This window comes from Nicotiana tomentosiformis, chromosome 4, assembly GCF_000390325.3.
Source record: "Nicotiana tomentosiformis chromosome 4, ASM39032v3, whole genome shotgun sequence".
Classification (NCBI taxonomy): domain Eukaryota; kingdom Viridiplantae; phylum Streptophyta; class Magnoliopsida; order Solanales; family Solanaceae; genus Nicotiana; species Nicotiana tomentosiformis.
The window spans coordinates 41,165,475-41,237,563 of record NC_090815.1 but is presented as its reverse complement, the minus strand read 5'-3'; the positions used below and the strand labels follow the sequence as shown (position 1 = coordinate 41,237,563).

The following is a 72,089-nucleotide window of genomic DNA, read 5'->3' as shown; positions in this document are numbered from 1 at the left end:
AGTAATTGCTTATGTTTAAAGGCAACTGAGAAGGCACGAAAGGAAATGTATGGTGCTAGAAAATTAAAGGAAGGTTGTGAGTAGTATGAATAGATATGTGTAGGTCGCAAGCTAAAGTATTGTAGAGTGACAAAGGATTAGGTAGATAGGAGTAAGGATAAGTAAAGATGAGTGAGAAGGTGACAAGAATAGGTAAGGCCTCGGGATTAAGCCCATCAAAATAAGAGAGCTGATGGTTTTCGTAAGTTATAAAAATCTCAGTATAGCTTGAATTGACTCGAGGGAGTCTAAGACTAGGAGCAATTAGAAGAGATGAAATGCTGCCTTGGTAGTAGAATAAGGGTGTATTTGTGATAGATAAGAGGATGATGTTTAGGCCTTTGATTGAGTAATGATTTTGAGAAAAAAAAAGGATTTCATGAATTGCACTGGATTAGAACCCATATGATGAATCACGTTGTGATGCTATGAAATATGGTTATTGAAGTATAGTATCATCCCTAGGTGGATCGGGCAATCACTTCAGATGTTCCCCGATGAGACGTGAGCCCTAGTGACAATGTATTACGTAAGAGGTCTCAAGTTGTCAGTGATAGATATAGATCGACATTAAGGTGAATCAACAATAGATGGATAAAAATTCCAAAGTATAAGAGGAGGTTATGATGCCATTCTTTAGATGAACAGTAATAAGGAAGCATTAAAGAACTTAGATTTATACATATGGGATAAGCAGTGAGAGAGTAATCTAGAGTTGGGTAGCATACCCCGGTAATAATAAACTGAAGAAAGTGTTATAGTACGGTATGACCTACCTAGATACACTAATGCCATAAGGACAAATAACCAAGGCTAGGAAACAAAATATAGCAATAGTGGTACATTCAACAAAGTACCAAGCAAAGAACTTTAGTATACCTATAGATTCCCAGAGGGACAACTTGTCCTAATCCAGTATATGTTCACAAAGTAAGGCCAAGAGATTGGCAAAAAGCTGGAGGAAAAAGGAGAGAAGATCCACGCATAAAAGGGCAGAGTCATACAGGCTGCATCACAGAAGGTAGTCAAAGTTACGAGATTGGAGGAATTCCAACCACAAGTCGTGGCGTGAGAAAGAGTCCTAAATGGGGGAATGCCCTAACCCTCGGATTTATACATAGAACAATTGCCTAGATGGCAAAGGACAATATTAAAGTATTTATAAGAGCCATAGGTTATGAGAATGATAAGCGCATCAGTCAACATTCGAGGATGAATCTTCCAAAGGGGAGAATGATGCTACACCCCATGTTTTTGTACGTTAAAGTACGTCGTAAGTGAATTGATATAAGCTTGAAAATGAGATCCTCTTTGAAAGTATATAAAGTGATTTAATGATGTTACGTCCCATTTTCGTAAGCCTTTAAGAGCTATCATTTGGTAACAAATGTTTCTAAGGGGACATGTTGTTACATCTCGTACTTCAGACGTCACTGTCATTATAGGATTATCTAATGTAAGCTCAAAAAGGACAAAATCCTGCTACAAGGATAAGAAAGGTTTACCAAAGTCTTAAGTAAGTTAAGATGAATATGAGACTTGTTACCCATGATTTAAATGCGTTTAAAGTCATGATATGACTATATATGATGTTTGGATATGATATATAAAGTTTGGGAAAAGTTGGATTTAAGTTGCGGAAAAATCGAGCTAAGATTTTCCTTGTAACGAGTCGTTTTGAGAAATTAATTCGTAAGCTTTATGGTATTATTTTGGGACATATATCATATAACAATGAAGGTATTTGAACCTAGTTTCCAATGGTCCAAACCATTTATTCATACGATATCGTGGTAGAGAAATATAGATTTTTAAAGTATGGTCGCCAAGTCACGTCGCCGCACTTCGGAGAAACTGGCAGGTTTATAGGCAAGGTTGCGAGACCGTTTTCTCCCAATATATTAAGAGTTACAGGGATATCTTTATATTGAATTAAATCCCCATGTATCTAGTTTCTAATTCTGCAAACCGTTCGTCGATATGACATCAGAGTAGAGAGATATCCGCATTTTTGCGAGACTCCGCAAGCAGCTCGATTGGGACCCACATGAGACGTCCAACCTTACATTTTTTTAAAGGTGTTTCAGAGTCATTTAGGGTCATTTCTCACCCATATTTTATCTAACAGCTCTCCAAAACCCTCCCCAACATATCCCAAGATCCCAAGAACCAAACTCAAGGGAAATCAACTCAAATCATCATCAAAGGTTAGCCTAAGTGAAGAAGAGAGTCTCTATGGTGTCGTGATGTGATTACGGGTGGTTGTAAGACAAGGGAAGCTTTGGTTCGAGTTTTTCCAGATTATTTAAGATATGTATAACACCCTATGTCTTGGGATTAATATTATCTATATGTTGGTTAAGTTATTGGATTAAGATTATAAGATAACACTTGAAAGGGGAAGAGTTGTTGTTATCTTTTGTTGGGTTTTTTTAAGGCTATATATATGTTATTATGGCTGAAATTTCAAGTTGTATCTACTTCCTAAGGTATGTAAATCATATTCTTGGTTGTGCTTAAGGTTAATCATGTGTTATTTGAGTTGTTTGAGTTAAAATCTTCAAGATAGTAATTGACATGGCATAATGAATCGTTATCTTTTTTTTGTGTGGGCTGTATTGAGGCTATATATATGGCTGGCTGTGTCTGGAAATTATTATAAATAGTTTGATTATGTTATGGCTGCTGTTGTTAAGCTTATCTATGTGCTAATTCAGTGGACTGAAGAAGTCAACATGAAAAATAAGAGGTTGACGATAAAGGTTAAGGTGCTAGGCGTGTGGACTATTTTTGAAGATTATTCTTATGATGTTTTGGGATGAAAATAATATGGTAAATATAAGTATGATGTTATTTAAGTTGTAGGCGGATTCATGGAAAAGAAATTGGATTAAATTATTTTTTGTTAATTGTAAATCGAGCTTGCCACTCAAATGGTTGTTGAAGTAATCAGAGAGCTTATTGTGAATTATATTGTTGTTGTTTGGGCTGTTTGGTGACTTTTAGTAACTTATGGGATGTAGTAAAAATAGGGGAGGTGTTGTTCGTTTTCTTGTAGAATATTGGTTTTGAAATATGAGAGTTATAATGCTTATATGATGACGACGAAGTCGGGTTACTCATTGTAGACGTAAGAAGATCATATTGAGCTTGGTTGACGATTAGAGAGAAGATTGCAAAGGTATGTTAAGGCTATCCATTCTTTCTTTTTTTGAATGATCCATATGATACAAACAAAATGAGCAAGCGTACAATTTTCATAAATGACTCTATTCATAGAAATACTAGGGGTGCCTATGTTCTTGATTCTCCATGTGTCCTATTATTATATCTTCTATTCATGGGTCTCAGAAAAATACGTAAGTTGCTAAAGTTTATCCGAAGGCATATTGATTTTATAACATTCCAAAAGATCTTGTTGACTTACTTCCGTATGCATTGCATTCATTTATACATGTACATTTACCCATGATGAGATGGCATTATATACGCATATATTTTATATATATATATATATATATATATATGGGGGATATGGGGAAAGGTTATGGCGTTATATACGCACCACCACCACCACCTGATCAGCTGGTATACGTTGATGATTTCGCCCATAGTGGCTGAGATGATATGATGGGATGCCCTCAGAGGCTTGATGATATTATGTACGCATATACCTATGCATGGTATGGTATTTATACGCACATACATGACATTAAAAAAAATTCATGATTCACAGAGCTATTCAGAATTACAGGTTGAGTTATTTACTCCATATTTCTTTCATGTCTTTTATATACTACTGTCATGCCTTACATACTCAGTACTTTATTTGTATTGGCGTCCCTTTTTTCTGGGGACATTGCGTTTCATGCCCGCAGGTCCCGATAGACAGGTTGAGAGTCCTCCTAGTAGGCTATCAGCTCAGCGGAAGGTGTTGGTGCACTCCAATTGCTCCGGAGTTACCTATTTGGTTAGTATGATTTGGACATGTATTAATTGGTATGGTGGGACCCTGTCCCAACTTTTATGATGTTTATGTACTCTTAGAGACTTGTAGACAGATGTCATATATATGGATACTTGTATGGCCTTGTCGGCCTATGTTTTGAGTATACAAATGATCATGTCGGCCTTATAGGTCCGTATGTCGCATGCATAAGCTCCTATATCATGTTGGGTCATCCCATATAGAGTAACGGCCTTTCCGGTTCATTTACCCATGATAGTATGATAAGAATGATACGTTACATTGGTACTCGGTTGAATTAGGCATCGGGTGCCCGTCGCGGCCCTACGGTTTGGGTCGTGACAGTTATACCTGGAGCAAGCATCGAGGAAACTCATTAACTCGTGCCCTGCCATTGCATCAATTATTTGATCGATGTTTGGCAATGGGAACGAGTCTTTTGGGCACACCTTATTCAAGTCCTTGTATTCTACGCACATGCGAAATTTATTATTCTTCTTAGGAACTACTACTACATTGGATAGCTAATCCGGATACCTTACCTCTTGGATTGAACCGATATCAAGTAGGCGAGTTACCTCTTCTTTGACGAATTTATTTATGGCCTCGGCAGTAGGACGTTTTTTCTGTCTTACTGGGGAATGTTATGATCCAGGCTTAGCTTGTGTACGGCCACTTCCGTTGCGATACCTGTCATATCCGCATGCGACTATGAAAAATAATCGACGTTAAATTTAAGAAATTCAATAAACTCATACGTGAGCTCAGGGTGCAGTCCTGTCCCCAAGTGGAATTTCCTCTCCAAGAACTTTTCGAACAATGTGACTTGCTCAAGCAGACTTTGTTGCATCCGTCTCTTCTGATATCTAGAAATTTCTTGGCACCTGATAAGATTCTGACGCCTCATCCTTCTGGTTGACTTCGCTTCACTCGGGAGCAGGCGCTGGTTCCTGTAATTGCTATGCTGCATGCTCCTTCCCTATGCTACTGGAGACCAAAATCGAATTCATCTCCCTTGCTGCTGGTTGATCGCCTTTTATCTGTTTAATTCCCTCGGAAGTTGAGAATTTTAGAAACTGGTGATACGTCGATGGTACAACCTTCATCTCGTGCAACCATGGTCTTCCCAGGATAATGTTGTAGCCCATATCACCATCCATCACCTCTAAAAGGGTCATCTTCATCACCCCCGACCCTCGGCGTTCGTTGGCAGCAGGATCTCTTCTTGAGTTGTCACACTTACTAGGTTGAACCCGGCGAGGAGTTTTGTCGATAGAATGATGCTTTCGGTAAGTTTGGCTTGTTCCAATACCCTCTATTGTATAATATTGGCCAAACTCCCTGGATTCACCAGAACACGTTTGATTATACAATCTAATATATTTAAAGAAATTACCAATGTGTCGTTGTGCGGTAGCAATAATCCATCAACGTCTTCCTCTGTGAAAGTGATGTCGTCTTCGGAGACTTCTCGGAGTCTCTTGCTGTGGGTTATTGATACCTTCGTTTTTTTATTGCCGAGAAGGTAACCTCGTTAATCTCGTTCCCCCCGAAAATCATGTTGATCGTCAGGCGCGGGAGATCTTCTCCTGCTTTTGAGGGCTCCGTGTTGTCACGATTGCGACCGTAATTGTTTTTGTCCCGATCATTTAAGAATTCCCTGAGATGGCCATTTTTCAGCAGTGTTGCCACCTCTTCGTGCAGATGTCGGCAGTCCCCAGTCCAGTGACCGTTCATCCCATGTATTCGCACCACAAATTAGGATTCCTATGACTGGATCAGATCTTATCAGCTTCGGGAACCGTGCTTCTTTTATGTTCCACATAGCCGATACCAATTCTACTATACTGACGTTGAAGTTGTATTCTGAAAGTCTGGGGTAGGAAGGATCTCAAGAACCTGACGTTTCCTTGTCCTGTAATGACCTGTTGTTCCGGCCGTGATCAGTTCTTCTATCGGCAACGAACCTGTCTACCGACCGGAAGCCACTGCCGCGTCCTTTGGCCCGTTCATAGGGCAAAAACCGGCTCCTAGAAGACTGTCTATCTATGTCGAAATCATCTTTTGATTTCTCTTTATTCTTCTCCCGGCCTCTAACCGACGCCGGGAAGCCGAGCTAATCATCCTCAATCTTTATCTTTGACTCGTACCAGTTGTGGACATCCACTTAAGTCGTCGCTTGGAACTCGAGCAAACATTCCTTTAACATCCGGAAAGCATTAGAACTTCTCGGATTCAAACCCTTGATGAATGCTTCAGCCGCTCATTCATCCAGAACGGCCTAGAGCAGCATCCTTTCCTTCTGGAACCGGGTTACAAATTTCCGCAGCAACTCGGACTCTCCTTGTGCAATCCTGAATATATCAGCCTTCTGGGCCTGCACCTTTATGGCCCCGGCATGGGCCTTAATGAAAGAATCTACGAGAATCTCGAAGGAGTCTATGGAATGCTCGAGAAATAGCGAATACCACGTCAAGGCTCCCCTCGTGAGAGTCTCTCCGAATGTTGTCAACAAAATTGATTCAATCTCGTAGAGAGCTAAATCGTTCCCTTTCACCGTCGTTGTATAGGTGGTGATATGCTCCTGAGGCTCTGAAGTCCTATCATATTTCGGCACGTCAGGGCATTTTAAACCGCTTCGGGATTAATTCTGGTGTCGTGATTGGTTTGTACGACAATTGAGTGTACTTCTTTGAGTCCTGTCTTTTCAGCACCGGTGGTGCACCCGGGATTTATTCCATGCGGGCATTCACTTCCCTCATAAACCGTATGACTTCGTTTTTGAAGGGATCACTCTCGTTGTTGTGACCGGATCCGCTCCCACCGGCCCCATAGAAGCCGACCTCGCCTCGCGGAGTGTTTTTGTCGACCCTCTGCGTTGTTTGATTTGCGAGAGCACCGGGAGGAACTGGACCTCGTCCATTCACGTTATTGGAAGCACCCGATAATGCCTGTTTTAGCTCTGTCATAACCTTATCATGCCGTGTGAGAAGGCCTAGAATGGCCTCTTGTTGCTCCTGCAAGACCCTTACCGCTTCAACGACGTGCCCCTCTTCAGCATCATCAGGGGTCACTTCCCGAACATGTCGCGGGTACTGCCTGCCGTGGATCGGTGTGGCCTCGTTCCCCTCACTGCGGGTATCACTGATTGAATCCTCGTGCTGAGGCTGATTTCCTTGTGCCTCAAGGTTGTGTGTGTTGTTAACACCATTATCTGCCATTTTCTATGAATTTTTGCTAAGAACAAATAATCGAACGCATTAGTAAAAGAGGTAAGGACCAACTTAATTACACACCTGTCTAGGCCCCACGGTGGGCGCCAAACTGTTTGCCTGTAAAACGGTACAGTTGAATCTATACGTGGTTTCTAAACAAGTGAATTAATTTGATCGTGAAATAATATATGAATTAGATAAAACTATAATACTTAGCCTTGAGATGGAGACGAAATAACAGAAATAGTTATTCCGGGAGCAGGGCTTTCGGGCACAACAACAGTGATATAAAAAAAATAAGAAGATAAAATTATATTAAGCTTTGAATAGAGTGTAGCGTATGTTTGCCAGTAAATTTCTGTCCTTTACAATGATAATATAGATCACTATTTATAGCTGCACCTAGGGAACAAGTTCCTAGGATCAATCCCCTCTTTAATGTTAATTATGAGGGTCATTGAATAATGTGTAACGTCGGGCAGTGAATGTCATATTTCTTCTAACGGGAAGTATATTTAATGCTGTAGAATATTCTTCATTAAATGCTACCAGGTGGCAGGCATTTATTTTATCTTTATGAGTGTCATTCTCTCCAGTAACAGACGGGGTCGTTGCCTTCGGTTTCAGTTATCTTCTGTCTTCGGCTCCACCTGTCACTTCCTCATGCAATCATTTAATATAACATATTTTACCTTATACAAGTTTATCAGGTACTTGACATTATATGTGAGCTTAATACTCCATCTGTCTCAAATTATCTGCCGTATTTCTCTTTTACACACTCCTTAAAAAAAATATTATTTTGAAGGAGTTTTGGACTATTTTACCCTTATTTATATCTTAAATTATAATCCATCTTCATTGAATATTTACTCTATTTATGTGCTATCTTCATCTTCAAGAATAATTACTTTTAAGGGTAAATGGAAAAGAAAAATTGTCTTAATCTTCTAAAATGACAAATAATATGAGATAACTATTTTTAGAAAGCACGACAAATAATTTGAGACGGATGGAGTAATTTGTTTAATAATTAATTCTAAAAGGAAGATTTGTTTGATTATGTGCCTTTAGAAATCTTTTGGCATCGGAGGCGAAAAATGAGAGAAGTTACAGATCAAGGAAGATATTGTTTCTCCATATTCAGTTAAAGAAATTAGATAAGAATTTTTCAGGTAAAAGAAAAGAATATTATTTGCTTATTTCTGAATAATAGTTTAATCAAAAGGAAATTTCATTGGTTTTTAACTCAATATATAAGTAAAAAGGCACTACAGTTATTCATTGCATTGATATATGATAATCTATTTTAGTCCTAAGGTTGAATAAGATGAGAATTACAGATGGAGCTTTTGATGGATTATTTTCCAATTTTAGCTAGAGGAAAACTTTTTCTAGATATTAATTTCTATTTGTCCAAAGGAACACACTATATAGTAGGCAGCGGCCAAATGATCTTAGTTCCTGCTGCAATATTTTTTTATAACCGTGGTGCGCGGAACAATTTGTGTGCACGCCCGTTTTTTTCCTTGTTAAATATGTTTCCCCCATTTCCCCCCCTATCTTTTAGTCCTTCATTATTTTTCCTCGTATAGTTAATGTAGAATAGGTAGGGCTTAATGAACCGGCCTAACTATAAGACTATTCGAATTTAAAATTTAAAATTTGGAAAAATGATATTGTATAGCTGCTCTTAAAATAATAGCTGAAAATATATATTTTTGTATATATATATATATATATATATATGTTATATACAAAAATTATATAAATTTTATACACTTTTTCAGCTATCGAATGTAAATAGTTTTTGGCGCGGGCTAAAAGTAAAAAAAAAACTCTTTAAATTTTTGATTTAAACTGTAACCTCTTAATTATTATTTGTTTCATTGATGACTTGATTGGTATTTGGGAGATTATACTAAATCATACAATTTAACTACTAATTAAAAATTAAAGTAAGAATATGTATTACTCAATCATGATCAAGTGATAAATATGTGCATCAAAGATATATATTTTGTATTTATTAATTTGGTCTAAATCCGAGTGAGGGCAAATTTTTATGAGTGGTTATAGGAACAAATAGAATAAACTCCTGAAAAAAAACTTACCACCACCTGCTGTTTTATCAAATCATATCAACTTATCATAGTTAAGTAATTTAACGAGGTAAAATAACAACTAATCATAGTAAAGTAATAGAAGTCCATCACATAATATAAATATATTTATTAATTTGGTATAAATAATATTACCATTAATTTGTTGTAAATAATGTTACCAACCCCTGTGCTACACAACGAAATGCCAATAAACACCAAAGGCAAAAATGCAAAATCTAAAAAAGTTTATAGTCAGCCAAAAATATTTACAGCACTAGTTAATATACATATATTATGCATTAATTATATATTATATATTCATCTGTAGATTAATTTTTAGGCAGACGATTATTTAAGTTTAAAAAAAATTAGAAGAAATCCAAAAGAATTAATTTAAAGCTAGAGGGACAAGATGATTTGGAGAGCCAGAAAGGGGCCCTTAACTTCAAGTTAAGCAAAATCTTGGGGTGGGTGGTATAGTGTCACACATTTCCTATGAAAGTGACCATGGCATGTCCTGTGGGGACTACTTTATTGGTCTAAGATCCTTACTATATTACAATTATTAGGTATTAGTACTATTTTCGACATACGTAATATAGAATAATTAAAGAGCAAAACATAAGAATGATTAGCTCTCACAGGAGTTGTGGTAGTGGTAACTGGTAAGTACTTTTTCATCCTTAATTAGAGGTTTCGATTTTGAATTCCTGAGTATGGAGTCACCTTTATTAGGGAGCGCTTTACCCTCAATGTGAGACTTTCCGGCGCGAATCCAAATTTAGATGTGAGATTTTCCGGCGCGAATCCAAATTTAGTCGGGCCTCAATTTGGGTACTGAACACGAGGTGGGAAACCAAAAAAAATAAAAAAAACTTAATTGACTCACAAACCCATCTTATTTTCTGAAATTTTAAAAGATTTTCAGAATTAATAAGAAAATAATAATAATAATAATAATAATAATAATAATAATAATAATAATAATAATAATAATATGCACTTAATATTTGCACTAAACTAATACACAATATTTTTATGCATAAATTTCTATGATTGCACCATAATTATTTTGATGTACACTTTTAACTTATTTAATTACTTAACCATAATAAGTTAATTAAATTTTGTATTTACACTCGATACATATTGATAGTTTTCCTTATCGAGCATCATCATCAATAACAAGAAGCCACCATATCATATGGATCAAATTTTTGTACTTACAAATATTCTGTTACAAATAAAATTTCGAAAAAATAAATTTAATTTGATTTCAGAAATCATAACAGACTTAATCTCATTTTCTAAAATCAGATTATCTTAGCTTCTGGAAATTAATTTAACCTAACTATTTATTTTTGAAAAGTAACTTAATTAAATACACAATCTAAACCAAATTTGCACACATAATTATTTATTTTAAAAGTTCTCTAGTCATATATTTTTTTTTAATCCCAACACCCCCCCCCCCCCCCCCCTCTTCATAGTCGAAATTCAAATGTTCAAAAATTATCCAATTAAGTCCTATTTGGCGTATTTTTCACATGAGTTAGAATGAATAAAATGAAGGGTGTGCTGTGCATAACAATTATTTCCTGCATTTATACGAAGGATAAATAGAAACTATGTAGGAGAGATATTTTATTACTCCATTAGGAATTTAGGAAAGCATTTTCTTGAATTGAGTGACAAAGGGAAAGTGCATGTGCAACTTGTTGATTATCCAAAACTTCAAGGGCCACTAAACAGTGAGCTGGAACCTATTTCATAATGTTTGTTTGGACGCTAATATATGAAAAATTTTGGTTAAAAGTTTCCAAAATAAGTGCAAAATTTTTCAAAAAAACGTTTCCCAAACGTCTACAATTTTTTTTTTTTTTTTTTTTTTAATTTTCCTATACCAAGTGTGTATTCGACAGGATAATATTTCAATGTCAAAGAGTTAAGAAATCACCAGATGAAGAAGCTTAGATCTTGTTGTTAATTAAGTGAAATATAGTACCAATAGATAATATTTCAATTTTAGTCCTACAGAGCTACTTCCAACCTACACCTTCTCAATGGAAAATTTAAGTGTTAATATATGAAATTACAACAACAACAACAACAACAACAGATCAATGAAGTCTCATAAATAGAGTTTGGGGAGGATAATGTGTACGTATACTTTACTCCTACCCTAAAAAGATAAAAACAATTATTTTCGGCAGAACATTAGCTCAAGATATTAATATATGAAGTTAAGATGTGGAATTGCAGTGTTTCTCCAAATTTAAACTGGAAAAAGACAAAATGACCCAAAACCCAGCGGCCAGCAGTGGTGATAGCAATTCCAAATTGGTTTAACTACTAACTCTAAATGTTGTATATATGTGATTATGAAGTTGATTTGTTAACTTTATAACCTCTAAGATAGTTCACATTAATTTTAAAGATGTTAATTAGTTCACGGTTGGAGTGGATGATGGGGATGAGGGTGAAGTCAGAGGCGGAGCTAGAGTATTAGGTACAAGTGCAGATGAATCCAATAGTTTTTACTTAGAACTTGTACTTATATTAGTAAATTTATTAAATATACATAAATATTTAATTGCAAGCTCACGGTAGGCTAGAATCACGTGTTTTAGTCCTAGTTTGCACTCTAATTACTTTATTTTACTTGTGTTTGAGCGTAAATATTAGTGTATTGCACTTATTATGTGTTTTATTGCTTGGAGGAAGTATTTCGAGTTCAAAAGATATTCGGGAGCTAAACTGAACAAGTTAGAGCTTAGAAGTCTGAGTAAAAGCCCAATAGATTAAACAGGGATCGCGTTCGGTGGTCGAGAACCAAGTCTGGATATAAAAAATCAACAAAACAAAATACTATGTAAACAATGCACTACCGCGCCGCATGGGGCGGCGCGACAGTAGAAATTTCTGCTATCCGTTGGAACGTGCTCTCTAAACTTCCCCACTAACGCCCCGTATGGGGCGGCGCGAGGCGCGCCTGTGTAATTTTCTTAGAGTACTTTTCCGTTTCGACTTGGAAAAGGTAATTTCGCCTTGGCCCACTCCTATAGGGTATAAATACACCAAAAAGATATTTTTGAAGGGACTTTTGACCTTGGAAGCTTTGGGAGAGCATTGAAGGCTACAAGATACGGGATTCCATCATCTTTCCATCAATTCAGTACGAGAGATTGGAGTGTAAAGTTAGATTGATGCTTTCTTATTATTCAATTATAATAATGACTTCCTCCATGATTATGGAGTAGTTTACCTTAGGGTTTGACGGATATGATGTGTTGATAAATATTTGTGGATTTTAACTCTAGTTCGTGCTTGAATTCTCTTATGGAGTTTTGAATTGTTGCAACTTTATTCATCAATTTATTTTATCGAAAGAGGAATATCTTGGTGATTATCTTTGTATTATTTTGTTTGATTTAATTCATTGATTCTCTTAGGTAATCGAAAGAGCTTGTTGAATTGTTGATTAAATTAAGTTAGGAGAATATTCGAGAGACGTTTTCCTAAGGATCAATCCATTAACGCATGCTTGCATACTAAACAGTGCGTATATTAGTTCACCTCGTAGAGTTAAGATTTAATCGAGAGAGGTGTCTTGACTACACTTTTGAACTAATCATCGAGTGAATTCGTGAGAATCATTAGAACGTTAGAGTGAATTAAACTAGAGTTAAATCCCAAATAGCTATCTTGCACCTATCCTGTCAAATCCTTATTCCTCACATTGATAAGAAACCAATTTTTCGAATCTCTAATTCCTTGCTATCAGTTGTCAATTGCGTTATTTTAGTAGTTAAACTTATATCATAATCATTTAACTCAAGTGTTGATCCTCCTGAATAGCGATTAAACCAGAAATTACTTGAATATTGTTTAAATCCAATCCCTGTAGAGACAATATTATACTATACTATCTTTGATTAACGAGCATCAATTTCGTGTTGTGTTTTGCACTCGTCAAATTTTGGTGAAGTTGGCGGGGATTGGCAATCAATAGTATTCAAATTAATTTTTGGTGTTAATTTAGGGATTTATTTTATTTTTATTTAAGTTTTTTTTATTTGGGTTTCCTCTTTCGTGTGCAGGCAACAGATTGACGTCTCTGGTGTATGACTCGATCTTCTTCAAAGGAATTTATTCCATACAATCCTGAGGTAGAAAAGAATCTGCGACAGTTGAAAAAAGAGAAAGAACTCACTTAAAAGTTCTTGGGCAACCTTCAACCTAAGAAAACATGGCTAATAAGGTGAAGATGAGGTAAATTTAGCTGCAAGAGAAGCAGCACAACACAAAGAAGAAGCTGCAAGGATAGCGGCTGAGGCAGCCCGTAGATCTGCTGATGAGACCGTCAACGATGATGGGGGTTGAAGATTCAATCTGAATCGACCCTTGATTGAAGATCAGTTCAAGAATGCGGTACCCAGGCCTGGTAGAGCATTGGGTGATTATGCCAGACCAGTCTACAATCAGGGACTGTCCAGTATCAGACCTCCACCAGTAGTAGCGAACAATTTCGAGTTGAAGCAAGGCTTGCTTCAAACTATCCAGAACAACTGTGTCTCTAGAGGGAAGGTGAATGAAGATTCTAAGACTCATTTGAGGATTTTGAGGAAATCATGAACACCTTCCAGTACAACGGAGTGTAGAACGATGCAGTCTACTTAAGGGCTAACGTCATTCCTCTTTTCACTGAAAAATGATGCGAATCACTGGCTTTGTAGCTTACCAACGGGTTTGATTAGGACATGGGATGATATGACTAGAAAGTTTCTTGATAAATACTTTTCAGCTGCAAAAACAGTAAAGTTTAGAAGGGAGATTCACAACTTCTGCCAGACGGACACCGAAATAATTTTTCGAGGCTTGGGAAAGATTCAAGGAGATAGTGAGGAAGTGTCAGTATAATGGGATTGAATTATGGATGAAACTCCAAGACTTTTGAGATGGACTGACACATCCCACGCGACGAACTCTGAACATTGCAGTCGGAGGTCCTTTAATGAAGAAGTCTCATGATGAGATTGTGACAATTCTTGATGAGCTATCGGAAGATGTTAACCAGTGGCATGCCGAGAGTAATGATAGAAGAAGATTAGTTGGGGTTCATCAAGTAGATTCTAACACCACAGTGCAATCCCAACTAGACGCCATGGCCAATGAGATAAAAAAGTTGACCTTAGCCAAGGTCCAAAGCCAACCATCACTAGTTTGTTATTTCTGTGGAATGGTGCATCCAACGCATGAGTATCAGGCCGTAGCTGCAGATGAAGTGGTAAATGATGTGGGAAGCTTTGATAGCGGAAACTACCCGAGCGGTAATAATTTCAATTCTATGGAATAGAGGCACCCAGGCTTTTCTTGGAATTCACCAAGTGGTAGCCTAAACTCATGACAGCAAAATAACTCTAGACCCCAGGGATAAGGAGCTCTAGGCTTTCAAAATCAGTAGAGGCAGCAATATCAGCCTGCACAGTCTAATCAGTCTAGCATGAAAGATCTAATGAAGGCTTTTATTATCAAGATAGATGAGAGGCTTGAAACTCATAGCTCAGCTATAGGGGAACATGGTGCAACTATCAAAGAACTGGGGACGACTTTCCGAAACCTGGAAATACAGGTTGGGTAACTGGCTACTCTATTATCTGAGAGGGTCCCAAGAACGCTCCCTGCTGATACTGAAAGAAATCCAAAAAAGATAATAAATGCAGTATCTTTGAGGAGTGGGCACGTATTGGACGATCCCAGGGCAAAACAAAAGAATGGGTTAAATGAAGGACAGGTAGAGATTGTGGAGGAGCGAAAAATAGCAATATTCAAGAAGGCGAAGTGATGGTAGATGAAGGTTTGAAGAAGAAGGGGAAGATTAGAGCTCAGAAAAAGAAGAGAGATGATAATGCAACAAATAATGAGACTGAAGAGAGCAAATACATGCCTGCTCTACCTTCCCCCATAAGCAAAGAAGAGAGAAGTTGGACAAATAATTCGAGCACTTTCTAGAAGTGTTCAAGCAGGTGCATGTGAATATACCTTTCACATAGATGCATTCACAGATGCCAGCTTATGCTAAATTCATGAAGGAGATATTGTCCAAGAAGCGAAAAGTGGAAGAGGCACCAATGGTTAAGCTGACAAAGCATTGTAGTGCCATCTTGCAAAATAAGCTCCCTAAAAATGTGGAGATCTAGGGAGTTTTACTATACCTTGCTCTTTATGAAGTACTAAATTTCAAAAATCTTTGTGTGATTAAGGTGTTTCTATTAATCTTATGTCGTTGTCTATTTTCAGTAGATTAGAGGGAGAGATTGGAGAGATCAGGTCGATACCTGTATCCTTGCAGCTGGCGGATCAGACCATAACCATACCTGAAGGAATAATGGAAGATGTGCTGGTTTGGATAGGTAAATTTGTGTTTTCTGGGGACTTCATTATAGTGAACATGGAGAAAAATAGGTAGGTCCCTCTGATTTTAGGAAGACTATTCTTGGCTACGGGCAGAGCAATTCTAGATATCCAGAAAAGGCAGCTCATGCTCAAAGTGGGGGTTGAAAAGCTGATTTTCAAAATGGAAGGAGAAATGGGGGCCCTGAAGGAGAAACTTGGAGAGTGTCAAGTGGATAAGTGTGGGTTGTACCCAAAGAAGGCGTAAAGAAGCTCTTTGTATGGATATGTGCACTGGGTCGGGTGTGCAAAGGAGGTCCCGACTTTGATTCAGATCCCGTCTAGATGAATCAGGGAAGCTTCGTTTATCTCTTGCTTTTTATTTGTGTGTCATGGGGACATGCCAAAATTTAAAGTGTGGGTTGGGGAATGTATATGTGTTTGTAGTCATTTCTTTTGATAAAAATATTTTTTTGACTTTTCTCGACGGTGGATTTCCTCGATTGTCTTCTTGAGGGATCAAAGTCAAAGAAAAAATATTTTATTTTTTTAGGTAGTGTAACAATCCCTCCTTGGTTTTCCTTTGTGCCGCGGTTCTTTTCCAAGAGTTTTTGTTGAACCGGGTGTAGTTAGTTTTTTTTTCTTTTAGTAGGAGTAGTGAACTCTTGTGCTATGTATTAAAAGGGAGATGACTTTTCTTGACTTTGTTGTGCCTTGAGAGCAGTGAGTGCCTTAGTGTGATGCCTAGGCTCATTTCTTGACTCTTAAATAAGTGCCTTAATTTGTGTGATTGTAACTTTGCTTAACTACTTTGACTAGAGAATCGGGATACATCCGATCCTAAGTGAGTTATGTGCCAATATGTGTGTGAGGTTTTGTGATATTCTGTACATGTCGGTTGATGTCTAGAACTTGCCCTGTGTGTTTACAAAGCGAAATAGTAGTCTTGTTCAGTCTAGGATGTGATAGTGGCATTTCTTTGTTGAGCCACATATATGTTTTTACCCACCTAATGAACGTGTATCTTAGTTAGCCCCGTTGAGACTGTAATCCTATTTCTTTGGCAACCACACTACAAGCTTGATCCCTTTGTTTGAATTGTCTATCTATTTGAACCTTTTACCTCTCGTGAGCACTTGATGTTGTTATGAGCTTATAAAATCTAAGTGAGGTATGGTCGGGTTTTGACTGGAACTATAGAAAAAGGAGAAAGGTGCACTGTTTGAAAAATTATGAGAGCCACTTGTAGAGAATTGGAAAAAAAAAAGTTTGATTGAGAAAAAAAAGAGAAAAAAAATCAGAACTTAGAAAAGAAAAAAATGGATTCCATGCTAGTGGTAGTTCTCATCTTGTTTGTGCTTAAAGATATTGGGAGCTTGATGCTATTATGAATGAAGGTAGGGGTTTGGTTCAACATAAGTATGGGGTTTGAATTATTAATGTATATGTATTAAAGTGCTTATAGAGGTGTAGTCACTATATCCAAATGTATCCTACCCGTCCCGCAGCCTACATTACAACCAAAATAAAGTCCTACTTAATCTTTGACTGAATGAGCTTAATTAGTAGAGTATTACACTACGGGCAAGCCTATGGTACGTCTTTTGTGGCACATGAATTATATATCTAAGAGTGATTTAATTTTTTCTATCTTGAGTTCCTATTTGCTCTTGAATTTATCGTGTGGGGAACTACCCTCTATTGTTTGTGTGAGGGCACATGATTTGCGAAGGTAAGGTGAATTCTTTGACCTCTGTGTTAGAGTAAGTGAGCATGTTGTGAAAAATGTTTGGTGATTTTGAGTCGAGTCTTGAGGTGAGGATGTTATGATTGGGTGCTTAGTCTGCTTTAAATTTTCTTAGCATGATGTGTTAGGGAAGTTGTCTGATAAGAAGGCCGTCTCTATGTGAAGTGCAGTTTTATTGCTCGAGGACGAGCAATGGTCTAAGTGTGGGGTGTTGATGGAAGGCTAGAATCACGTGTTTTAGTCATATTTTGCACTCTAATTACTGCATTTTACTTGTGTTTGAGCATAAATGTTAGTGTATTACACTTATTTTGTATTTTATGCCTTGCATGAAGTGATTTCGAGTTAAAACGATATTCGAGAGCTAAATTGAACAAGTTAGAGCTTTGAAGTCTGAGTAAAAGCCCAAGAGATTAAACTGGGATCGCGTTCGGGGGTCGGAAACCAAGTCTGGATATAAAAAATCGACAAAACAAAAATACTCTGTAAACAATGCACTACCGCGCCGCATGGGGCAGCGCGGCAGTAGAAATTTCTGCTGTCCGTCAGAACGTGCTCTCTTAACTTCCTCACTAACGCCTCGCGTGGGGCGGCGCGGCGCGCCTGTATAATGTTTTTAGAGTACTTTCCTATTTCGGCTTGGAAAAGGTAATTTCGCCTGAGCCCACTTCTACAGGGTATAATACACCAAAAAGACATTTTTGAAGGGACTTTTGACTTTGGAAGCTTTGGGAGAGCATTGGAGGCTACAAGACACGCGATTCCATCATCTTTCCATCAATTCAATACGAGAGTTTGGATTGTAATAGATTGATGCTTTCTTATTCTTCAATTATAATTGTGATGACTTCCTCCATGATTATGGAGTAGTTTACCTTAGGGTTTGACGGATATGGTGTGTTGATAAATATTTGTGGATTTTAACCCTAGTTCGTGCTTGAATTCGCTTATGGAGTTTTGAATTGTTGCAACTTTATTTATCAGTTTATTTAATCGAAAGCAGAATATATTGGTGATTATCTTTGCACTATTTTGTTTGATTTAATTCATTGATTCTCTTAAGTAATCGAATGAGCTTGTTGAATTGTTGATTAAATCATGTTAGGAGAATATTCGAGAGACGTTTTCCTAAGGATCAATCCATTAACGCATGATTACATTCTTTACAGTGCTTATATTAGTTCACCTCGTAGAGTTAAGATTTAATCGAGAGAGGAGTCTTGACTATACGTTTGAACTAATCATCGAGTGAATTTGTGAGAATCATTAGAACATTAGAGTGAATTAAACTAGAGTTAAATCCCAAATAGCTATCTTGCACTTATCCTATAAAACCCTTATTCCTCACATTGATAAGAAACCAATTCTGCGAATCTCTAGTTCCTTGCTATTAGTTGTCAATTGCGTTATTTTAGTAGTTAAACTTAGATCATAATCATTTAACTCAAGTGTTGATCCTCCTGAATAGCGATTAAACTAGGAATTACTTAAACATTATTTAAATCCAATCCTTGTGGAGACGATATTATACAATACTATCTTTGATTAGCGAGTATCAATTTCGTGTTGTGTTTTGTGCTCGTCACAAGCACGGAAACTAAGACAAGCTATGAATTTGGTGACGAGTTCAAAATCCATAAACTTTAAATCATGACTCTGCCTATAGGTAAAATGGGGTAAGGTTAGGTTTATTGGAAATTACTTTTTATTAGGTGGTTATTTTCCTACTTGCCCGCCAAACAATGACTTCTTTGCTTATTATCAAACACTAAAAATATGTGAAACAATCACTTATTTTCCTATGAAAACATTTTTTTTCCTACCAAACATATCCTAAGTATAATCTATTTTGTTTGTTACATAAATGTCAATCACTTTGTCTCAAAGTACTTGATCCGATTTAATGGGACAAAAAGAATTCAACTGGTACTCACTTAGTCTCCCCTCCTTTTGATGGTACTGGTTTTGTGGCTTGGAGGAAGAGCATGCTTGTGTCTCTTTCTGCCAAGAACAAATTAGGGCTAATTAATGGCTGTCATGATAAACCTACTGAGGATTCTCCTTATTACCCCTATTGGGAAAGGTGTAACGACATGCTGATTGCTTGGATCACCAATTCTTTGTCTAGAGAGATTGCTACCAGTGTCTTATGGTATGACACTGCTAGAGAGGTATGGTTGGATATAAATGAGAGGTTTGGTCAATCAAATGGGTCAAATTTCATTCAAATGCAAAGGGAGATTGGTTCTATCTCCCAAAGGACCTCAAACATAGCTTCATATTTCACCAGACTACGCAGTCTTTGGGATGAGATGAACACAACCTATGTTGGACATGTTTGCTTATGTGGAGCCCTTCCTAAATTCCTTGAGGAACTCAAACTATTCTGGTTTCTTGTTGGACTAAATGACTCATACTCCATAGTCAAGATCAGCATTCTTTGATGACCCCTCTCCCAACTGTCAGTAAAGTCTACTCCATTCTGCAGCATGATGAAAAAAAAGAAGAGAGAAAGCATCTTCTCCAGGTTTTCTGCTGAATCTGTCTCTTTCTCTGCTTCTTCTGCTCCTAATAATGGTCAGAGGTCCTTCAATCAGAGAATTCAATTTGAGACAAAGAGACCTAATCAGTCTATATCTTGCAAATATTGCAAGAAACCTGGGCACATTATTGAAAAGTGTTACAAGCTCCATGAATTTTCCCCTGATTTCAAGTTCAACAAGAACAAAAGATCAGCTTCTTGTGTGTATGTTGATGTTTCTTCCTCTAGTATTCCATCAACTCCTTCCCAGGGTTCTATAACTCCTGATATTTCATCATATGGTTTCACTCAAGAGCAATATCAACATCTCATGAGTTTACTGCAACAATCTCATATCTATCCTGGGGCCAACAATAATCTGTCTTCTGGAGAGAACACTGCTTATGCAAACTTTGCAGGTTTGTTCTGTAGTTCTGTAGTTAATTCTGTGGACTTACATACTTATGCATCATCTCAGTTCACTATAGACACTTGGATCTTAGACTCAGGGCCACTAATCACAGGACCCCTCACAAACACTTACTTCACAATTTAACACCACTAGCTAGACCTTATTTGACACCTTTACCAAATGGCTACAAAGTTAAAGTTGTCTCTACTGGCTCTCTACACCTTGGATTTGACATAATTCTTCACAATGTTCTTCTTGTTCCCTCTTTTCAATTCAACCTAATTTTCATTTATTATCTGCTTTTAGAGTTTAACTGTTATGTAGTTCTCACCATTTCTAAATATTTTTTACAGGCCCCTTCTCTGAAGAGTCCACTGAAAATTGGTAGAGCTGATAATGGGTTGTATTTTCTCCATCTTATTGATGATGTTCAATCTCCTTTTTGTGTTTTACTTTTACAATGTAATATTTCTGATTCTACTATTTTTACCTGTTCTAGTTCTACTTCTGTTAATGCTCATCTTTCCCCCAGTCCCTCTTGTAATCCACACATTGACATCAATAAAACAGATTACTTTTGGCATCAAAGAATGTGATACATGCCTTACAATAGGATGAAATTCATTCCTTCCTTTTATGATAAAATCCCCTCCAAACAGCCTTTTATATGTCCTATTTGTCCCATGGCTAGACATCAGAGACTGCCATTTCCTAACAATACCATTCATTTTTCAGCCCCTTTCCAGTTGGTTCACATTGATATTTGGGGCCCCTACCATAACGCCACCTACAATGGTTTCAAGTATTTTTAAACTCTATTAGATGATTACATTAGGGTGACTTGGACACATCTACTCTCTTCTAAAAGCAATGCTCTTTTTGTTTTAAAGGCTTTCACCTCTATGGTTCACACTAAATTTCACACTTCAGTTCAGTGTTTCGGGTCTGATAATGCTTTTGAATTAGGTACTAGTTCTGAGTCCAAATCTTTCTTTACTTCTCAAGGTATCCTACACCAAACTAACATCCCTCACACTCCACAAACTGAATGGTGTTATGGAAAGAAAGCACAAATACCTTTTAGAAATCTCTAGATCTTTGCTTTTTCAATCACATTTACCTACCAAGTATTGGGGTAAATGTATTCTCACAGCCACATACCTCATCAATAAATTCCCCTCAACTATCTTGAATAACATATCCCCCTATAAAAAATTACATGGTCATCCCCCTTACTATGATCATCTTAGATCTTTTGGATGCTTATGCTATGCCACCACACCCAAATCTGGGAGAGACAAGTTTTATACTAGAGCACCCCCTTGCATCTTTCTTGGCTATCTCTGTGGCAAGAAAGGTTACAAGTTGCTAACTCTCTCCAACCATGCTATCCTATATTCTAGGGATATTGTCTTTCATGAGCATGTATTCCCTTATTCATCTACTGCTTCACAAATCTTTCCTCCTTCTCTTTCTCCTTTTGTAGACTTACCTAATTCTTCTCCTTCTCCCACTTCTGCTTTTTCTCCTCATTCTCCCATTCCTTCACCTCATGATGTTCTTAATTCTCCTTTCTTTACCACTGATCCTTCTTCCACTTCTCCACATGTTGTCTCTCCTACTCCTTCTGTTTCTCTCCCTGTCAGACACTCCTCCAGGATCAGTAATCCTCTACCTCATTTAAAGGATTATGTTTCTCCATCTCTTGCTCTCAAGGCTCTTGACTATCTTGTTTCTAAGGTCACCTCTACTGAATTGCACATGCATGAGCCCCAGTTTTACCAATAGGCTGTATCTCACCCTGCTTGGCAGGAGGCCATGCTAAAGAAATTCCCAGCTTTAGATGCAAACCACACTTGGGACATTATTCATCTTCCCCTTCACAAGAAGACTATACCTTGCAAATGGGTCTACAAGATCAAACAAAGGTCTAATGTTTCCATTGAAAGGTACAAGGCCAAGTTAGTGATAAGGGGTGACACTCAGAAAGAAGGCATTGATTATAATGAGACTTTTTCCCTTGTAGTTAAATTCACCACCATTAAGTGCCTTCTTACCATTGCTGCCTTGAGGAATTGGACTGTTTATCGACTTGATGTCAACAATGCCTTTTTACATGGTGACCTTCATGAGGAAGTTTATATGAAGATCCCTCCTGGTTTGCAGCTTTCTTCTATATCTCCTTCTTTCTCTTCTCCATTGGTTCGCAAGATAATGAAGTCTCTATATGGCCTCAAGCAGGACTCTAGACAGTGATTTTCTAAGATGTCTGAGGCCTTGCTCAGTAGAGGCTACATTCCCAGTAAAAATGACCATTTTTTATTCCTCAAGTCCTCTGGAAGTTCCCTCACACTTCTAGCTGTTTATGTTGATGACATCCTTCTAGCTGGTGATGATGTTTATGAACTGGATGTCGTCAAGGACTTCCTTGATACTCAGTTCAAGATCAAGGACCTGAGGTCTATTCACTATTTTTTGGGACTGGAAGTTACTAAAGTTGCTGCTGGTTTTCTCATGAGTCAACACAAATTTACCTCTGATTTACTTTAAGAGTTTCATTGCCAGAACTTCTCCTCTGTGGTCACTCCTTTAGATGGTTTCTGTCAAACTCTTGACTGATATGGGGGAACCAATATCTGGTCCTAGTACTTATAGGAGGATAGTTGGTAAGCTTAATTTCCTCCAACACACAAGACCTACATTATTTTTTTTAGTACATCTTCTTAGTCAATTCCTCTAGGCTCCTCAGGTTCCTTATATGCTTGATGCCATTCATGTTTTGAGATACTTATCTGCTGCTCCTGCCCTGGGCATTCTTCTTTCTCATGGTGTTGATTTTACTCTTAAGGCTTATTCTGATTCAGACTGGGCAACTTGTGCTATATCCAGAAGGTTTGTATCTGGTTATTTTATCACCCTTGGTGGCTGCCATGTTTCTTGGAAGAGCAAGAAGCAGCAGACTGTATCCCTGTCCTCTGCTGAGGCTGAATATAGGGCCCTTCGGCAAGTGGTTGCTGAAGTGTCGTGGTTAATCAGGTTACTTGCTGATTTTGGTGTCTCTATTTCTAATCCAGTTCCTGTTTTTTGTGACAACCAGGCTACCCTACACATTGCTAAGAATCCAGTTTTCCATGAGCGCACCAAACACATCGAAATTAACTGTCATTATGTGTGGGACAATGTTACTTCTGGTTTGATTTCCCTTCATTATGTTGCTAGTGCTAAGCAACTGGCTGATATCATGACCAAGCCCCTTACATGCCTCTCTCACCGTCATTTGTTGGGCAAACTTGGAGTGTTATCACCCCAATCTTGAGGGGGGGGAGGTGTTGAGCATATTGGGCCTCAATTCCGCACTCTTTCAGATCAGGCCGACTCCTCTCCCACCGGCCCACATAATAACACACACACATAGCACATAGATTTTATTTTTTTAGCCAGTTTACTTTTGTAAAAGTAGCCACATTGTAACACAAAAATAAATACTTGTACTTCCGAAAATAAGAGGTTAGAAGATTCATTTCATCGTAAAGATATTTTGTCCGATGCTCTCTTTTATCCTTTTTTTCTCTCTACTCTACCGTTAGAGTTTCCATCCCATTGCATGAGCTCACTCCGAGTTTCTAACATATTCACCCTATAATGTTGACATATGTGCTTATTGAACACGTAATGCACAATTCAAAACAAAATAAAGTATGCGACTGTCGTTGTTGACGTGATAATCTTTTAACAATTAATAATCATTTAATTTAATTTTTGAGTGATGAACTTTCATTTATTTCCTCCAATAAATTTATATAACGCCCATTCTAATTTGGGGTATTTTCAAAATATATTGACATCAGTTTATTTGAGACTTTCATGACTTTTAAGAAATTAAAGAATTGAAATTCATTAAACTATGATATTTTACGTCGATGTCACGTTTTCTTTTTTCCGACTATTACTTTAATATTTCTTTCATAATTGTTACTTAATATATTGTGTATTAACTTTAAAAAAATAAATTGTCCAGTTAAACACTGTCAATCAAATAAATAAAACGAGTATGTGTTTGTGCTGCCAAAAGTACCACGTTGGTTCGTACATTACATATCTAATGGCATACACAGTACAGTTCTGAGTACCCCACGTAACTTATATACTTTCTCTGTCAATGGAACAGAGTATCATCCAATCAGACACATATCAGAAATTCAGAAGCATCAAATCTTACCTTCCTAACTTCTGTAAATAATAAACATTTGGAGGGTATTTTAGCAAATATTTGTAAGCCCTAGACTTAAATAAAATAAAGGGAAAAATCTTCTTCTTTTTCTTATATAGAAACTTCATCCAACCCACAGTGTCAGTGGGTCCTGCATTTAGCCAATTAAATTAAAATAATACTGCTCCCTCATTTCATTTTAAACTAAAATGTCTTGATATTGTTTAAATAATTTTATAAGATAGTAAATGTAACGTGGTATGCTCTTCTATAATTAGATGAAGAATGAAGGAATACTGTCCCCCAACTATATCTAGTATTGTATAAGTCAAATTAACTTCTTCAGAAATATGTCTAACTACTTACGGTGGCGGAAGCAGGATTTTTACCTAAGAAATTCAAAAAATTAAAAAATAAACATATATGTACATAAAAAAAGATTTAACTTTATGTGTACAGTGTAATTTTCAGAGAAGGGATGTACGACGACTGAACTCCCTTCTGCCCGCCTAGCTCCGTCCCCGACTACTTGTCGTTGTACAATAGTGGAGAATATTTTTTTCAACATAGTTCTTAATAGGAAGAAAATTCAACAGGTTTCAAAGTTCAAACTCGTGATACTGGGGTTAATACTATAGTCTCTTAATCACTGAACTACCACTTGTCAACCAATTAAACAATAACTAAAATGGAAAATGCAAACAATATTAAAGAATAGTAGTAATAACCCTGTGCATTGAGATTAATAAGTTAGCAATATAAGATTAGTCCATTTTTTCCTCCCTATTTTGGACATCACAGAGAAGACTGTCAAGTTGATTGTGTTTGTTTTTACCTGTTAAAGGTCAGCAGGCGTGTATTTAGTGAATTTTGATTTTCAACACACAAACTTCAAGAGAATGACATGAAAAATTAATTTAACTTTAGAAGTCACAAATTAAATAAAAAATACACACTAAATACTTAACTAAATTAAGTGATAGTTTAGTAATAAAAATTTATATGCAGTACTTCATCAGTTTGGAAAGTTTTCTTTGAAATTAAGATGCATGAAATACATTTAAAAAAAAAACCCCCTTTTAAAACAAGACGAGCTTTAGTACACGCAAAAATGCAAGTAAAGCCATCAATAATAGAATGGGACAATGTTATAATAACAGTCAAGGGTATGCGGTGGGACAAATAACATATTTTTATCTTTAATTATTGGTCTCAGATTAATAATGTGAATTTAGTCGGGGCCCTGAAACGGAGATAAACCCAAATTAGTCGAGCACTTGAGTCCTAAAACCATAGAAATGATACCAAGTAACCACTCCAGAGGACTATTCCATCCGTTAACTTTTACCTGTCCACTATACTAAAAATATATTTTTATTCTTACTTTTTTATTTTAGCAAATTAAGAGAAAGATAATTTTTTTTCTTACTTTACCCTTATCATTAATTACTTCCCTAAATCATTTCCCAAGACCTTTTGAAATGATATTACTATCATGTGTACATACTTTATTCAAAATAAAAAATGAACAACTAATAAGGAACGAAAGATGTACTATTCATGAATTAAGCAATGTATCGTGAATTTTAATTTTTTAATTCAATTCGCCAAAGCGGGTATTAGACACCCGGGTAGAACAGAAAAACAATGTTATAACATGGGTATATTAATTTTCATTAATATCTGTACGAAAAGCAAGGAAGGTGGAGAGAAATCCTCATTTCTTTCATTTCCTCAAATCTAGAGAGAGAGAGGTGAAGAAAAAAAAAGCAGAGAACAGATGTTGACAAATTTCATGTCACTGTTGTTCTTAGAAGGTCTTTTGTTTGTGTGAGATAGATTTCTTATCTGGGATCTCTCTCTCTCTCTCTACAGCCAGAATATATTACTACTACATTTAGAAACTCCTCCCCCCCCCCCCCGCCCCCCCACCCAAACAACAACACTTTCTCTTTCTCTGTCTAAAAGAACATTTCATTCAGTGAGACTGTTTGTGGCCCCATAAGATCGAATGCTCTAATCTTTTGTTCAGTTTTATTAGGATCTCAGCTTCTTCAATGGTATTACCAAACTAACCTCTTTGTTGTTTCCTTATAGTTATTACATAGTCGTAGGTAGTAATTAAGTATTACTCTTTCTCAGTTTGTCTTTATTTATTTATTTATTCTGGTTTTGTTTTTTCTTTATTCATTCTTCTTTTTTTTGGCTTAGTGCCTTAGTCTCAGTTTGGTACTACAAATTCTCCATGATTCTTCTTGAGATGCTATAATACTCCAAGAAGGGTGGCTCAAAGATGTGGGTGTGGGTCTGAGGTAAATTCTTATATTTAGATTTATTCATATTTGACTTTAAGACCCAGGACCAGATGATATCTTATGTTCTATATTTGCTTTGTTCATTTTTTTTGCATTTTCAGTTAATCATTATGTTAATTTATTCATGTTTATATTTAAAGGTAGCAGTTTTGGGGTTCTAAATTTATGGTTTCTGTCATTCTGGTTTTATACATTTCCCCTACCATGTGAAGTAGTCTACTTATTTGCAGATTTGGTTAAGTTCTTGGATTTGAGAAGTGATCCTTTTTTATTTGACATATTTGTAGCTTCTGTACTTTTACAAATTCCCCTTCATTGACACTTTCAAGGGGAAAATATTGCAACTTTACTTGTTTATAAAGTGTTTTTCTTTTCTCTTGAAATTGTGGTATGCGAGCCAAATTATTCATTAAGTGGTGCTAATCACCAAGTTTTGGCTGACATCTCTGAATATTAGTTGGTTTGTTAGTCTAAATTAATGGGGAATTGACAATATATAATGCCTTCTAATTCTTAGTTTTGGTCGAAGGATTTGAATTGCATCAGTTAATGTTGACATGTTATTAGTAGAAGCGCCTACATTGGTCCTTTTTTGGTTAATTTGCTCGCTACAAACATGGTGCCTTTATTCATAGTACACCAGCTTTTATGGTCTATTTTTGTAACCTTCAACTACGTCGACTCGTGCAAGATTGCCTGTCTTCATTAGCAGATTATGAATTAGCAATAATTGAAGAGTTGGATTGAAATGTTGCTGGTCGGAAAATCTAGATTATTCTAGTTGATTCCAGTGAAGCGTGCTGGATTATTGGGTTGGTTCTATATGGAGTGACTGACTCTCAGAAATGGTGCTTGTTAACGAAAAACCATATGCAGAGTGTGATCATAAACAGTTTATGCGATTATGAAGTATAGCTTGGCTTTTGTGAAGAAAAATGTTCCTGCTTTCCCCCGTTTGTTTGGTGACAGAACAGTACTAAATGTAATTATATGGAATATCCATATTTTTCGGGTTTCTGTAGTGCAAGTTCTCGGTAGATTCACCATTAAGTCTCCTTGCATGTTCTTACCAGACATCATCAGTTTATCATCTCCATATTTGCTCATATGAGAATCTCGACAGAAAATGGGAGACTAATGTACTGTGAAAAGTTGTATTTTAATGCTTAAAAGATACACTTGAAGCAGAAACATTCTTCCTTGAGAGGGGAGCTTTGCCATCGGTCTTATCATGTTCATCGAATTTCTTCAGGGAGCTCCCAAAAGTTTCTTCAGAGGAAGTACAATAAGTTCAAAATGCAAATCTGTTATGTAGATTTTGGCACTTAAACTATGTGAGATTTGAATGAGGATTGTGCCAATGAGGTCATGATGTTTAGTGCGAAATAGTACTTTCAGATAATGTGCATTCAGCCAATTAGCGTTGCTGTCTTACTCTTCCCGTCAGTTTGCTAACTTAGACTGATATTCGAGAAATTTGAAAATATTAAGAAAGGGAACTTCAAAATTTAAGCTTTGAATTTCATAGTTAGAATATACTGTTTGGTTTTATTTATATGATTTGATTCCTACTGTCGGCAGGAATGGAAACACAAGTGCATTGCAAAAGCTACTTATCAGCTTATAACTCCATGAGCTACCTTAGTGAGGATTCAAACAATGGATGGCCCCTACATTATGGAGAGAAAATCTACACAAATGCGCAATACTGTAATGGTTTCATGTCAAGGATTACGATAGATGAAGATCCTGGATACGATAAAGATGTTCTAAAGCAGAAAATACTTGAACACGAGGAAACATTCAAGAATCAGGTAATTCTATCTCTAGTTGTCAACATTAATTTTTCTGTTAAATTGAGGAAGTTATAAGCTTTTAATCTCGTTGTATACTGGTCCTCTTGCATATATCTACAGAAGTAGTTTGTCCCTTTTTACACGTTTTTTCCAGTATTGCTGCAAAGTTTACTTATGTAAATCTTTGCTTGTAGGTATTGGAACTTCATCGCCTTTACAGAACCCAGCGGGACATGATGTATGAAATTAAACGGACAGAATTGCATAAACCTTGGACATCAATGGAGCCATCATCTTCATCAAGCCTTCTCGGATCCCATCTTCCACCTAAAGATGCTTGGAAATGCCATATCACCAGCTTCCCAGTAGCAAATTCAAGTTATGCTAGACCATCTATATCTGGTACTGAAATTCTAAATTCTCCCTTGAGTTCTTCAAAGGTGAACGATGTACAGTCTGGTCGAAATCAAATACAAAATAGTTGCTCTTCAAATACATGTGAAGTTTCTGAGGCTAGGCCCTCAAAAGTGCGGAAAAAGTTGTTTGATCTTCAACTTCCAGCTGATGATTACATAGAAACAGATGAAGATGATGAGCAGTTGCGAGATAATGAAGGATTGTTCTGTCCAAGATCTTGTGCTAATAGAAATGATACAGCTGACCAAGACAGCAGTACAAAATTTTTTCCTGGTGTTGATGCTGGTATCAAGAGTGATAAAAGAGATGCTTCAGCATCCAATTCATGTTTGAGAACCTTGGTTAGGTTAGCTGATCTCAATGAACCAGCTCAGCTTGAAGAAGTAACCCCATCACCTGCTGATCTAAATGCTTGTGCTAAATCAAATCCAGCATTTGGTAGTAAAGGCAAAGAGAGAGACTGGTACTCTTCTACATATGAGACAGGTAAATAATACCTGTGAAACATTGTATATACAACGGCCAGAATTTTGCTTGTTGCGCCTAATCTTGACTTGGTTGCTTGCACATTAAAATTTCCTTCTTTATTGGATTTTCGTGATGGTATGTCAGGTGTTTCCTTCGTTTTGCAGGTAACGCTAAAGGTAGCTTGGCTCCACTACCTCATAGTATTGCACAAAACAAGTTACCTACACCTTGCCACCCGGCACAAGTAATGCTTGACAAAGCCTGTCTAACTCCTGGGGTTCAATCACCTCACCGTATCAGGGATGACCTTTGGAGAGAGAGAACAGTGCATAGTCTAGAGACCTTCCACAGAAATCATGAGAAGTCCAACTATACCTATGGGAAACCATTTGTCACTTCTCATACGGCTACTCCATATCCATTCTCTAATTCTTCGGAATTTACCAATTCATGGTCACACACACTCTCTTCTTGGGGTAAACCAAGTGGCATAAGGCTATCATCAGGGCATACAAACCCGTCATTGAACTCATTTGCTATGGTCAGCAAGAGTCCACAGTCACCTCAGAGCAATGACATTTTTGGAGACAAGCGGCATATCAATGGAAGTTCTACGTCAAATCTAGGTTTTGCTACTGATCTCTCCATCAGGAATGGATTTCACCATGGGTCCTCATCGGGGCCCAAAGACTCACCCCTTTTCTTATCTGTTGATTTTGATTCTCGGAAACATAACAAGGGTGACAGCTTGACATCTAAGTGCTCCCCTAATAATAGGTGTGAGAAATATCTTATTAGCTCCAATAATATGGACTTGACGTCCCACAAAGGTTTCGATTTGAATGTACTATCAAAGAGTTCACTAGATGAGGAACTTTCCAGGAGAGATCTTGAGTTGGTTGAGGCAAAAAGAGAGCCTCAAGACTGTATACCAGTGTTTCCGTGGCTTAAAGCTAAGCCAAGTTTCAGAAATGTGAGTACGGATACCATGAAAGGTGGAAACTCAGCCGACTCTGGCTTCATCCAAGCCTACACAAACTCACCTATCTGCAGAAGTGGTCCTTCAAAAAATCTCAGCAATGTCTCCTTTTCACAGAATGTCGTACCAACTCTAGAAGATTGCAACATGAAGGCCAGAAAGAAGCTGGGGGAAACCCGAAGTAAAAGGAAAATTCTGGGGGTTCCAATTCCTGAAATTCCATGTGCTTCCAAAAATGAGTCATCTTTATTTGTTTCCACTTCTGCTACTCTTCATTCCTCACCTGAGGGAGAAAATAGAAGACATGAACGGAGGAACATGGTGATTGACATTAACATAGCTTGTGACCTTTCTGTGGTTGAGCCCGAGAAACAGGCTGCCACGGAATCAGTGGTTGTTGAGACAGTGACGGAGACAAAAGCTACCATTATCAGAAATTCCTTCGATTTGAACTCATGTATTACTGAAGATGAAGATTCATTCTTTGTTGAAAGCAATAATGTCAACGTGAGTACTGTCATCGAGATAGATCTGGAAGCTCTTCCTGTTCTGGAAACTGAACAAGATCATTTGTCCGGAGAGGACAAACAAAATGATGCATCTTTGCATTTGCCTGCGCCCAAACTTGAAAAAACACAGGATGAAGTTGTCAGGAACGCAGCGGAAGCAATAGTATCCATTTCATCATCCAGTCAGTTCAATTTTATAGACGAAAGTTCCAGCGATCCCTCTGATGATCCACTGGGATCCCTAGGTTGGTTTGTTGATGTAGTCTTTTCTTTCGACAATGAATTCACGAGCAAGTCTAAAGAAATAATAGCCAAGGATGCTGTGATTCTTGCACCTACTACTACTGTGAAAATGGATTACTTTGAGGCAATGACACTGCAACTAGAAGAGACTAAGGAAGAAGACTACATGCCCAAGCCTTTTGTTCCTGAAGTCCAACCAGTGGAAGATGCAGGAGCCACTTCACTAACAAAGCGAACCCGAAGAGGAAACGGAAGGTGGGGAAGGCAGCGGAGGGACTTTCAAAGGGATATCCTTCCTGGACTGGCTTCGTTGTCAAGGCACGAGGTGACCGAAGACATTCAGACATTCGGAGAGTTGATGAAAGCTATGGGCCATTCTTGGAACTCAGGATCCATGAGAAGGAATGGCAGTGGTAAACGGGGAAGGCGGAGGATGGTGATTGAAACCGCCCCTGCCACTGTGTCGGCCCCAATAACCCCTCCTCTAAGTTTGGAGGACAAAAGTCTAACAGGGTGGGGCAAGACGACTAGACGTCCGAGGAGGCAAAGATGCCCTGCAGGTCATTCTCCTGCTGTCACATTAACTTAACTATGTGAATGAGGCTGTAATTTATCAACTTCTTGATTTATAGAGATGAGGTAAAACAGATTAGGTGAGTTTGTTTATGAATTTTCAGGTGTGAAGATGTTAGAATGGGAGTCCTTGTACATGTCCTTGTAGCCCATAATTTAGGGCACCGTCATTATTTGATGTCCATTGGGGCACTGATTCTGTATTCAGGAGCAATGCTACATAATGTCTTCTGGATCATACAGCATCTGCAAATGCATCTTTTGACTAAAGGGCAAAGCGCGGTCCGGTGCACTAAGCTCCCGCTATGTGCGTGGTCTGCGGAAGGGCCTGACCACAAGGGTCTGACTGTGTTTCAAAAAATCTTTGTAGATGTTATTAGAGATAAAAGTCAGAATTTTAGGTCAGTGGAACTATAGAAGTGACACTGAATTCACTATTTCTTTGTGACAATGGACGCAGGACTAAATGTGTGCGTTGATTTTGCACCAATTTCTGAAGAGGCTACGTTAATCACTTTTAATCGTATATTCGAATGGTAAAATGACCCCGTAACTTCGGGCGAAGGGGTGCTCTCCTATCTTTTGATTAGGGAAAGTAGACCTTTTCTCGAAAAACAATTCTTGCAACTACGAAATTCTAGTAGCTAGTTCAACTCTTAATGTAACCTAACTCAAAATTCCTTCACTTTCGTTGCTGAAATGCAACATTCGCCTAATCAGTGGCGTATTTAGCAATAGGTTCATAAGTTCAACAAAACTCAGTGCTTCAGAACTCGTTCTATCAACATAGAACCTTCAACATCTAAATTCTGGATTCACACTTAATTGGTTTTAGTTATATGTTTAACCTTTTTAGTAGGAGGGTGATCACAACTTGTAGACAGTGAGGGTATACTGGAGTGTGTGTGTGTGTGTGTGTGTGTGTGTGTGGGGGGGGGGGGGGGGGGGAATGAAATGGGAATTCAATACTCGCCCATTATATGGCAGAGCACCACTAAGTGAGAACACCTTTGTTCTTCTGAATTCTAGTCCTTACAAAAATAGTTATTAACTTCCCTTAAAGAAGATAAATTGATTACTTTTTTAAGAAAAAAGAAAAACAGGAATCCATCTTTTTATAGGAATATATTCAGGAGTAAGCTTAAATAAATTACTAGTGTGCCAACATGGACTATATAGGATGTGACTAACATTACTTAATATGACAATCCTACCCAAAGAAATTATTTTATTTCATTTTCAGACGTCCAATTCAATGGTTTACTAAGTAAAGTAAACTTCAAGTTCATACTTGGAAAAATACTATAATTAAATCTTCGTATGTTATATCAAACAGGTTTTCTTTTACAAATCATACTAAATACCAAGTACCTTGTTCTTTCAACTTCATTACTTTCAATTATTAGTACAACGATAATCATTGATGTTGGAAGTTAGATATTTTTCAGAATTAATGGCATCAAATGAGTGGGATAGGTTGATTTTGGATGAGTAAAAGGTAATTGTGTTAATCTACATGTCATAACGTATTCGTCCAACTAAAAATTATTTTCCATTAATATTCTTATCTAATAAGAGATTTTATTTCCGGAATAATTATTCCAATATCATCGATCAAGCGATTGTAAACATCGAAATTTTAAAGGATCAAGTTAAATCCTAAATTTAAGATACTACAAGACTCTTGAAATCCTAGGAGTCTATCAGGGTTTCTTGGAGGTTACTCTACCCTAAACCCTAACGCACACCTATATAAAGGGATGCATATTCCCTTGAAGAGGCGTCTTAAAAATCCCATAAATTCTCGGGATATTCACAAAGGGATCAAGGCATAAAATAATGCCGTGATCAATAGATGTTCCTTTTGATAATCAAATACTTCAAGAAGAATATCCATACAATGATTGACTTTCATGGAGATTAAATAATCTAGAGAGGTCCGTATCATCCTACGTTCGAGAATATGCTGATCCAGCCCTCGAATCACGGAGAACAATTCAGAGAAAGAATCAAGGGATAAACAGAGTTGTAACCCGTAATGTTTATCAATAAAATCATTTTATTCTTTTCTGATTGCAATTTATTTTTTGTATGTTGAAAATTTATTGCAAACAAATTGGCACGCCCAATGGGACTATCTTTGCCTCTCATCTCTTCTCTCCAACAATCAAAATCCAAGAACACTAAGATGGCTCCTAAGAAGGTCAACTCAAAGTTCGCTTCCACAAAAGCTACCGAATCCATATTTTCTACTGTTGTGGAAAACATCCTAGATGTCACTAAGGGAAGCATGGGACCAATTACAAGGAACCAAGATAAATTGTTGGGAAAACGAACATCTCAAGCGCAGTCTGAATCTTCTGTTGTCTTCGGTTCATCATCTTCAAAAGGCGTGAGATCTTTCGCAAACACGACCACAGAAGGAAATAACATCGCTGAAAGGATCGAGAAGGTTCTTGCGCAACTTAGCTTGTCTACACTCAAGAAATCCCCTGCGCAAATCGATGATGATACCTTGAGTACTAGATCTATTCCGCATAACATGTCCAAATATCATGTTCATGAGAATCCATGTTATTCTCCATCGTCTACTATGGTGATGCATGCAATGATGACCAATGCTTCATCCATAGAGGACCAACTCGCAAACTTGACAAAAGCGATTGAAGGCTTAACCAAATGTATGCAGGGTCAAGAAGCTCAAATTAACAAGTTGACAGATAGGGTGGTGTCACGACCCAAACTAACCTCTGTCGTGATGGCGCCTATCGTAGAACTAGGCAAGCCGACTCATTTCCAAAACAAACCGATGTTTTCATTTCAAAGATAATTTCAAGGCTATTTAGCTTAAAAACCTTCGTAAAGGAGTTCAAATCAAACAAAAATGCGGAAAAGAAAAGCCCGACATCGGGGTGTCACTAGTCATGAGCATCTACTACTATTTGTCTGGCAATATCAAGACTAACATAGTATGGAAAATAGCTAAATACAAATAAAAGAAGATAAGAGGGATAAGAGCAGGGGTTGCGGTCTCCAAACAGTTACCTTGCTATCCCCGAGAAAATCTGCAACCAAAATAATCAACAATCGCTACCGTGTCCAGCTACACCTGGATCTGCACACAAGGTGCGGGGAGTAACGTGAGTATGCCAACTTAGTAAGTAATAACAATAAATAAAGACTGAGTAATAGTGACGAGCAATAAAGCATATCAAGTTCATATCACAAAAATTCAGTAAAGTACAACATGCTTTAAAAATCAGTGTTTGAATCAAATCATCTCAATTAAACCCAGTTCCAGTAAAAATCATTTAAAGATATTTTTCAACAGTTTTTCAAACAAATGCTCAATGCAAAGGTGAGCAAAAATGATGAAGTCATAAACAGCCCCTCGGGCAAACCTCACAGTCACTCGTGCCACTCGGGCATACCTCACAATCACTCTTGCCACTCGGGCATACCTAACCATCATTCTTGCCACTTGGGCATACCTCACAATCACTTATGCCTCACAGTCACTCAGCACTCGGCACTCGCACTCAGTAGATACCTGCGCTCACTGGGGGTGTGTACAGACTCCGGAGGGGCTCCTTCAGCCCAAGCGCTATATCAAGCCAAATCATGGCATAAATCACTCAGGCCCTCGGCCTATATCAAACATGTTGTGGCGTGAAGCCCGATTCCATAAATATCCTCACAAATCAGGCCCTCGACCTCACTCAATCATAAACCTCTCAAGCCACTCGGGCATTTCAGTAAAACAGGGTATTCAGCCCAAAACAACATTTATATGCATCAAAATAGAGTAATAAAAATTGAGTTATGCGGTAAACAGGTGTAACCATGACTGAGTATAGATTTTCAATCGAAAACAGTGAGAGGATAGTAAGAAAAGGCCCCTAAGGGTCCAAACAGCACTGTCACAAGGCCCAAAACATGGCATTCCGCCCAATTTACAGAAACTCTTTCTAAAACATTTAAGTATCACATAGTTTCAACAAAATATGCAACTTTATAGTTGCTACTGGACGGACCAAGTCAAAATTCCCAACAGTGCACGCCCACACACCTGTCACCTAGCATGTGCGTCACCTCAAAATAGTAGAATGATACGAAATACGGGGTTTCATACCCTCAAGACTATATTTACAATCGTTACTTACCTCAAACCGGTCAAATCTCTACCCCGCGATGCTCTTGCCTCTTGACTCGGCCTCCAGATACTCCGAATCTATTCACAATCAGTACAATACCATCAATATACGCTAATGAAATGAATTTCACAAGAAAAACTATCAAAATTAGACCAAAACCCAAAATTGGCTCAAACCCGGCCCCCAGGCCCACGTCTCGAAATCCGACAAAATTTACAAAACTAGAAAGCCCATTCACTCACAAGTCTAACTATATCAAATTCATCAAAATCCAACATTGTTTGGTCCTTCAAATCCTTAAATTACTTCTCCAAAAATCCCAAGCCCTAACCCCTCATTTTCACTAATTTTATGATTAAACAACGAAAAATCACCATATGTACGAGTATTAGGGCTCAAGTAACTTACCTCAATGAAAACCCCCTCGATTCCCTCTTCAAATCTCTCCCAAAAGCTCCCAAAACCGAATAGAAATGGTGAAGAATTCACCAAAATTCGCGAAGTGTGCAATATATACCTTCTGTCCAGGCTTCTCGCACCTACGGCCTTTTATTCAAACCCACGCGACCGCACCTGCGGCCCCAACAACCGCACCTGCGCCAGTCACTTAAACGCCCAGGTTCTGCATCTGCGGTAAACCTGTCACACCTGCGAGTGGTGCGCTGTATTTGCGAAGCCAACCTTCTTCCTTCCTTCCGCATCTGCGTCCCAGGTCTCGCACCTGCGGGCTCGCAGATGCGATAGCCTTCTTGCACCTGCGTATCCTGCCTAGCCCAGCATTTCCCGCACCTGCGAACCCCCATGAGCACCAGCGGCCCCGCACCTGCGATCCTTCCTTCCGTAGGTGCGGAAATAGCAGAAGCAGCAGCTTCAGTTGCATTTTCCAACTTTGACAAATCAATTAACCACCCGGAATTACCCCGAGGCCCTCGGGACCTCAACCAAAAATACCAACAAGTAATATATCAACATACAAACTTAGTCGATCCTTCGAATCACTCAAAACAATATCCAAACACCAAATTACCCTCGGATTCAAGCCTAAGAACTTCTAAATTTCCAAATTCGGCAACCGATGCCGAAACCAACCAAACCAAGTCTGAATGACCTCAAATTTTGCACACACGTCACAAATGACACTACGAACCTACTCCAACTTTTGGAATTCCATTCCGACCCCGATATCAATTTTTCCACTGCCGACCGAAATTGCCGAATATCCAACTTTCGTTAATTCAAGTCTAATTCTACCGCGAGCGTCCAAATTGCATTCCGGTCGCGTTCCTAAGTCCAAAATCACCTAACGAAGCTAATGGAACCATCATAATTCCAATCCGAGGTCAAATACTAAAGAGTCAAATTTTGGTCAACTCTCCCAATTTAAAGCTTCAATAATGAAATTCTTTCTTCCAATTCGATTCTGAAATATCTTCAACCCAAAACCGATGATTCACACAAGTCAAAGTACATCATACGGAGCTACTCATGCCCTCAAACAACCGAACAAAGTGCAAATATTTGAAACGACCGATCGGGTCGTTAGAGGTGGACGTCCTAATGGAAGGAGATTCTAGTCATGCACTTGGAAAGCGTCCAGAAGCACAAGAGAGAATTGATTTTCCCGCAGTACAAGTGGCGTCTGCTAAGGAAATCCAGTCTCTTCTAAAGGGATAATCCCAATTGATTAACTGAAGGAGTTCATCATGGGGACTCTCAAGGATAAGTGCGAGGTGGCTGCCAAATCCTCTCTCACATATGCAAAACCATACACCGCAATGATTGATAGCTTGAAGATGCCTGCTGGTTATCAACCCCCCAAAATTTCAGCAGTTTGACGGAAAAAAAAATCTGAAGCAACATGTGGCGCACTTCGTCGAAACATACAACAATGCTAAAACATATGGTGATTACCTCGTCAAACAGCTTGTCCGTTCCCTTAAAGGGAATACTTTTGACTGGTACACAGATCTTGAGTCTGGTTCCATTGATAGTTGGGAGCAATTGGAGCAAGAGTTTCTCAATTGCTTCTATATCACAAGACGTACCGTAAGTATGGTAGAACTTACAAACACGCGCCAACAAAAGGGAGAGCCAGTTATTGACTTCATTAATCGATGGAGACATGCAAGTCTCAACTATAAAGGTAGGCTTAGTGAAGCCTCCGGAATTGAGATGTGCACTCAAAGTATGCATTGGGGTCTTCGCTACATCTTGCAAGGCATAAAGCCTAAGACTTTCAAAGAACTGGCCACGCACGCTCATGATATAGAGTTAAGCATGGCTGCAGTTGGGAGCGAAGGGCCGCCTGTCCAGGAACCTCGCTTAGGCAGAGACAAGCAAGAAGTCAATAAAGTGGGGAAATTTTTACCCATGGCTAAAAGCAAATAATCCATGAATGTCAATGCTTCGCCTATGAAGTTTACTACTAAGGAAAGCAAGAAGCAGAATGTGAAGACGACTTCTCTGGAGGATAAGGCAAACTGAAAACTGACCCTGCACAAACGTGAAGGATGGAAACTTGTGGCTCATCCCTTGGAGATGACAACTTCTTGCTCTATAGAAGACTTGCGAATCACCACTGTAGAGGAGAGCTTCAATTTGTTTTGGACTAAATTTTCAACATACGAAAAATAAACTGCAATCAGAAAAGAATAAAGTGATTTTATTGATAAACATTACGGGTTACAACTCTGTTTATCCCTTGATTCTTCCTCGGAATTGTTCTCCGTGATTCGAGGGCTAGATCGGCGTATTCTCGAACGTAGGATGATACGGACCTCTCTAGATTATTTAATCTCCATGAAAGTCGATCATTGTATGGATATTCTTCTTGAAATATTTGATTATCAAGAAGAACATCTATTGATCACGACATTATTTTATGGCTTGATCCCTTTGTGAATATCTCGAGAATTTATGGAATTTTTGAGACGCCACTTTAAGGGAATATGCATCCCTTTATATAGGTGTGTGTTAGGGTTTAGGGTAGAGTAACCTCTAAGAAACCCTAATAGACTCCTAGTATTTCAAGTGTCTTGTAGTATATTGAATTTAGGATTTAGCTTGATCCTTTAAAATTTTAATGTCTACAAAAGCCCCCTATTTCAAGGTTTGTCGAGGTGTAGGCTTGTCGAAACTTGAAAATGAGACTTGAAGTACTCGACCATCGCAACAAATAATTTTGAATCTTGGAGTTTTTGATTTATAGGAGGAAGAGATGAAGGGCAGAACTGGTCCCACTGGGCGTGCCAATTTGTTTGAAATAAATTTTCAACATAAGAAAAATAAACTGCAATCAGAAAAGAATAAAGTGATTTTATTGATAAACATTGCGAGTTACAACTCTGTTTATCCCTTGATTCTTCCTCCGAATTGTTCTCCGTGATTCGAGGGCTGGATCAGTGTATTCTCGAACGTAGGATGATACAGACCTCTCTGGATTATTTAATCTCCATAAAAGTCGATCATTGTATGGATATTCTTCTTGAAGTATTTGATTATCAAGAAGAACATCTATTGATCACTACATTATTTTATGCCTTGATCCCTTGTGAATATCCCGAGAATTTATGGGATTTTTGAGACGCCTCTTCAAGGGAATATGCATCCCTTTATATAGGTGTACGTTAGGGTTTAGGGTAGAGTAACCTCCAAAAAACCCTGATAGATTACTTGGATTTCAAGAGTCTTGTAGTATCTTGAATTTAGGATTTAGCTTGATACTTTAAAATTTCGATGTCTACAACGACTTCTTGTAGGTTAAAGTTGACACCAACCTCCAAAATCTCCAAAAAAGGAATCGTTTTTTTAAAAAGAATGGTTTCTTGTTGGTGGTTAAGTCTCACAACTAATAGATATTAAAATGCTTTTGATGTAACTCAACACGAATCTCAACCGATGCTTTGATCATTTAATTGACTCCTTGTTGTGCTTGCTGTTATGCTGGTAAAAGCAGGTTCAGTCGGTTTTACCTACTATTGGATTTGAACCAATAACTCTCGACATAGAAAGCGATACTCTAACCATTGAGTCAAGTAGGTCAAGCTGAGTCAAGTCACCCGATAAGAGAAATCACGCAACCAAAGTTGCCCTTACTATACAAGGGGGTCGGAGCGCTAAGAAAGAAAAATCGTTATCATTATACAAAATAAAGCAACGACTAAAACGCTAAGCTAAGATCAACCAATGTTCAAACGCGGAGCCTTTCTTTCTTGATCATCTGCCTTAATAAGTGTATTCCGATTCATGCAATCATTCTCTGGTGCATTAGTCTTTTCACTCCCCACTCTTCCACCATAACAAAAAAATTTCTTTTGAAAATGCTCTTAGAATCGTCTACTATGCAAGAAAAAGAACAAAATAAATTAAAATATATATACTGAACAAGTTATTTTTATTTTTATACTACTTCTAAATAATAATTCTTCCTCAACCCCACTTCTCTCTGTAGCACTACCACATAAGTTTATTATTTTCATACTGTATTTTAATAAAATCTTAGTAATAACATTCATTTTAAATGCATTGGACCTACACCTCTCGGTGTATGCTTCAACAAGAGTCACACCAGGATATATTAGCTCAAATAATTCAATTGGAATAATTGTAGAAACGTACCACATAGTTCCAACAATGTCAAAAGCTGTAAATTGACAATTTTGACAGCGTATCTAATTTTGGCAGAGAGGTAAGCAAACTTGGAAAGGAAGTGTTAGAGTGAGTATTTACTATATGAAAAAATCTGGAATAATTAAGTCAGCATACTTGAAAAATACCTATAGAAACTAAGGAATCCGCTGTTTATTTGTTCTTTTTATTTACGAGATCTTTTATACTCTAGGAAAATGAAAATATGTAATTATTTGTATTCTAAATTCTACTTCCTACTGTATAAGAAGCGCCATAAAACAAGCGAGCAGACACCACTTCTTTGACATCCCTAAAAAACAATGGAGTGTTATAAAATAAAGGTTGTAAAGTAAAGACAAGTATAGAGAGAAACTGATATATTATTTAACTTCAAACTGATGTACATAATGAACTGAATTCTCCTCTATTTATAGAAGAAATGAAGCCGTTGTGTAAGCTGCTACTACAAGTTGCTGTGTAAGCTGCTACTCTAAGCTGCTTGTAAGCTGCTATTGTACCAGATATAGATAATCTTCTACCATGGGTAATATTTATCCATAACAGAGTACTGAAAAGATAAGCTTCTTCAGGAAGCTTATTTCCAATAGAGTACTAAATAGATAAACATATTTACGGCGGAGTCCCATATGGATAAGCTTCTTCAGGAAGCTTATTTATAACGGAGTACTAAATGAACATCCATAATATAATATATTCATAACACACCCCCTTGGATGTTCATTTAAAAGATAATGTGCCTCATTAAAACCTTACTAGGAAAAATCCCATGGAAAAAAAAAATCCTAGTGAAGGAAAAAGAGTACACATATGTAGTAATACGCATAACTAGTTGTCTCATTAAAAACTTTATAAGGAAAACCGTGTTGGAAAAACCTTAGTAAGGAAAAAAGAGTATAGCGCGTATTTTACTCCCCCTGATAAAAACCTTGTTTCAAATATTTGAGTCTCCGTATTCCAATCTTGTATATCATCTTCTCAAAAGTTAAAGTTAGCAAAGATTTAGTGAATAAATCTGTATATCATCTTCTCAAAAGTTAAAGTTAAAGTTAGCAAGGATTATCACTTGAACGGATTTGTTACACATCAATGTCACCATTTTTCTGAAGATCGTGTGTAGAATAATTTTGGTGAAATGTGCTTCGTTCTATCTCCTTTTATAAAAACTTTGTTTCAAATATTTGAGTCTCCGCATTCCAATCTTGTATATCATCTTCTCAAAAGTTGAAGTTAGCAAAGATTTAGTAAGTAAATCTGTCGGATTGTCACTTGAACGGATTTGTTACACATCAATGTCACCATTTTTCTGAAAATCGTGTGTAGAATAATTTTGGTAAAATGTGCTTCGTTCTATCTCCTTTTATAAATCCTTCCTTTGATTGGGCTATGCATGCAGCATTGTCTTCGTATAAAATTGTGGATCTTTTCTCACATTCCAAATCACATTTTTCTCGAATAAAATAAATTATTGATCTCAACCATATGCATTCCATACTTGCTTCATGAATAGCTATTATCTCAGCATGATTTGAAGAAGTAACAACAATAGATTATTTTGTGGAGCGCCATGATATGACAGTACCTCCACATGTAAACACGTACCCGATTTGAGATCTAGCTTTATCGGGATCAAATAAATAACCTGCATCTGCATAACCAACAAGATCTGCACCATCTTTGTTAGCATAAAATAAATCCATATCAAGAGTTCCCTTTAAATATCGCAATATATGCTTAATCCCGTTCCAATATCTTCGTATAGGAGAAGAACTATATCTTGCTAGTAAATCAACAGAAAATGCTATGTCAGGCCTTGTAGCATTAGCAAGATACATTAGTACACCAATTGCACTGAGATAGGGTACTTTGGGACCAAGGAGTTCCTCATCCTCTTCTGGAGGTCGGAACAAATCCTTATTCACTTCAAGTGATCGAACAACCATTGGTGTACTCAATGGGTGCGCTTTGTCCATGTAAAAGCGTTTTAAGACCCTTTCTGTATAGGCAGATTGATGGATAAAGATCCCTTCTACTAAATGTTCAATTTGCAGACCAAGACAAAGTTTAGTCTTTCCAAGATCTTTTATCTCAAATTCTTTCTTAAGATATTCAATTGCCTTTTGGAGCTCTTTTGGAGTTCCAACAAGATTTATGTCATCAACATAAACAGTAAGTATAACAAATTCTGAAGCTATTTTCTTTATAAACATACATGGACAAATAACATCATTTATGTAATCCTCTTTCAGCAAATATTCACTAAGGCGATTATACCGCATGCGCCCAGATTGCTTTAAACCGTACAAAGATCTTTGTAATCTGATTGAGTACATTTCTAGAGATTTTGAATATGCTTCAGGCATTTTAAATCCTTCAGGGATTTTCATGTAAATTTCATTATCAAGTTACCCGTACAGATAAGTTGTAACCACATCCATTAGATGTATTTCAAGCCTTTCACGTAAGGCTAAACTGATGAGATATCAAAATGTTATGGCATCCATAACAGGTGAATATGGTTCTTCATAATCGATTCCAGGTCGCTGTGAGAATCCTTGTGCGACAAGGCGAGCCTTGTATCTTTCAACTTTATTTTTATCATTTTTTTTTTGCACAAAAACCCATTTATGACCAACTGGCTTTATACCAGCAGGTGTTTGGACTACTGGTCCAAAGACCTCCCTTTTAGCAAATGACTTCAATTTCGATTGAATTGACTCTTGCCATTTTGGCTATCAGATTTTTGTCGACATTCTTCGACAGATTGGGATTCAAGATTCTCACTATTTTGCATAATGTTAAGTGCAACATTATATGCAAAATTATTATCCACCATTATTTCAGATCGATTTAAATTAATCCCATCACCAGTAGAACTTATTAAAAGTTCCTCACTCACTTGGGTCTCGGGTTCATTGATTTCTTCAGGAATCTCAGAACTAATCAGATCTTGGGTCTCTTCAGGAGATCCCTTCATAGTATCATTTTGATCATTTGTCAATTTTTTTTTCTAGGATTTCGATCCTTAGAACCCAAAGGCCTACCACGCTTCAGGCATGCTTTAGGTTCACTAGATCTCATGCTAGTAGATGGTCTTGCTGGGACATCAATTCGGATAGGCACATTTTCTGCAAGGATATGTGAATTAGTTATCCTTTTCAATTCAGTAAATGCGTCTGGCATTTAGTTTGCTATATTCTGTAAATGGATGATCTTCTAGACCTCCTAATTACATATAGGGGTACGTGGATCAAAGTGAGATAATGATGAAACTTTCCACACAATTTCTCTTTTGATTTTCTTTTTCTCTCCCCCTAATTGTGGAAAATTTGTTTCATCAAACGATAATCTGCAAATCGAGCAGTAAATAAATCTCCTGTCAATGGTTCAAGATAGCGAATAATAGAGGGTGATTCAAACCCAACATATATTCCTAACCTTCTCTGTGGGCCCATCTTACTGCGTAGTGGTGGTGCTACTGGAACATATACAACACATCCAAAAATTCGTAGATGGGCAATATCTGGTTCATGACCAAAAACTATTTGTGACGGAGAATATTTATTATAATGTGTCGGTCTGAGACGGATAAGTGATGATGCATGCAAGATAGCATAGTCCAAAATAGTAGTGGGCAATTTTGTTTTCATAAGTAGTGGTCTTGCTATCAATTGAAGGCGTTTAATAAATGACTCTGCAAGACCATTTTGAGTATGAACATAAGTTACAGGATGTTCAACTTTTATCCCAACTGATAGACAATAATCATCAAAAGATTGAGATGAGAATTCTCAAGCATTATCAAGGCGAATAGCCTTTATAGGATAATCTGGGAATTGTGTCCTTAATCGAATTATTTGGGCTAATAGCTTTGCAAACGCCAGGTTGCGAGATGATAGTAGGCACGCATGAGACCATCTTGAAGATGCATCTATTAGGACCATAAAATATCTAAACAACCCACTTGATGGGTGAATAGGTCCACATATATTCCCATATATACGCTCTAAAAAGGCAGGGGATTCAATGTCAACCTTTATTGGTGATGGCCTAGTGATCATTTTTCCTTGATAACAAGCATCACAAGAAAATTCATTATTTATAAGAATCTTCAGGTTCTTTAATGGATGCCCACTCGAATTTTCATAATTCGTCTCATCATTATTGAACCAGGATGGCCAAACGGTCATGCCAAAGCATAAAAATATTTGAATCAGTAAACTTCTGATTTACGATAGAGTGTGCTTCAACGGTACTAATCTTTGAATAGTATAAGCCAGAAGATAGAGTTGGTAACTTTTCTACAATGCACTTCTGGCCAGAAACATTCTTTGTAATACAAAGATTTTCCATATTCATTTCATCTATCGTCTCAACATGATACCCATTTCGGCGAAAATCTATAAAACTTAACAAGTTTCTTTGGGACTTGGAGGGAAATAATGTATTGTCTATAATAAGTTTTGTTCCCTTAGACATAAATATAGTGGCTCTTCCGGAGCCTTCAATCAAACTTATATTACCAGAAATTGTTGAAACATTTGCTTTTTCCTTAAGCAAATAAGAAAAGTATTTCTGATCTTTGAATATGGCATGAGTTGTTCCACTATCAATTACACAAATATCTTCATGATTGGTGTTTGATCCAAATATAATTTGAGAATTATCCATATTCTTCAAAATGACATAAACAAAATAAATATGATAGTAAACATCATTGTCAAAGCATAACTTTTATTTATGTACAACAATTACATAACCATACTATCTATTACAAACAACAAAAATTAAAATATTTATATTTCTACAGATTCATTACCGATCACATGACTTGTTTCTCCTTCCGGGAGTGCAAAGTAATCAGCTATATCTAAATGCATGAAGTCTAAATTATCTTTAGAAATAAAATTTGCTTCAACATTTTTCTCTGTCTTCTTCAGGGAGGTTTGATACAGCTCAATCAGGTGCTTTGGGTACGACAGGTACGTAACCAGTTCCCTTTTCTTCCACATTTATAGCATCCATTTTCTGCCTTTGCTACTTGCACCGCTTAGGGGTGAGCATATTTTGGTCTGAACCGAAAAAATCGATCTAACCGAAAATATTTTTATTTCGGTTTCGGTTTAAAATTTTAAAACTTCAGTTTTTTGGTTCGGTTTTCGGTTATTCATTTATTTGGGTTGGTTAACCGAAAAACTGAATTATTAGCAAATCAACAAATTTTTGATTGGTTTCAGTCTAATTTACCAAAATTTTGAAAGAAAACCAACAAATTTGTCACTCCAATTATTACGTAGAGAGAGCCCAATATGATAATGTTCAAACCGAAAATCGAACCGAAATTAGAAAACCGAACTGAACCGAACTTATTTCAGTTCGGTTTCGGTTACTACTTTTACAAAACCGAAAACCAAATAACCGAACCGAATTTCTTAAAACCGAACCGAACCGACCGAATGTCCACCCCTAGCACCGCTTCATGCTTTTGTTCCTTCCTTTTCCACTGTTGGTGGTAAGGAGGGTTCTTTGGTGCATTATTATTACCATGATTAGAGTTTCTTCCCCGACCATGGCCATGACCATGACTGGGGCCACGACTTCTTCCACGCTTAGCTTGGTGGAAGTTCGTCTCATTCACTTCAGGGAATGGATAAGAACCAGTAGATCGACTTTCATGATTTTTCATTAATAGCACATCATGTTGCTCGACTACAAGAAGATGTGAGATAAGTTCAGAATACTTTTTGAATCTCATCTCTCGTTATTGCTGCTGCAGGAGCATATTTGAGGCATAAAAAGTGGTAAAAGTTTTCTCTAACATATCATGATCAGTAATATTATCACCACATAATTTTAATTGAGAAATAATTCTGAACATAGCAGAATTATACTCACTGATAGATTTAAAATCTTGTAGCCTTAAATGAGTCCAATAATATATCGTGCCTGTGGAAGAACGACCATCTTCATGTGGTCATATCTATCTTTCAAATTATTTTATAGTATGACTGGATCTTTAACAGTAAGATATTCCATTTGCAGGCCCTTATCAAGGTGATGGCTTAGGAATATCATTGCTTTGGTACGGTCTTGGTTTGATGCCTGATTTTTGTCCTTGATGGTGTCTGCTAGACCCATCGCATCAAGATGAATTTCGGCATTAAGCACCCAAGACATGTAGCTTTTGCCCGATATATCCAGGGCTACAAATTCAAGTTTAGAAAGGTTAGACATTATTTAGAAAAAGAAAGTTCGTACCTCTGATACTTTCAAAGTATTTGCTCGAGATGGCAGAGTCTCGTACTGATAACGTGTTATAAAATAAAGGATGTAAAGTAAATACAAGTATAGAGAGAAACTGATATATTATTCAACTTCAAACTGATGTACATAATGAACTGAATTCTCCTCTATTTATAGAAAAAAGAAAGTTGTTATGTAAGCTGCTACTACAAGCTGATGTGTAAGCTGCTACTGCAAGCTACTGTATAAGATGCTTGTAAGCTGCTACTCTAAGCTGTTGTGTAAGCTGCTACTGTACCAGATATAGATAAACTTCTACCAGGGGTAATATTTATCCATAACGGAGTACCGAAAGGATAAGCTTTTTCAGGAGGCTTATTTCCAATAAAGTACTAAATAGATAAACATATTTACGATGGAATCCCATATGGATAAGTTTTTTCAGAAAACTTATTTATAACATAGTACTAAATGAACATCCATAATATAATATATTAATAACATGGAGGATATTTTTGAAATTTCATAGTTTATATGCTTTAAAGATATTATATACGATAGCTTTATCGCATGTATACACGTTTGATAAGTTTGCTGAAACTTTAGGGGCCACCTCGATTACCCATGCCACACGTCCATTGCAACATTCTGAAATTGCCACTTTTTGATTATGTGGGCCTTCTGTAGCAACTTTGTTTTTTACTCTCTTTTACCGCCGCGTGCAACCCATAGTCCCCACGCCCTCCATCCTTCGCTAGCTCTCTCCTTGTTTTCTCCAATAAATCATAAGATACAATTCTAGACTATTTTATCATATGTGCATGCACACACACACTTACATCAATTTCTATTTTCTATTCAAAAAATTCCGTAATCATTCTCTGTGTAAATTTTTATTATTGTTTTAAGTTATATTGCAAAATTTATTGGACAAGAATATTGAATTAACTTTTTTCTTGTCCAAAAGTATTGCTCATGCACGTAATAAGGATCACCTTATTAATATTTTAATTCTAAAGTATTGTAAATTACTAGTTAATGTTGATGTCCATTACTCCCGCTATTTTGATCCATGATATAAATAACCTCCTACTATTTCTTTTTATTATGATTATAACTCCCACATCTCCATAACCTTCCCTCATGATCTTCCCCCATGATCTCAATTGTTAATGTCATATTTAAAAAAATTCTTTTGTAAGCTTATATGTAATAGTATAAATAGAGACATGAAATGTTATATGGGATACATATGAACACTTGATGAAATAAGAAAGTTCTATCTTCTCTTATTCTATTACGTATTTTTCTTGTTTTATATTATTACTTTGAGCTACATTTCTTAACACGTTATTAGCACAAAAAACTTTTGTTCTCCGAGTTGAGTTTCAATTTCCTCAATTAGCCAAGGTATGATTAAATACTGTTTATTTTTTATTTGCGTTTTTACAAAATGCAAATTTCTAGTAACTTATTTTACAAGAATAGGTTATTACAAGATAGTGAAATAACAAAAATTTTCGTAAAATAATATGCTAGTCCTGTTGCATATACATTATCTGCTTCTAACCTATGTTACTCGGACTCTTCAAATATGTTGTTGGGTGCGTGTCGGATCCTTCAAATTTAGTACATTTTTGGAGGATCCGACACGGATACGGCAATATTTTTGAAGAGTCCGAACAACATAGCTTCTAACAACCTACCTGTGTAATTTTTATTCTTGCTCTCATAGTTAACTTTTATTCATGCTTGATAAATAAATTTTAGTTTGATTTTCTCTACTTGTATGCCTAATACGAATGATCAGTTTTTCATTTAGAAAACTTTTAATTTTCTTTGAGCATGCTAACTAATAACGTATATATTATGAAAAATATTTTCCGTCACTGTACTTGTATTTAATATTTCTAACTTATTTATTTTCTTTGATAGTTTTTCATCATGTCGAATTTGTCAAAACTTGAGTTTGTGGTACTTGACATTTCTGAAAAGAATTACCTATCATGGGTTCTCGATGTTGAGATTCACTTAGATGCTAAAGGTCTTGGTGACACCATTACTCAAGGTAATGAGGCATCGAGCCAGGACAAAGCGGAGGCCATGATTTTTTGGATGAAGGTTTGAAAGTTGAATATTTGACAGTGAAAGATCTACTTGAATTTGGACGAGCCTGAAGGAAAGATATGATCACCTTAAGGCGACGGTATTGCCAACGACTCGATATGAGTGGATACATTTGTGGTTGCAAGATTTAAGACCGTAATTGAGTATAACTCTGTTGTATTTCGAATAACTTCATAATTAAAATTATACGGGGATGTTATGAATGATGCAGATTTGTTGGAAAAGAATCTTACGATTTTTCATGCCTCAAATATGGTGTTACGACAGCAATACTGTAAAAAGAGGTTTTAAAAAGTATTCTGAGTTGATCTCATGCCTTCTGGTGGCTGAGGAACATAATACCCTTTTGATGAAAAATTATGAAGCCCATCTCACAGGGTCAATCCATTCCTCAAAGCGAATGTGGTAGCATCATAGATGTTTAGGTACCTGGTAGTGATAAAAAAAAAGATCTCAATACGTTATGTCTCCACAAAAAAAAGGTGAAACTGAAATAGTTGTTGTTGACAACAGTTTTGCATATAAAGTTGCAATTGAAGTAATACAACAAGATGAGGATTTTGAGCCAAAATCTGTTGATGAATGTAGACAGAGAGATGATTGGCCAAAATGAAAAAACACAATTCAAATGAAATTGGCTTTACTTGAAAAACATAAAATTAACAGACCAATAGTACGAACACCTAAAGGTGTCAAGCCAATAGTGTACAAGTGGGGTTTTGTGCGAAAACAAAATGAGAAAGGTGAAATCGTAAGATATAAAGTACGACTTGTAGCACAAGGATTTTCGTAAAGGCCTACATTGATTATATAAATACATATTCTCCTATAGTAAATGCAATTACCTTCAGGTATCTAATAAATCGGGCAGTTCATGAAATGCTTGACATGCAGTTGATGGACGTTGTCACGGTTTATGTATATGACTCATTGGACAATGAATTTTTTATGAAAATTCCTGAAGGATTTGAAGTTCCTGAAGCATATAAAAGTTTCGGAGAAACTTATTCAATAAAGCTTCAGAAATTCTTTTACAGATTGAAGCAATCAGGGGGGATGTGATATAATCACATTAGCGAGTATTTGCTAAAGAAAGGGTGAAAAAAGACCCTATTTGTCCTTGTATCTTTATTGTGAGGTCTGGATCTGAATTTATCATCATAGTTATGTATGTTGATGACTTGAATATCATTGACACTTCTAAAGAGCTTCCAAAGGTTGTAGAGTGTTTGAAGAAAGAATTTGAAATGAAAGATCTTGGTAAGACAAAATTTTGTCTTGGCCTAAAAATAAAGCATGTGACAAACGGAATTTTTGTCCATCAATCAACATATACTGAAAAGGTTTTAAAGAGATTTTATATGGATAAAGCACATTCATTGAGTACTTCGATGGTTGTGAGATCGCTTGACATAAATAAAGATCCATTTTGGCCTCAAGAAAATGATGAAGAGTTTGTTAGTGATGACACTCCATATCTTAGTGCACTTGGGTGCTAATGTAACTTTCCGATAATACCCAACCAATTTTACTTTTGCAGTAAGCTTATTAGTAAGATTTAGATCCTCCCCAACAAGAAGATATTGAAATGGTGTTAAGCATATATTTAGATATCTTTGCAGAACTATACATATGTGTTTATTTTATTCTAATGAATCCAAGTCAGAAATGATCGGCTATACAGATACAGGTAATTTGTGTGATCCACATAAAATCCAATCTCAAACACGCTATTTGTTCACATATGAAGGTACATTTTTATCATGGCGTTCAATGAAACAAACAATAGTTGTTACTTCTTCAAATCATACCGAGATAATAGCAACCCATGAAGTAAGTCGGTAATATATTTGGTTGAGATCAATGACTCAGCATATTAAGAAAATGTGTGGTTTTCCTATGAAAAAGAATAATCCAACTATACTATATGATAATAATGTTGCTTGCATTGCTCAACTGAAAGGAGGATACATTAAAGGAGACAGAACAAAGAACAATTCACCAAAGTTCTTTTTCACACATGATCTTCAACAGAATGATAAAATTAATGTTCAACAGATTCGTTCATGTGATAATTTGGCTGATCTGTTCACTAAGGCATTGCCAGCCTCAACATTTGAGAAGTTGAGATACACGATTGGAATGCGTCATCTCTGAGAAATAAAGTGATATTTTCATGAATGGAGTAAGGTACGCACTATATTCTTTTTTCCTTAGCTTAAGTTTTGTCTCACTGGATTTTTCTGGTAAGGTTTTTAACGAGGCAGCAAACAATGCGTATTACAGATGTGTATACTTTTTCCTTCACTATTTTTCACAGGATTATTTCTTAGTAAGGTTTTAACGAGGCACAATATTTATTTTTGGACATCCAAGGGGGAGTGTTGTAAATTATTAGTTAATGTGGATGTCCTCTACTCCCACTACTTTTATCCATAATGTAAATAACCTTTCACTACTCTTCATTATTATGATTGTAACTCCCACACCTCCATATCCTCTTCCCATGATCTCCCCCCATGATTCCAATTGTTAATATCATGTTTAAGACAATCATTTTGTAAGTTTCTATTTAATAGTATAAATAGAGGCATGAAATGTGATATATGATACAGTTGAACACTTGATGAAATAAGATAGTTCTATCTTATTCTCTTATTCTATTGCTTATTTTTTTTATTTTATATTATTATTTTGAACTACATTCCTTAACATAAAGATTTTATTATCATAATTTTGCTACTTTAATCCAATCTCGACTATTGTTATTCATCATCTCTATGATTTTTGGTACTATGTTATCCTTTGTGGTATCAGAGCTAGGTTTAGAAGGAGGATAAAATATTTCAGAAGAAGAAGGCCCGATAATGTGAAAGAAAAAGTCATGTATTATCTGTAAAACATGTGAAGCAAGCACCACTTCGTTGACATTTCTAATTAGTATTGAAGGGCATTTTCAAAGTTTCACAGTTTATCTGTTTTAAAGATATTTTTTTACATGATAGCTTTATCATATGTACACGCTTGGCAAGTTTGCTGAAATTATAAGACCCACCTCAATTACACATACCATGAATTTTGAAACGACCACTTCTGCTCTTTTTTCACTCTCTTTTTACAGCCACATGCTACCCATGGTCCCCACGCCCCCTTACCCTCTCTAGCACCTATCCTGTATTTTCCAGCAAATCATATGACACAATTCTAGTCTATTTAGCTTCGCAAACACATAGTTTTTATTTTTTTTAAAAAAAACTTCGCTATCATTCTGTGTGCAAATTTTTATTATTATATGAATTTTTCTTGTAATTTCTTATTGGACAAACATGTTGAATTAATTTTTTAACTGTCCAAAAATATTGCTCATTCACATAATAAGGATCATCTCATTAATTTTTCAATTCTAAAGATTTTATTATCAATTTTAATTTAAGGTTAATTTTGATTGGGATACAAAAAACTATTCAATAGATTATAGAAAATTAATCAAAAATAAAACAACATACAAACCTAATACTCTAGAAGTAATACAAGATATTTATTTGAAACGAAGTATATATTTCTTTAATCAAAATTTTGTATTACAAGTGAAGTGAATTAGCCGCAATTTATTTATTTAAAGGATAGGCTCGTTATGTCATGACCCGAAATTTTTCACCGACGGGATCATGATGGCGCCTAACATTTCACTTGCCAGGCAAGCCAACGTTAGAGAATCATTAAACCAATTCCTTATTTCCGTTCAGTAAATAATAATAATTAACTAAAATAAAATATAATAAGTGCGAAATATCATAAAACTATATTAATTACTGCCACCCGGATCTGGAGTCACAATTCATGAGAATTCTAGAATTTACTACAAGTAATAGTCTGAAAGAAATACAACTGTCTGAATGAAAGAAAACAGTAGGACATAAAAGATAGACGTGACTTCAAGGTCTGTGAACGCCGACAGATCTACCTTGGGTCTCCGGACAGCGGACCAGTAACAAATCTCGATCAACCTGAGCCGGTATCAAAATCTGCACAGAACGTGCAGAGTGCAGCATCAGTACAACCGACCCCATGTACTGGTAAGTGTCGAGCCTAACCTCGACGAAGTAGTGACGAGACTAAGGCAAGGCACATACAAATCAACCTGTATGATTTAATAGTGTATATGCAATAACAGAAACGAAGTATTCTGAGTTGATCTCATACCTTCTGGTGGCTGAGGAACATAATACCCTTTTGATGAAAAATTATGAAGCCCGTCTCACAGGGTCAATCCATTCCTCAAAGCGAATGTGGTAGCATCACAGAGGTTTAGGTACCTGGTAGTGATGAAAAAAAAAATCTCAATAAGTTATGTCTCCACAGAAAAAAGGTGAAACTGAAATAGTTGTTGTTGACAACAGTTTTGCATATAAAGTTGCAATTGAAGTAATACAACAAGATGAGGATTTTGAGCCAAAATCTATTGATGAATGTAGACAGAGAGATGATTGACCAAAATAAAAAAACACAATTCAAATGAAATTGGCTTTACTTGAAAGACATAAAATTAACAGACCAATAGTACGAACACCTAAAGGTATCAAGCCAATAGTGTACAAGTGGGGTTTTGTGCGAAAACAAATTGATAAAGGTGAAATCGTAAGATATAAAGTACGACTTGTAGCACAAGGATTTTCGTAAAGGCCTACATTGATTATATAAATACATATTCTCCTATAGTAAATACAATTACCTTCAGGTATCTAATAAATCGGGCAGTTCATGAAATGCTTGACATGCAGTTGATGGACGTTGTCACGGTTTATGTATATGACTCATTGAACAATGAATTTTTTATGAAAATTCCTGAAGGATTTGAAGTTCCTGAAGCATATAAAAGTTTCGGAGAAACTTATTCAATAAAGCTTCAGAAATTCTTATACAGATTGAAGCAATCAGGGGGGGATGTGATATAATCACATTAGTGAGTATTTGCTAAAGAAAGGGTGAAAAAAGACCCTATTTGTCCTTGTATCTTTATTGTGAGGTCTGGATCTGAATTTATCATCATAGTTGTGTATGTTGATGACTTGAATATCATTGACACTTCTTAAGAGCTTCCAAAGGTTGTAGAGTGTTTGAAGAAAGAATTTGAAATGAAAGATCTTGGTAAGAAAAATTTTTGTCTTGGCTTAAAAATAAAGCATGTGACAAACGAAATTTTTGTTCATCAATCAACATACACTGAAAAGGTTTTAAAGAGATTTTATATGGATAAAGCACATTCATTGAGTACTTCGATGGTTGTGAGATCGCTTGACATAAATAAAGATCCATTTTAGCCTCAAGAAAATGATGAAGAGTTCGTTAGTGATGACACTCCACATCTTAGTGCACTTGGGGTGCTAATGTAACTTTCCGATAATACCCAACCAATTTTGCTTTTGCAGTAAGCTTTTTAGCAAGATTTAGCTCCTCCCCAACAAGAAGATATTGAAATGGTATTAAGCATATATTTAGATATCTTCGCAGAACTATACATATGTGTTTATTTTATTCTAATGAATCCAAGTCAGAAATGATCGGCTATGCAGATACAGGTAATTTGTGTGATCTACATAAAATCCAATCTCAAACACGCTATTTGTTCACATATGAAGGTACATTTTTATCATGGCGTTCAATGAAACAAACAATAGTTGTTACTTCTTCAAATCATCTTGAGATAATAGCAACCCATGAAGTAAGTCGGTAATATATTTGGTTGAGATCAATGACTCAGCATATTAAGAAAATGTGTGGTTTTCCTATGAAAAAGAATAATCCAACTATACTATATGATAATAATGTTGCTTGCATTGCTCAACTGAAAGGAGGATACATTAAAGGAGACAGAACAAAGAACAATTCACCAAAGTTCTTTTTCACACATGATCTTCAACAGAATGGTGAAATTAATGTTCAACAGATTCGTTCATGTAATAATTTGGCTGATCTGTTCATTAAGGCATTGCCAGCCTCAACATTTGAGAAGTTGAGATACACGATTGGAATGCGTCATCTCCGAGAAATAAAGTGATATTTTCATGAATGGAGTAAGGTACGCACTATATTCTTTTTTCCTTAGCTTAGGTTTTGTCTCACTGGATTTTTCTGGTAAGGTTTTTAACGAGGCAGCAAACAATGCGTATTACAGATGTGTGTACTTTTTCCTTCACTATTTTTCACAGGATTATTTCTTAGTAAGGTTTTAACGAGGCACAATATTTATTTTTGGACATCCAAGGGGGAGTGTTATAAATTATTAGTTAATGTGGATGTCCTCTACTCCCGCTACTTTTATCCATGATGTAAATAACCTTTCACTACTCTTCATTATTATGATTGTAACTCCCACACCTCCATATCCTCTCCCCATGATCCCAATTGTTAATATCATGTTTAAGACAATCATTTTGTAAGTTTCTATTTAATAGTATAAATAGAGGCATGAAATGTGATATATGATACACTTGAACACTTGATGAAATAAGATAGTTCTATGTTATTCTCTTATTCTATTGCTTATTTTTTTTATTTTATATTATTATTTTGAGCTACATTTCTTAACATAAAGATTTTATTATCATAATTTTGCTACTTTAATCCAATCTCGACTATTGTTATTCATCATCTCTATGATTTTTGGTACTATGTTATCCTTTGTGGTATCAGAGCTAGGTTTAGAAGGAGGACAAAATATTTCAGAAGAAGAAGGCCCGATAATGTGAAAGAAAAAGTCATGTATTATCTGTAAAACATGTGAAGCAAGCACCACTTCGTTGACATTTCTAATTAGTATTGAAGGGCATTTTCAAAGTTTCACAGTTTATCTGTTTTAAAGATATTTTTTTACATGATAGCTTTATCATATGTACACGCTTGGCAAGTTTGCTGAAATTATAAGACCCACCTCAATTACACATACCATGCATTTTGAAACGACCACTTCTACTCTTTTTTCACTCTCTTTTTACAGCCACATGCTACCCATGGTCCCCACGCCCCCTTACCCTCTCTAGCACATATCCTGTATTTTCCAGCAAATCATATGACACAATTCTAGTCTATTTAGCTTCGCAAACACATAGTTTTTATTTTTTTAAAAAAAAACTTCGCTATCATTTTGTGTGCAAATTTTTATTATTATATGAATTTTTCTTGTAATTTCTTATTGGACAAACATGTTGAATTAATTTTTTAACTATCCAAAAATATTGCTCATTCACATAATAAGGATCATCTCATTAATTTTTCAATTCTAAAGATTTTATTATCAATTTTAATTTAAGGTTAATTTTGATTGGGATACAAAAAAACTATTCAATAGATTATAGAAAATTAATCAAAAATAAAATAACATACAAACCTAATACTCTAGAAGTGATACAAGATATTTATTTGAAACGAAGTACATATTTCTTTAATCAAAATTTTGTATTACAAGTGAAGTGAATTAACCGCAATTTATTTATTTAAAGGATAGGCTCGTTATGTCATGACCCGAAATTTTTCACCGACGGGATCGTTATGGCGCCTAACATTTCACTTGCCAGGCAAGCCAACGTTAGAGAATCTTTAAACTAATTTCTTATTTTCGTTCAGTAAATAATAATAATTAACTAAAATAAAATATAATAAGTACGAAATATCATAAAACTGTATTAATTACTGCCACCCGGATCTGGAGTCACAATTCATAAGAATTCTAGAATTTACTACAAGTAATAGTCAGAAAGAAATACAACTGTCTGAATGAAAGAAAACAGTAGGACATAAAAGATAGACGTGACTTCAAGGTCTGTGAACGCCGACAGATCTACCTTGGGTCTCCGGACAGCGGACCAGTAACAAATCTCGATCAACCTGAGCCGGTATCAAAATCTGCACAGAACGTGCAGAGTGCAGCATCAGTACAACCGACCCCATGTACTGGTAAGTGTCGAGCCTAACCTCGACGAAGTAGTGACGAGACTAAGGCAAGGCACATACAAATCAACCTGTATGATTTAATAGTGTATATGCAATAACAGAAACGAAGTATTCTGAGTTGATCTCATACCTTCTGGTGGCTGAGGAACATAATACCCTTTTGATGAAAAATTATGAAGCCCGTCTCACAGGGTCAATCCATTCCTCAAAGCGAATGTGGTAGCATCACAGAGGTTTAGGTACCTGGTAGTGATGAAAAAAAAAATCTCAATAAGTTATGTCTCCACAGAAAAAAGGTGAAACTGAAATAGTTGTTGTTGACAACAGTTTTGCATATAAAGTTGCAATTGAAGTAATACAACAAGATGAGGATTTTGAGCCAAAATCTATTGATGAATGTAGACAGAGAGATGATTGACCAAAATAAAAAAACACAATTCAAATGAAATTGGCTTTACTTGAAAAACATAAAATTAACAGACCAATAGTACGAACACCTAAAGGTGTCAAGCCAATAGTGTACAAGTGGGGTTTTGTGCGAAAACAAAATGAGAAAGGTGAAATCGTAAGATATAAAGTACGACTTGTAGCACAAGGATTTTCGTAAAGGCCTACATTGATTATATAAATACATATTCTCCTATAGTTAATGCAATTACCTTCAGGTATCTAATAAATCGGGCAGTTCATGAAATGCTTGACATGCAGTTGATGGACGTTGTCACGGTTTATGTATATGACTCATTGAACAATGAATTTTTTATGAAAATTCCTGAAGGATTTGAAGTTCCTGAAGCATATAAAAGTTTCGGAGAAACTTATTCAATAAAGCTTCAGAAATTCTTATACAGGTTGAAGCAATCAGGGGGGGATGTGATATAATCACATTAGCGAGTATTTGCTAAAGAAAGGGTGAAAAAAGACCCTATTTGTCCTTGTATCTTTATTGTGAGGTCTGGATCTGAATTTATCATCATAGTTGTATATGTTGATGACTTGAATATCATCGACACTTCTAAAGAGCTTCCAAAGGTTGTAGAGTGTTTGAAGAAAGAATTTGAAATGAAAGATCTTGGTAAGAAAAAATTTTGTCTTGGCCTAAAAATAAAGCATGTGACAAACGAAATTTTTGTTCATCAATCAACATACACTGAAAAGGTTTTAAAGAGATTTTATATGGATAAAGCACATTCATTGAGTACTTCGATGGTTGTGAGATCGCTTGACATAAATAAAGATCCATTTTGGCCTCAAGAAAATGATGAAGAGTTCGTTAGTGATGACACTCCACATCTTAGTGCACTTGGGGTGCTAATGTAACTTTTCGATAATACCCAACCAATTTTGCTTTTGCAGTAAGCTTATTAGCAAGATTTAGCTCCTCCCCAACAAGAAGATATTGAAGTGGTATTAAGCATATATTTAGATATCTTCGCAGAACTATACATATGTGTTTATTTTATTCTAATGAATCCAAGTTAGAAATGATCGGCTATGCAGATACAGGTAATTTGTGTGATCTACATAAAATCCAATCTCAAACACGCTATTTGTTCACATATGAAGGTATATTTTTATCATGGCGTTCAATGAAACAAACAATAGTTGTTACTTCTTCAAATCATCTTGAGATAATAGCAACCCATGAATTAAGTCGGTAATATATTTGGTTGAGATCAATGACTCAGCATATTAAGAAAATGTGTGGTTTTCCTATGAAAAAGAATAATCCAACTATACTATATGATAATAATGTTGCTTGCATTGCTCAACTGAAAGGAGGATACATTAAAGGAGACAGAACAAAGAACAATTCACCAAAGTTCTTTTTCACACATGATCTTCAACAGAATGGTAAAATTAATGTTCAACAGATTCGTTCATGTAATAATTTGGCTGATCTGTTCACTAAGGCATTGCCAGCCTCAACATTTGAGAAGTTGAGATACACGATTGGAATGCGTCATCTCCGAGAAATAAAGTGATATTTTCATGAATGGAGTAAGGTACGCACTATATTCTTTTTTCCTTAGCTTAGGTTTTGTCTCACTGGATTTTTCTGGTAAGGTTTTTAACGAGGCAGCAAACAATGCGTATTACAGATGTGTGTACTTTTTCCTTCACTATTTTTCACAGGATTATTTCTTAGTAAGGTTTTAACGAGGCACAATATTTATTTTTGGACATCCAAGGGGGAGTGTTATAAATTATTAGTTAATGTGGATGTCCTCTACTCCCGCTACTTTTATCCATGATGTAAATAACCTTTCACTATTCTTTATTATTATGATTGTAACTCTCACACCTCCATATCCTCTCCCCATGATCCCAATTGTTAATATCATGTTTAAGACAATCATTTTGTAAGTTTCTATTTAATAGTATAAATAGAGGCATGAAATGTGATATATGATACACTTGAACACTTGATGAAATAAGATAGTTCTATCTTATTCTCTTATTCTATTGCTTATTTTTTTATTTTATATTATTATTTTGAGCTACATTTCTTAACATAAAGATTTTATTATCATAATTTTGCTACTTTAATCCAATCTCGACTATTGTTATTCATCATCTCTATAATTTTTGGTACTATGTTATCCTTTGTGGTATCAGAGCTAGGTTTAGAAGGAGGACAAAATATTTCAGAAGAAGAAGGCCCGATAATATGAAAGAAAAAGTCATGTATTATCTGTAAAATATGTGAAGCAAGCACCACTTCGTTGACATTTCTAATTAGTATTGAAGGGCATTTTCAAAGTTTCACAGTTTATCTGTTTTAAAGATATTTTTTTACATGATAGCTTTATCATATGTACACGCTTGGCAAGTTTGCTGAAATTATAAGACCCACCTTAATTACACATACCATGCATTTTGAAACGACCACTTCTGCTCTTTTTTCACTCTCTTTTTACAGCCACATGCTACCCATGGTCCCCACGCTCCCTTACCCTCTCTAGGACCTATCCTATATTTTCCAACAAATCATATGATACAATTCTAGTCTATTTAGCTTAGCAAACACATAGTTTTTATTTTTTTTTAAAAAACTTCGCTATCATTCTGTGTGCAAATTTTTATTATTATATGAATTTTTCTTGTAATTTCTTATTGGACAAACATGTTGAATTAATTTTTTAACTGTCCAAAAATATTGCTCATGCACATAATAAGGATCATCTCATTAATTTTATCAAGTAAGAATTTTTCTTTGTTGGTTCATTTTACGATGTAAAGTATCCTTTTTCTTGTAAGGATTTTTTGTGTTCTCAGTATTGTATCGAGTGGATTGGAGTCTTTCACCCTAAGGCATAAGACTTTCAGTAAGCCTTTCATTCAGGGCCTAATCCTTGTATTGCTAAACTCCCTCCCAAAGCAAGGGCTATCAAGTTTATGTGCTTACAGGTCTTGTTTCACCATTGATTGGTCTATCGGCAAAAGTTTAATTTTCTTTGGCTTGCGGTGAAAAAAATCTCTTAGCCCGTAGATCTCGTACGCTTTCCATCTACTCTCGTAACTTTTCATTAGCTGTTCAGTACTACATCCGTATTCTGTAAAGTAGCTATTCTGTGCTAGCTTTCTAGTCTTCGAAGTCGATTCCCTAAGCATTGGTTAAGTAGCGGGGGTTGCGGGTCTATCACCATTCGGGTATCGTTTAGCCAGCGTTGTAGCCCTCCTTTCTTTCTCTATTTATCTAGAACCCCCTATCTCTTTTTACTGCGCTCGAGAAAGAAAAGATCCAGTTCGGGACCCCGGGAGAAAGGACTGACTGGTTAATTTTGATTGGGATACAAAAAACTATTCAATAGATTATAGAAAATTAATCAAAAATAAAACAACATACAAACCTAATACTCTAGAAGTGATACAAGATATTTATTTGAAACGAAGTACATATTTCTTTAATCAAAATTTTGTATTACAAGTGAAGTGAATTAGCCGCAATTTATTTATTTAAAGGATAGGCTCGTTATGTCATGACCCAAAATTTTTCACCGACGGGATCGTTATGGCGCCTAACATTTCACTTGCCAGGCAAGCCAACGTTAGAGAATCTTTAAACCAATTTCTTATTTCCGTTCAGTAAATAATAATAATTAACTAAAATAAAATATAATAAGTACGAAATATCATAAAACTGTATTAATTACTGCCACCCGGATCTGGAGTCACAATTCATAAGAATTCTAGGATTTACTACAAGTAATAGTCAAAAAGAAATACAACTGTCTGAATGAAAGAAAACAGTAGGACATAAAAGATAGACGAGGACTTCAAGGTCTGTGAACGCCGACAGATCTACCTTGAATCTCCGGACAGCGGACCAGTAACAAATCTCGATCAACCTGAGCCGGTATCAAAATCTGCACAGAAAGTGCAGAGTGCAGCATCAGTACAACCGACCCCATGTACTGGTAAGTGTCGAGCCTAACCTCGACGAAGTAGTGACGAGGCTAAGGCAAGGCACTTACAAATCAACCTGTACAATTTAACAGTGTATATGCAATAACAGAAACGAAGAACTAAACATAAAATGCCGGGAGGGGAAACATACTGAGGGGAATATAAAATAAAGAACTACAACAGAATGATCACCGGAGCAGTCAATATACCATGAATCAACAGGAATAGTGAATACAGTAAGAAAAAATACACGGCATCACCCTTCGTGCTTTTACTCTCAATCTCACCATAAAATTAATAGAAACGACACGGCATCACCCTTCGTGCATTAACTCTCATATCATGGCACGACATCACCCTTCGTGCATTAACACTCACAATATGGCACGGCATCACCCTTCGTGCATTAATACTCACAATATGGCACGGCATCACCCTTCGTGCATTAACACTCACAATATGGCACGGCATCACCCTTCGTGCATTAAAACTCACAATATGGCACGGCATCACCCTTCGTGCATTAACACTCTCCCTTACCATAATGAAATACATAAATAACAACAGGGAGATATAATAACAAGTACAAATCTTACTTCAATATTTGGTTCCATAATATCAATCTCAACTTTGAAATAAAAACTCAATTATCACCAGGAAATTCGTAAACATGATAAGAACGATAAATTAAACAATACTAGTATAACACGTAGCAATTTGGCATAGAAAAAAGATAATATAAGAAAAATAGAGAAATATGGAAAACAAGTAAATTAGCGGCGCATCAGTACTCGTCACCTCACATATACGCTGCTCACATGGATTTCACTTAACAAGTAATCTAAGGTTCTTAATTCTCTCAAGTCAGGGTTAGAGACAACACTTACCTCGCTCCGAAGGCCACTTAATTCTCAATCATAGCTTTTTCTTTGGAATTCACCTCCAAACCACTCGTATCTATTCAAAAATGACTCAATAGTATCAAATATTGCTAAAGGAATCAATTATATTGCATAAATTAAATTTCTTAAATTTTCCTCCAAAAAGTCAAAAATTCGACCCGGGCCCGTTTGGTCAAAACCCGAGGCTCAGACCAAAATCCTTTTACTCATTCACCCCCGAGCCCGAATATGTAATTAGTTTTGGAATCCGACCTCAAATCGAGGTCTAAATCCCCAAAATTCCGAAATTCCTAGTTTCTACCCTAACCCCTAATTCTACCATGAAAACTCTAGATTTTCGGTTGAAAATTTAAGAAATGTAATGGATAATTGAAAGAAAATGGTTTAGAATCACTTACCAACAATTTGGGGAAGAAATGGCTCTTGAAAAATCGCCTCTCACCGTTTTGTTTTTGAGAAAAAATAAATTTTGGCTAAAATCCCGTTTTTGGATTCGGTTAAGTGCTGGGCGACAGTGTTCATCGCGTTCGCGAGAGCACTGTCGCGTTCGCGAAGAGTATAGGCTGCTAAGCCTTCGCGTTCACGAGAGCACTGTCGCGTTCGCGAAGAGTATAGGCTGCTAAGCCTTCGCGTTCGCGAGACAGTGCTCGCGTTCGCGTAGGCTACCCTTTCCTGATATTCACGTTCGCGAGACATTGCTCGCGTTCGTAATGAAGATAAGGTTGTCTCCCCCTTCCCCAATGCCTAACACTACGCGTTTGCGAGGAGCTTGTCGCGTTCGCGAAGGGTAACGCCCCCATCGCTTTGCGTTCGCGAAGAAGAAATCTTCAGCTGCCTAGTTTACTCTTCGCGTTCGTGAGAGTACCTTCGCGAACGCGAAGAAGGACATGCCAGAACACCTGCTGCAGCAAAATACCAGATTTGCAAAGTCCAAAACATCCTGTGGCCTATCCGAAACTCACCCGAGCCCTCGGGGCTCCAAATTAAACATGCACACAAGTCTAAAAATATCATACGAACTTGCTCGCGTGATCAAATCACCAAAATGACAACTAGAACTACGAATTTAGCACCAAATCAAATGAATTTCTCAAGAACACTTTAAAATTTTCTATTTTCTCAACTGAACGTCCGAATCACATCAAATTAACTCCGTTTCTCACCACATTTCACAGACAGGTCTTAAATATCATAACGAGCCTGTACCGAGCTTCTGAACCAAAATACGGACCCGGTACTAATAATGCCAAATATCAATCAATTCTTAAAAATAATTAATTTTTAGACTTTTAATTTTCACCGAAAATTCATAACTTGAGCTAGAGACCTCCGAATTCGATTCTGGCCATACGCCCAGGTCCCATAATTCGATACGGACCCACCGAGACCGTCAAAATATGAATCCGGGCCCGTTTACCAAAAAGATTCACTGAAGTCAACTAAAATCAACTTTTAAGGCAAACATTCTTATTTTCATTAGTTTTCAACACAAAAATTTTCCGAAAACCTGCCTGGATTGCGCACGCAAATTAAGGAGGGTAAAAATGAGATTTTTAAGGCTTAAGAGTGCAGATTGGAGTTCTAAATCATAAGATGACCCTTTGGGTCATCACAATCTTCACCTCTAAAACAACTGTTCGTCCTCGAACGGACATAGAAAAATACCTGGGCCGGTGAAAAGTTGGGGATATCTACTCCGCATATCGAACTCGGACTCCCAAGTAGCTGACTCAAGAGGATGACCTCTCCACTGCGCTCAAACTGAAGGGTAGCACTTTGATCTCAACTGGCGAACTTGCCGGGCTAGAATTGCCACCGGCTCCTCCTTTTAAGTCAAATCCTTGTCCAACTGGACAGAGCTGAAATCTAACACATGGGACGGATCGCCGTGATATTTTTGAAGCATGGACACATGGAATACCGGATGAACAACTGATAAACTAGGTGGCAACGCAAGCCTGTAAGCCACCTCTCCCACTCTCTCCAGAATCTCAAAAGGTCCGGTATACCTAGGGCTCAACTTGCCTTTCTTTCCGAACCTTGTTACACCCTTCATGGGTGATACCCTAAGTAACACTCTCTCTCCGACCATGAGTGCAACATCACGAACTCTACGGTCGACATTACTCTTCTGCCTGGACTGAGCTGTGCGAAGTAGATCCTGAATAATCTTGACCTTATCCAAGGCATCATGTACTAAATCTGTACCCAATAACTGAGCCTCCCCCGGCTCAAACCACCCAACTGGCGACCTACACCGTCTACCATATAATGCCTCATAGGGAGCCATCTGAATGCTCGACTGGTAGCTGTTATTGTAGGCAAACTCCGCTAACGGCAAAAACTGATCCCAGGAACCTCCAAAGTCAATAACACAACCGCGGAGCATATCCTCCAAGATTTGAATAGTACGCTCGGACTGCCCGTCCATTTGAGGATAAAATGCTGTGCTCAACTCAAACCGCGTACCCAACTCACGCTGAACTGCCCTCCAAAAGTGCGAGGTAAACTGTGTACCTTGATCAAAAATGATAGACACGGGCACACCGTGAAGACGGACGATCTCACGAATATAAATCTCTACTAACCGCTCTGAGGAATAGGTAACTGCCACAGGAATGAAATGCGCTGACGTAGTCAGCCTGTCCACAATGACCCAAACTGCATCGAACTTCCTCTGAGTCCGTGGGAGTCCAACAACAAAGTCCATAGTTACACGCTCCCACTTCCACTCAGGAATATCTAACCTCTGAAGTAAACCACTAGGTCTCTGATGCTCACACTTTACCTGCTGAAAATTTAGGCACCGAGCTACATAGGGAACTATGTCCTTCTTCATTCGCCTCCACCAATAATGCTGCCTCAAGTCCTGATACATCTTGGCGGTGCCCGGATGAATAGAATACCGGGAACTGTGGGACTCTTCAAGGATCAACTCACGAAGTCGATCCACATTAGGCACACAAATACGACCCTGTATCCTCAAAACTCCGTCATCTCCAACAGTAACCTGCTTGGCACCACCTTGCCGCACTGTATCTCTAAGGACAAGTAAATGAGGATCATCATCCTGTCGATCTCTGATGCACTCAAATAAAGAAGACCGAGCAATTGTACAAGCTAGAACACGGCTTGGCTCAGAAATATCTAACCTCACAAACTGGTTGGCCAAGGCTTGAACATCCAATGCAAGAGGTCTCTCACCAACTGGAATATATGCAAGGCCACCCATACTGACTGACTTTCTACTCAAAGCATCGGCCACCACATTGGCCTTTCCGGGATGATACAATATGGTGATATCATAGTCTTTCAATAGCTCCAGCCACCTCCTCTGCCTCAAATTGAGTTCCTTCTACTTGAACAAATACTGCATGCTCCGATGATCAGTGAATACCTCACATGGCACGCCGTAAATATAGTGCCTCCAAATCTTCAACGCGTGAACAATGGCTGCCAGCTCTAGATCATGAACAGGTTAATTCTTCTCGTGAACCTTTAGCTGCCGCGAAGCATATGCAATAACCTTGCCACCCTACATCAATACCGCACCCAGACCAATACGAGATGCGTCATAATATACTGTATAAGATCCTGAACCTGTGGGTAACACCAATACCGGTGCCATAGTCAAAGCTGTATTGAGCTTCTGAAAGCTTGTTTCACACCCGTCTGACCACCTGAACGGGGCACCCTTCTAGGTCAATCTGGTCAACAGGGCTGCTATGGATGAAAACCCCTCCACAAATCGACGGTAATAGCCCACCAAACCCAGGAAACTACGGATCTCTGTAGCTGATGTGGGTCTAGGCCAGTTTTGGACTGCCTCAATCTTCTTAGGATCTACCTGAATACCCTCTGCTGATACAACGTGACCAAAGAAAGCAACTGAACTCAACCAAAACTCGTATTTTGAGAACTTAGCATATAAATGGCTGTCTTTCAGAGTCTGAAGAACGATCCGAAGGTGCTGCTCATGCTCCTCTCGACTGTGGGAGTAGATCAAGATATCATCAATAAATACAACCACAAAGGAATCCAAGTAGGGTTTGAACACCCGGTTCATCAAATCCATGAATGCTGCTGGGGCATTTGTCAGCCCAAATAACATCACTAGAAACGTAAAATGCCCATACCGAGTCCGAAAAGCTGTTTTAGGAACATCGGATGCCCTAATCCTCAACTGATGGTAGCCAGATCTCAAATCCATCTTTGAAAACACCTTGGGCACCCTGAAGCTGATCAAATAAATCATCAATACTCGGCAATGGATACTTGTTCTTGACGGTGACTTTGTTCAACTGCCGATAATCTATACACATCCTCATCGATCCATCTTTCTTCTTCGCAAACAACACAGGTACACCCCAGGGCGAGACACTAGGTCTAATGAAGCCCTTATCCAGCAAATCTTGCAACTGCTCCTTCAATTATTTCAACTCTGGCGGGGCCATGCGATATGGCAGAATGGAAATAGGTTGAGTTCCCAGAGCCAAATTAATGCAGAAATCAATATCCCTGTCGGGTGGCATCCCCGGCAGGTCCGCAAGAAACACCTCTAGAAACTCACGAACAACCAGCACCAAATCTATGAAAAGAACCTCCGTACTAGAATCGCGGACATAAGCCAAATAAGCTAGACACCCCTTCTCGACCATATGTCGAGCCTTCACATAAGAGATAACCCTTCTAGCAGAATGGCCAAGATTCCCTCTCCACTCTATTCGAGGAAAACCTTGCAAGGCTAAGGTCACCGTCTTAGCGCGAGAATCTAATATAGCATGATAAGGTGACAGCCAATCCATACCCAGTATGACATCAAAATCAACCATGTCGAGAAGTAGAAGATCTACACGAGTCTCAAGACTCCCAATGGTGACCACACATAAACGATAAACACGATCTACAACAATAGCATCTCTCACTGGTGTGGATATATACATAGGAGCACTCAAAGAATCACGGGGCACAACCAAATAGGAAGCAAAATAGGATGACACATAGGAGTAAGTAGATCCCGGATCAAATAGAACTGAAACATCTCTACTGCAAACTGAAACAGTACTTGTGATAACAACGTCAGATGACTCAACCTCAGGCCTGGCTGGGAAAGCATAACACCGGGGCTGGGCCCCACCACCCTGAACTACGTCCCCGGGACGGCCTCTAGCTGATTGGTCTCCACCTCTAACTGCCTAACCTCCACCTCTAACTGTCTAGCCCCTACCTCTGGCTGCCTGACCCCTGCCTCTGGCTGGCCGAGTAGGTGGTGCAGCAATTGGTGCCGGAACCATGGTACGAGAACTCTGATGCTGTGAGCTGCCCGTTGCCCGAGGGCAAAATCTAGCAATGTGCCTCGGATCACCACAAGTATAACATAACCTCGGCTGTTGTGACTGCTGACCTTGAAACCGACCCTGTCGACCTGAATAACCACCCTGATAACTCTGGAGTGGAGATGCACTAATAGGAGCTGGTGGTACACTGTAGGCTAGCTAGTCGGAATAATGCATCTGAGGGCCATGACCACCTGAGGCACCGTGGGATGCCTGGAGCGCTGAATGAAATGGCCTGGGAGGATGGCCTCTACCAAAAGTACTCCTGCCTCGAGATGAGGCACCGCTGAACTCACCAGAATGACGAGGCCTCTTGTCAGACCCCTGACCTCCTTGAGTAAGAACCGTCTCGACTCGTCTGGCGACATTAGCAGCCGCCTGAAAAGAAATCTCACTCCCAGTATCCTTAGCCATCTGCAATCTGATAGGCTGAGCAAGTCCATCAATAAACCTCCTCACCCTCTCTCTCTTTCTCTCGGTGGGAAGCAGAAGAATGGCATGACGGGCCAAATCCACGAAACGGGTCTCATACTGAGTAACAGTCATACTGCCCTGCTGGAGACGCTCAAACTGACGGCGACACTCCCCTCTCAATGTGATAGGCAGAAACTTCTCTATGAAGAGCTGAGAGAACTGGTCCCAAGTAAGAGCAGGCGACCCAACTGGTCTGATCAACAAGTAATCTTTCCACCATTTCTTGGCGGAACCAGTCATCTGAAATGCAGCAAAATCGACCCTATTGGTCTCCACTATACCTATGTTCCGTAGAACCTCGTGATAGCTGTCAAGATACTCCTGGGGATCCTCTGAAGGAGCACCACTGAAGTGAACAGGAAAAAGCTTGGTAAACCTGTCCAATCTCCATAAAGCCTCAGAAGACATAGCTGGCCCATCTCCGACATGTGCCGCAATAACCGGCTGAACTAATCCGATTGGCTAAGCTGCTGGAGCCTGATACTGGGGAACTATATGCTCCGTAGCGGGAGTGGTAAGAGTCTGGGCTCCTCCTCCAGCCTGAGAGACTGCTGGTGCCATGGGAAATGCGCCAGTCTGGAGCACACTCTCTATAAGGCCCACCAAACAGACCAAAGCGTCCTAAAGTACTGGGTAGCAATGAACCCCTCCAGAACCTGAGCTGGTCCGACAGGAACAGTCTAGGCTAGAACCTCCTCGTCAATCTCTATCTGAGGCTCCACTGCTGGGGCTGCTGCTCGGCCCCTAGGCTGAGCCCTACCCATGCCTCGGCCCCTGCCACGGCCTCGGCCTCAACCTCTTCCCCGCGTAGGAGCTATCACTAGAGGCTCTGGCTGTTGCTCAGCTGAGGAAGCGGTACGTGTTCTCGCCATATGCGAGAGAATAAGAATAGAAGAGTTCAGTCTGTATTGAGGAAGCAAAATCGCACGACAAAGAAGAAAATAAGTGAAACTTGTTCCAAAACTTCATAGCTTCTGGAAGATAAGCACAGACGTCTCCGAACCGATCCTCCAGACTCTACTAAGCTTTCTCGTGAATTGTGAGACCTAGGAAACCTAGTGCTCTGATACCAACTATCACAACCCGAAATTTTCCACCGACGGGACCATGATGATGCCTAACATTTCACTTGCCAGGCAAGCCAACGTTAGAGAATCATTAAACCAATTCCTTATTTCCGTTCAGTAAATAACAATAATTAACTAAAATAAAATATAATAAGTGCAGAATATCATAAAACTGTATTAATTACTTCCACCCGAATCTGGAGTCACAATTCACGAGCATTATAGGATTTACTACAAGTAATAGTCTGAAAGAAATACAACTATCTGAATGAAAGAAAACAGTAGGACATAAAAGATAGACAGGGACTTCAAGGTTTGTGAACGCCGACATATCTACCTTGAGTCTCCGGACAGCGGACCAGTAACAAATCTCGATCAACCTGAGTCGGTATCAAAATCTGCACAGAAAGTGCAGAGTGCAGCATCAGTACAACCGACCCCATGTACTGGTAAGTGTCGAGCCTAACCTCGACGAAGTAGTGACGAGGCTAAGGCAAGGCACCTACAAATTAACCTGTACAATTTAACAGTGTATACGCAATAACAGAAACGAAGAACTAAACAGGAAATGTCGGAAGGGAAAACATACTAAGGGGAATATAAAATAAATAACTATAACAGAATGATCACCGGAGCAGTCAATATACCATGAATCAACAGAAATAGTGAATATAATAAGAAAAAATGCACGGTATCACCCTTCATGCTTTTACTCTCAATCTCACCATAAAATTAATAGAAACGACACAGCATCACCCTTCGTGCATTAGCTATCATATCATGGTACCACATCACCCTTCGTGCATTAACACTCACAATATGGCACGACATCACCCTTCGTGCATTAACACTCACAATATGGCACGGCATCACCCTTCGTGCATTAACACTCACAATATGGCACGGCATCACCCTTCGTGCATTAACACTCACAATATGGCACGACATTACCCTTCGTGCATTAACACTCTCCCTTACCATAATGCAACGCATAAATAACAACATAGAGATAGAATAACAAGTACAAACCTTACTTCAATATTTGGTTCCATAATATCAATCTCAACTTTGAAATAAAAACTCAATTATCACCAGAAAATCCATAAACATGATAAGAACGATAAATTGAACAACACTAGTATAACACGTAGCAATTTGGCATAGGAAAAAGACAATATAAGAAAAACAGAGAAACATGGAAAACAAGTAAATTGGCGGCGCATAAGTACTCGTCACCTCACATATATGCCGCTCACATGGATTTCACTTAATAAGTAATCTAAGGTTCATAATTCCCTCAAGTCAGGGTTAGACACAACACTTACCTCACTCCGAAGGCCACTTAATTTTCAATCACAGCTTTTCCTTTGGAATTCACCTCCAAACTACTCGTATCTATTCAAAAATGACTCAATAATATCAAATATTACTAAAGGAATCAATTATATTACATAAATTAAATTTCTCAGATTTTCCTCCAAAAAGTCGAAAATTCGACCCCGGGCCCACTTGGTCAAAATCCGAGGTTCGGACCAAAATCCTTTTACCCATTCACCCCCGAGCCCGAATATGTAATTAGTTTTGGAATCCGACCTCAAATCGAGGTCTAAATCTCCAAAATTCCAAAATTCCTAGTTTCTGCCCTAACCCCTAATTCTACCATGAAAACTCTAGATTTTCGGTTGAAAATTCAAGAAATGTAGTGGGTAATTGAAAGAAAATGGTTTAGAATCACTTACCAACAATTGGGGGAATAAATGGCTCTTGAAAAATCGCCTCTCACCGTTTTGTTTTTGAGAAAAATGAATTTTGGCTAAAATCCCGTTTCTCAAGAAAACTTGAAAATTTTCTATTTTCTCAATTGGACGTCCGAATCACGTCAAATCAACTCTGTTTCTCACCAAATTTCACAGACATGTCTTAAATATCATAACAAACCTGTACCGAGCTCCGAAACTAAAATACGATCCCGGCACTAATAATGCCAAACATCAATCAATTCTTAAAAATAATTAATTTTCAGACTTTTAATTTTCATCAAAAATTCATAACTTGAGCTAGGGACCTCCGAATTCGATTCCAGGCATACGCCCAGGTCCCATAATTCGATACGGACCTACCGGACCTGTCAAAATACAGATCGGGCTCGTTTATCAAAAATGTTAGCCGAAGTCAACTAAAATCAACTTTTAAGGTAAAAATTCTTATTTTCATTAGTTTTCAACATAAAAATTTTCCGAAAACATGCCCGGACTGCGCACGCAAATTGAAGATGGTAAAAATAAGATTTTCAAGGCTTAAGAGAGCAGATTCGAATTCTAAATTATAAAATGACCTTTTGGGTCATCACACGTTAGCAATGTTGTCTATTCTCTCCTCCCACTACCACCCCCATTCCATCTCAGTTTGCACCACCACTAGACGTACTTCCACCCACTCAATCGGTTCACCATGGGAACTCAGGACCCTAATTCAACTCCCATAGTATTAGGACTTCCAATTCCAACCACCAAGCAGATTGATCCTCCCTCCTCACCAACTGACACTACTCAAGCATCATTCTTTGAAAAGTTAGTCACCAACACACAATTATCCCCAAACCTCAGTAATCCAAATCTCCAACTAACTAAAGTAGACCTCACTGATGAAACCCACCCTACCATAGACTCAGACAATTTTATACCATTAACAGCTGAAGATAAATCGCGTCTCTACTCACCATGGCAATTCTCGGTCATCGTCAAGGTTGTGGGGCAAAAAGTTGGCCATCAAATCCTTCGCCAAAAAATCTATGCCCTATGGAAACCTACTGAAGAACTCCCACTAGTTGACCTTGGTTCTGATTTTTTCCTGTTAAAGTTCCAACAGAA

At 37.5% G+C, this 72,089-nt stretch overlaps 4 protein-coding genes across 6 annotated transcripts; 3 read left to right on the top strand and 1 right to left on the bottom strand.

Moving 5' to 3' along the window:
• The first annotated feature begins 14,829 nt into the window (after window positions 1–14,829).
• Window positions 14,830–22,655, top strand: LOC138909555 (uncharacterized). Its single transcript, XM_070200761.1, has 10 exons — window positions 14,830–14,958; window positions 15,392–15,479; window positions 15,590–15,739; window positions 19,405–19,855; window positions 19,955–20,406; window positions 20,466–20,647; window positions 20,753–20,845; window positions 21,290–21,404; window positions 21,886–22,139; window positions 22,212–22,655. The coding sequence occupies exons 1-10, from the start codon at window positions 14,830–14,832 to the stop codon at window positions 22,653–22,655; spliced, it is 2,358 nt and encodes a 785-aa protein (XP_070056862.1).
• A 3,656-nt stretch (window positions 22,656–26,311) lies between these two features.
• LOC104093295 (uncharacterized) lies at window positions 26,312–32,147 on the top strand. Of its 3 annotated transcripts, none has more exons than XM_009599025.3 (5): window positions 26,312–26,669; window positions 26,821–26,921; window positions 28,506–28,738; window positions 28,915–29,623; window positions 29,770–32,147. In XM_009599025.3, the coding sequence occupies exons 3-5, from the start codon at window positions 28,508–28,510 to the stop codon at window positions 31,923–31,925; spliced, it is 3,096 nt and encodes a 1,031-aa protein (XP_009597320.1). In that variant the 5' UTR covers window positions 26,312–26,669; window positions 26,821–26,921; window positions 28,506–28,507; the 3' UTR covers window positions 31,926–32,147. The 3 variants fall into 3 exon arrangements, with proteins under 3 accessions (XP_009597320.1, XP_070055843.1, XP_018625338.1); XM_018769822.3 differs by having other exon boundaries at window positions 26,340–26,426; XM_070199742.1 differs by lacking the exon at window positions 26,821–26,921.
• Window positions 32,148–38,588: 6,441 nt separating this feature from the next.
• LOC138909554 (secreted RxLR effector protein 161-like) lies at window positions 38,589–42,545 on the bottom strand. The gene is made up of 2 exons (XM_070200760.1): window positions 42,353–42,545; window positions 38,589–38,698 (listed from the first exon to the last, which is right to left on the bottom strand). Exons 1-2 carry the CDS (start codon window positions 42,543–42,545, stop codon window positions 38,589–38,591), a joined length of 303 nt encoding a protein of 100 aa, XP_070056861.1.
• A 7,701-nt stretch (window positions 42,546–50,246) lies between these two features.
• LOC138909553 (uncharacterized mitochondrial protein AtMg00810-like) lies at window positions 50,247–50,579 on the top strand. The gene has a single exon (XM_070200759.1). The coding sequence runs from the start codon at window positions 50,247–50,249 to the stop codon at window positions 50,577–50,579; it is 333 nt and encodes a 110-aa protein (XP_070056860.1).
• The last annotated feature ends 21,510 nt before the right edge of the window (window positions 50,580–72,089 follow it).

What these genes read in the sequence shown, in the direction of transcription:
- LOC138909555 (XM_070200761.1), top strand. Translation starts at nt 14,830, where the DNA reads ATGAAAGATCTAATGAAGGCTTTTATTATCAAGATAGATGAGAGGCTT. An exon ending in TGCTTATGCAAACTTTGCAG is followed by an intron (nt 20,407 to 20,465) that starts GTTTGTTCTGTA and finishes GCATCATCTCAG; the next exon opens with TTCACTATAGACACTTGGAT. An exon ending in ATGTTCAATCTCCTTTTTGT is followed by an intron (nt 20,846 to 21,289) that starts GTTTTACTTTTA and finishes TTTGTTTTAAAG; the next exon opens with GCTTTCACCTCTATGGTTCA.
- LOC104093295 (XM_070199742.1), top strand. Translation starts at nt 28,508, where the DNA reads ATGGAAACACAAGTGCATTGCAAAAGCTACTTATCAGCTTATAACTCC. An exon ending in AGGAAACATTCAAGAATCAG is followed by an intron (nt 28,739 to 28,914) that starts GTAATTCTATCT and finishes CTTTGCTTGTAG; the next exon opens with GTATTGGAACTTCATCGCCT. An exon ending in CTCTTCTACATATGAGACAG is followed by an intron (nt 29,624 to 29,769) that starts GTAAATAATACC and finishes TTCGTTTTGCAG; the next exon opens with GTAACGCTAAAGGTAGCTTG.
- LOC138909554 (XM_070200760.1), bottom strand. Translation starts at nt 42,545, where the DNA reads ATGTATCTTGCTAATGCTACAAGGCCTGACATAGCATTTTCTGTTGAT. An exon ending in TGTTGGTTATGCAGATGCAG is followed by an intron (nt 38,699 to 42,352) that starts GTTATTTATTTG and finishes TTCTGATTGCAG; the next exon opens with TTTATTTTTCGTATGTTGAA.
- LOC138909553 (XM_070200759.1), top strand. Translation starts at nt 50,247, where the DNA reads ATGTATGTTGATGACTTGAATATCATTGACACTTCTAAAGAGCTTCCA.